Genomic DNA, 72,089 nt, shown 5'->3' on the forward strand with positions numbered 1-72,089 from the left:
CGCTTTTTGTTGGTAATATGCCCCTATTTGTGTTAATGATTTTCCCCTATTCCACCGACGACGTACTTTCCTACAATGCAGCACGCCACCCATTTTTACATTTCTATTAGTAATGGTCTGTTTTAACTAAAGCGACTATGCTTACTTACTTTGCCAGTGAGGTTTGCAGCCCATACCGTGCTTTCACTTTAATAGTGGCCACACCCCGTTTGCGAGACCACTTGCAAATGCGAGACCACTTTAATGGTGGCAGTATCCCTTTCTTTAGACGCTGCTTGTCGTATTCAGGTTACAGCGAGCTGTGGCTAAAGAAAAGGGCTCGACAACCGTAAAAGTGAATGCACGGCATGGGGTGCCCCATGGCAAGCTTTCACTTTAATGGTGGCCACGCCCGTTTCTGTCCATGTGGCTCAGTGTAACCTGAATACGGTGAACAGTGTCTAAAGAAAGGGGCACGGCAACCATTAAAGTGGTCTCGCATTTGAGAGCATTTCAGCAATTGGCATTAAAATGACAATGCCTTTTATTTATGTGTTGGTTTTCAAAACACGTAAATAAAGGGCATTGTCATTTACAATGCCAATAGCTTAAACTCGAGACCTATTGCATTGCAAATGCTTGTCTCCTCTTGAATGCAGAGCACGTAGAAAGCGGAAAAAGCCTCAGGGGATTGTTCTGTGTCGCCTTCCTTCACAAAAACAATCCTGCCTGTGACTCAGGCACGCGTGCACAATGACGCAAGGGTGTCTGTGTTGGCGCTAGGCAGCAGTTTCTGGGTCAGCGCAAGCAAAGAGCAGGAATGCGTCATTTCTTGATAGATATGGCGTCCTGCTGCTCTCTCCCTTTCACGCAGTGCAGCAAGGTGTCTTGCTGTCTTGGATTGAATAATGATAAATATTATGTTCAAGGAAGATGTGTAACACAGCACTGCAAGGTCCCGCTGGCTTAGTCATGCGTGCTAATGGACCCATTTCAGATGGGAGACTCCCAATTGTCGAAGGCAAAAATGGCTTCATTTTGGCTCTCTGCCGCCTCAAATTGCCCCGGGTACAATAGAAGTCAAATGGGGGAAGTACATTCTCCTTATTATTTTTTAATCTCCCACTTTCCTCTTCAAAAATGTTGGCATGTATGGTTTAGTTATGGCCCACAATATACCAGGGTGCAGTACCACAGGTCGTTACTAGGTGTCCCAGTCCAGTCTGTACAGGGACAACTAAAGACTCCTGAGAAATAAAAGCTGTGACGTCACCGCGCCTGCTTTGAATTTGTTCTTGAGTGACGCTGTTAGGAAAGCACTTCCATGCACTATGACGGACTTCCTGCACATAAACTATCATTAAAAAAAATACATTTTACAAGTTCTATATGTGCTAATGCAGCACACATAGAAGTTGAAATACGTCATTTCTGAATATTTATGTGCAGGAAGGCACACCTTCCTGCACATAAGCAATCATCCCCATGACGCAGGCATTTTTTCTAATTGTGTATCTGCGCAGGAGAGAGCAAAAGAATCCATCGTAGCCTTGTCAATATGATGCATCCCTGTGCTTTGAAAGTGCTGCAGCGTGACACAGCCAACGGGCTTGGGCTGCCGCACTGCGGCACTTTCGTGTAAATGAGGCCCTCGGCGTTTCAAATTTCTGTGAGTGTTGTGATCCAGTGCAACAAACTAATCAGGGATCAATAATTAACAACATCGCAATGCCAAGGCCCATACACATTCACCCCATTCCCTGATGCGCTGTGGGTCAAGTTTTAATGACGTTAAACCAGTTTCCTTCACAGATTCATGATTGACATTTCTTTTTTTTTTTTTAAACCTTTATTGACAAGTTTGAGTATACACTAACAAGCAGTAAGTCAGCTCGGGTCATTCCACCATTATCAACAAGCATATAAGATGAGCGCGGTACACAGCACTTCAGACGACAACCCGGGGGTCCGGCAGCAGTTAAGCAAACCTGTCATAGCAATGCACTTTTAAACTCAGGAGAAAGAAGTTCATTTTCTTTTATATTTTTAGAAAACCAAACAGATAAACGAAAAGAGAAAAAACATAAGTAACAGTCGAGGCATAACATAAGGCTTACGCAAATGATCCCACGGGAGGGGGGACCGACACCTGAAAGGATTCCACATGACAGCAATTGGAACTAACGGTGGGGAAAGGGGGAGGCAAGCCAGCTAGCAATGTATTGAGGAAAATCAGGACCAGTGGGAATACCCGACTAGGGGGATTGCAACACCTCCGGTGGATTCACAAAGGGGGGAGTACAGATCTCTCCGCGATACTGGTTCCACTGATTCCATATCCTCCCCCACTTCTTAGGCCTGCCCCGGGCAACATAGACCGTTTTTTCTCTAAACATGCACCAGTCCATGTTTCTCGACCAGGCCGATAGACTAGGTGCCCTGGAGGATCCCCACAGTTGTGCAATGGCGCGTTTGGCAACCATATTCCCCAGGGTGGCCCATTGTGTCTGAGCCACACTGTGGTCGTTGGGCTCCCACACATTCAGCAGACACCTTCGGGCCTCAGGCAGGATCGAAACACCCGTCACTTCCTCCATAATACCATGCACACGGTTCCAAAAAGGCACCACCGCTGGACATTCCCACAGAACATGGAGGAAGGTACCCAGCATTCCACACCCACGCTTACACAATCCATCCACAGAGTACCCCATGCGTAGCAATCGAGGGCCCGTCACATACACTCGGTGCAGGATTTTCAATTGCACCAGCCGCAAACGGGCCGGGATTGCCACCTCCTTCAGGGAGGACATCGCTGCTTGCCAATCCTCATCGTCCAGTTCCAATCCGTCACTGGTCCAGGCCTCACGGAGCTGTAAAAGAAGTTCTGCCCAGTCATTAATCAACTTCTTGTAGATAAGAGAGATCGTACTGTCCGGGACAGGGCCGTCGAGCACTCTGTCCTCCAAGGGTGAAGACTCCGGCACGAGAGTGCCGGTCGGGATGACCGAGCCGACGGCATGTCGGACCTGTAAGTATCGAAAGTATTCTCGGTCGCTAAGTTTATATTCAATTTGTAGCTCTTCGAAAGTCTTAACCCTATCTTTCCGCCAAAGATCCCCCACCTTACTGATGCCAATGAGGTCCCATTTCTCAAAGCCCTTGGTGGTCCACACATTGCCCAACCTCTCGGAGACATAGAGTGGTGTCGCACGAGTAATAGTGTCTGACCAACCCATAGCTGCATTAGCACTGTACCAGATCCGCACCGCTACTTTGGTGGGCCCTGTTAACGTCTTGTCTGAGTGTCTGGAGTAGAGCGCCCTATAGTAATTTCCACCCGGAAGCAACATGATTGACATTTCTAAATACATAACGAATCTATACATCAACTTTCTTTCCACTTGGTTGATGGACCAATTAGGTGAATAGTTGATGGTAATGATAATACTCTCTCACTAACTAATGAGTCAGCTAAAAAAACACAGACTCTCGGTATGATTAATAAATGTTATCTCCAATTTGTGAATGCTCATTTGCATACAAGTCACAAGCGCAAACAATGACAATCACAATAGGGAGAGAAAAACATCCGCAAATAGGAACAATATCAATCTCATCTCAAACACGAATGCATATGATGGATTGGATCGGTGAAGAGACAAACGTTTCAGAGACAAAATACATTTGCAAATAATTATGCAAAGTACGAGTCAGAAAATAAAACAAAACCCAAAGGATCTGTAGAATACCATCCCCTGGTCAAAGAGATGGTGGGGGTCCACTGAGATAGAGTCAGGGAACAAAGATTCAGGGACAGGAATGGGACAGGAATGGGACAGGACAGGGACAGCTAGGCCCCTCTGCAAACTGACGGACAGCGACGCATCTCCCTCTATCTCTCTCCACAGCCAGCCTGAAGGAAGGTGACAGCAGCTTCCACCACACCCCAAAAGGCACCCCAGTTATACCCTAAAACCTACACGCCTGTCCCACATTCACTGAAACATTTCACCAGATCTGACAGCTGATTATTGGACTTTAGGAGGTGGTGTGTCACACCATCAGGCTCCCATTCATGACTTCTATAAACCATTGTTTTATTTCCTCCCCCTTACCTCATTATTCAAATTATTCATACATGATACAATTCAACATTTCTTATCATGTTTTCAATAGTGTCAGCGGAAGGAGTCTTCGGTCTCACAGTTAGTTTCACTTGTTGGCAAGCATACAATGCATTCAGTGCTTAGTGGCCTTGAACTTCTTTGCGTCTTTTGCAGCACTCAGCGCTTCTGTCTGTGCTGACAGGTCATTTCTCTCATTTCTTCACCCCCCTCTATCCGGACAACTTAAGAACAAAATGGACGACCTTTCGGCTCACTATGGCAGACAGGACATAAGTATTCATTAATTACATTGAAATGTACTTTTCACTGTTTACCACCCACCTTTGCACTATTCCTCATTAGTCTTAATCCTAGCATAGCTTTAGGCAAAAAGTGGCAAAACGTGACTTTTAGGCAAAAGCGACATTATCCATTATTTTTATGGTTTAAATCTTTTATTGGCATTTCAGAGATAACAAAAGTGCACAGGACCTCCTGCTCCTTCAAGAAAATGCAATACAGACTTCTCCAGTCAGCCAGTATGATTTACCAAGTAATTTCTAGGAGCTGGTCAACCAAAAACAACCCACAGAAACATGTGGGGAATTAAACAATAAACCTTCCCCCCACCCCCCTGTCCACAAATTATAACGATGGTAGTATCTAGGAAGCTAGCATGGTTTAGAGAACTGAGGGCACCTGGGGCCGCGCTGTTCGTGGATTGGCGTGACTGCAAAGCGAAGGAACGGTAAATATCGGGGGCAGCTCAGTTCCCGGAATTCCCCTGTAAGAAGGGCCAGGAAGGGTCACCACAACTCCGGAAACTCTCTACCTCTACCCGCCTGTGTGAGAGATATTTTTTCCATACCCAGCACCATCCACAGCCTGTGCAGCCAACACGAGTGAGGAGGGGTGTGAGGGGATCACCAGTGTTCGAGTATGTTCTTAGTAGCTGCCCCGAGGGCGATGGCTATGAGACGGCCTCTCCTAGATTTCAAATGGTACATCAGTGCGTTGGGAAGCCCTAATACGATATACGCTGAGAAGCGTGGGAGCTGGGTGTCCAAGTGTGAGTCGATATCGTCAAGAATTGTGGCCCAGTATGAGTGCAGTCTATCACAGCTCCAAAGTAGGTCTTCTAGCGTGCCTAGTTCCCCACATCCCCAACAGCATCTGTCACTGATGTGAGGGTCAAACCTGTGGAGGCGCTCCGGTGTATGATACCAATAAGTAGGTTTTGGTAAGGCCAGCATGGTAAGCCGAGTGCAGGGCCCTGTAGTATATACTGCTCCATTCCTTATGGGAAAGAGTTCTTCCCAGTTCCCGTTCCCAGCTAACCCTGCCGGCGTTATAGGTGTGTGTGGATGTCACGAGGAGATGCTTATATAAGTCGGAAACCAGCTTCTTGTCGGAGGATCGGGTGATCGGCCATTTCTCGTATGGAGTTAAATAACGTTGTCTGTCGGGTCTGATCTGGGGCTGGAGTGCCCAGGGTGTAAGTTGTAAGTAAGGCAACCTGTCCGGCTCTGGAATGTCATAGTCCTCTCTAAGTTGCGAAAAGGAAAAGATACCCTCAAGATTAAAGAGGTGTCCTATTGACCGACACGGAGAGGGGCCCCAGTTCGCAAAGCTTTGGGGTTCAGTCCGGGAGTGAATTCAGGGTTATTAAACAGCAGGGTCATTGGGGAAGGAAATGACGTCAGCTCGTGTTTGAGTGCGGTGCGTCCCAGGCCTCCAGGATGGTACCGGTGATGTAGGATGCATATAAGGTGGGTGGCCTGAATTGTTTCGGGAGAAAGGGGATTCACTGTAGAGGCATGCCCGCCACCGCTTGGTCCTGGAATAGCCAGTGCTTTTCAGATTCCAAGCGGTGCCATTCTATCAAGTAGCGGAGCTGTGCCTCATAGAAGTAGAGCTGCAAGTCAGGTACCTCAACTCCACCCTGGCCCTGAGGGAGAACCGCAATGGCATGCTTGAAACGTGGTTTGTGGTCCTTCCAAATTAATTGGGCCAAGTCGGACTTTGACATGCTCCTTTAGTAGCTTGCGATCGCCGCGCGGGCGATTGGCAACACCCAGTCAGCACAAGGATACCGGCTGAGGACCTTTGTGAACTGAGCACGCGTCACCAAGGGAGAGGGCACGGGGGCCCCTGGGATATACTATTGATTGCAGGAAGCAGGTCCCAGGGCCGGACCTCGGGGACTGGGCGCAGGGGCGCAAATCTCACTGGCACGTAAGGCCCGCGAGCACAAGGAAGGTTCCACTCGCTGTTTGCGCGGGCCCCAGTCGAACTCAGCCCCGAGGTGGCCAAAATGATGATAGGGCTCACACTTCGGGCAAGCCGGGTCCCCACGCCAATGCTCATCTCCAACCTCACCGCTCTGCACGTCGCGGAGCCCAGACACAGCCAAGTCACATAAGTTCCAAGGGCAATGGGTGTCGGACAGGTGCGCCACCCCCCGTTTAGAGGTGAGGGCCCGTCAGACCAAAGCTCTCCTGGGGACACAACCTGCGTGTCAAGCCGTCACAAGCTGCCTGGGTACTGTCCAGCCTAAGGGGTAATGCTATGCCCAAGTCAGCCCTCCGTCGCTTGGGCCTCGCCACGGCCCAGTGCCGTCTCGCCACAGGTGTCTGGGGCCAGCCGCAAGCAGCACTCAACCCGCACTCGGGGGGGCCCTAGGTATAGGCCCTCGTCAGGCGGGTGGCACCGCTAGGCAGGCCCCGTCTGTAGCAGAAGCACTCTCTTTGATTTGCGTGGCAAAGGGTCCCCAAATCTGCCACCAGCTGCCCGGACTCGCCTGTTGCCCAACGACCCGATGCCCCAAGACGCAAGGGCACCCATTCACCCCCACCCCCCCCCCCGAGGCCGCAGATCTGCCCGCCACATCTCTACAGCACAAGCCCGGCGCAACACTCAACCCTGGCCCAGCAGGGGGTCCTGCACATCCCAGGCCGCAACTGCCACAAGCGTACTTCCCTTGCTGGCTAAGACCGTATGACTGGGCTATAACCCACACCAGCGATGGTCGGGAGCCCACCTCCACACCAGCAGCCCTCTGTGGGCCTCCCCAACAGTCTCTGCACCTCTGCAGTTGATGTCCAGACGTGCCGGGCGATCTCATGGGAATTGCTGGAGTCCGGTGAATGTGTCTCGCCCCAGGCGCCTCCCTTGTCTGAGCCGCGCGCCTCTCCTGGGGCCTTGGGGATTCCGCTGTCTGCTGCCACCTCTACTGCCTCCCAGGCCAGCCGGTGCACCCACGAGGCCGGTCACTAGCCCGGCGTAACATGCTGGCCAGGGTCGGGGCCTCCACCGCGCAGCCCCATCAAGCGAGGCCGGGAATGGAGGCTTGTGCTCACCGCTCAGGTCTCCGGGGGTCCCCGCTGGGCGTAGCTCCGCTGTCCAGGCCGCTGGTGCGGCTGAGGGGGAGGGGGAACGCAGGCCTCGGTGTCCGATGCACGGGCACCGCGTTGTCAGGGCCACGCCTCAATGGCGGCCGGAGCGCTCCCCATATTCCTCTCTCCCCGCACCGTCAGGAGTCCAGACGGGGGCACAGATGGGTCCTCGGGTACCGAGGGGCTCACCACTCCACTCTCCCACCAAACGGGCCCCCCAGGAGTCGCGCTGTCTATTCATTATTTTTAAAGCAACGTGCAACATGCAAAATACGAAATGCACATGCTGCCTAATCATGCACTTGCTCATTTAAAGCGCAAATGTGAATGCGGCTTAGTTCTTTCATGTAATAGTTAACATTATTTCACACATGCACAAAGCAGCTTCCCGCGTGTATTCTGATGTGATTTGCACGTTAGAAACAATGGTACACTGTTAATACGTATTATGGGGGTATTGCTTCCAAGCAGGTTTCTTTTGCGAAATCCTGCTCCATCAGGTGCAATATTTTGTCTGTCAGACTTGCTGGATCTCTTAAAAAAATGGTGGGCAAGGGCAGGCAAATAGCGGGGTCATGGAAGGGCAAGGACAAGAAGAGTAGGAAGAAGCGGGTCAGTCCGCAGGAAAACAGGATCCTGATAGTATGATGGTAGAACACCCTCAACTACTGTTCACCACCTTCATTGTGTCATTGGCAACAAAAAATTGAATATGGCAGTCCATCGTGGAATGTAGTCGGAGTGTTGAAGAGGACAATGGAAGAGGCGCTGTAATGATGTGAAGCGGTAAAACCAAGCAGAGACTTGCAAACAACCGGAAGGCAGCAATGCAGACTGGAGGTGGGAGTCCTGCGCCATTGGTGGAGCTGGAAATGGTGTCCACAGTCACCAGTGAGGAGACGGTGGCAGGAGTTGGGGGACCAGACACTACTCAACATGACCAGACACAACAGCATCAGGGTGAGTAACGAGCAGGGACTGGGGGGATGGGGGAGATAGGCAGAATGGCACACATGCACAATTAAGTAGAGCATATCTGCAGACAAACCATGCCCCAGACCCCCAACTCCCACCAAGAGACCAATGTACCCAAGTATGCAACATCTCAGCACTGCATAAGCACAGAAGTCAACGGCAAACCGCATGAAAGGGAGAGGGGGCGGCAACATCAGAGCTGCAGGGGTGACTCGCCCAAATGCTGCACACACACATAACAGGCAGAGCACATCAACATTGACAACGATGTGGTACAAACCACAACATGTCCACAACAGAACATAGGACACAACTGATGCCGCTTTTGTGTAGAAACTGGCCAATCACATCTGGCATTACAGGGAAATGAGAGTTGATAATGTACAAGTGCAAACACACATCCGAGATGTTGTCGAAATGTCCACTGTCCTGCATCAAATAAGCAGCTCCTCCCAAACAGCCACAATGTATACTGCCATGCAGTCTGTATGTAAACATGTACAATGCGACAACATACATGTGAACACAATGTTAAACTGCATCTCCCCTTCACATTGCAGAGGGAAAACAAGCACCTCCTGCAGAGCAGCCTGAACCTCTCTTCTCTGATGACGAAGAGGACCACCACACCTACGACAAGTATGACACCGACTCCCTCCAAGAGTTCATTGACAGCCTCCGCACCCCACCTCCAGGAGCAGGGCAGCCCAGCTGCATCGATGAGACCTCACCCCCTGCACAGACCACACAGCAGGAAGCACCCACACCCTGGCTGCCTCCCAGTACCCCCACGAAGAACACATGGCCTTCCAACACCGTGTGTTGGGGTGCCAGGAGAAGATGGCTGAACAGGTGTGGGTGGGGTTTGACCACATGGCAGACAAACTAGATGCCATACGTGGGTGTCTAAGTCCAATCAAGACCACTCACAGTCCCAAACGGATACCCACAGTCCACTCCATGCTCTCCGATGGACCATGGCTGACATCACTGGAGTCCTGACTTAGAGAGAAGAACAACTGTCCAGTCAGAGTGGCTCTAGCGATGTCACACAGGAGTTGGGACACATGAGGAGAATAAGGGAGACCGAACTGCCAAGCCATGTCTTCCCTGGACCGGGAACAAGCATTCTGTGACTGGTTTAGGGTTCATAAGCCTCATCAGCCAGGCTATCTTGAATCCAGTGGCAAAGTGAGCAAGGGACTCATCCTGGGACGACATGGCTTGGCAGTTCGGGCTGGACTGTTCCCATGAGGCACAGGGTCAGACTGATTTGCATATAGCCATGTCGGAACTGGGGTGGCGTAGTGAGCTAAAGAATGGTGATGGTTTAAACCCAGATCAGTTGACTGGGGGTGAGTGTTTGATTTGCTAAAACGCTCTGTACATCATCCCCTTTTGTATAGCTTTGTTCGCCCTAAGTTGGGAGGGTATGCTCAGACGTGAGTCCCTTGCTCACTTTGCCGCTGGATTCATGCTAGCCTGGCTGATGACGGCTCAAATGCCAGCAACCGGTCCCAGGATGCTTGTTTCCAGGGAAGACATGGGTTAGCAGTTCGGGCAGAACTGTTCCCATGAGGCACAGGGTCAGACTGATTTGCATATGGCCATGTCTGAACTGGGGTTGTTGCGTGTTAATCTAGGTTCCTGATCGATACTGTGACCTTATGCCCCTATTCGGCTATAAACCCATTTATTCCCTATATTGGCATAACCGTTCAAGTGCGATTTTCTGAAAAGTCATCTCTGGCCTCACACGAACAGAGCCACATTCCAGCATGACTCTCTGCTACTTCCTTTGCGACCAATTAGTGCAATGACAGAGCAGCAGTCACTATCTGATATTCCTAGATAACACTCCGAGTTCTTCAACAAGATAAAAACTTAGCAAACCTGGAAATCCCCGCTTGCTATGTTTTGATTAGTAATGGAACTCTAATGAGCAACTGATAACTATCACTTCCTAGTGACATCTTTAATTGACGTCTTATGTCCAGCAAACTTGCGTCAAACCCGGCACCTGTCAGGTATAAATATTACCAACGTTGCCTTAAGCAATGTTCGTTGCCTGTTGCTGATGCTGGCTGCCTGCATGACCCTGTGTTGGTAAATCTAGCACTCTGTCGCTGCAGCCTGCTATCCTGTGGTGGTGAAGCTGCTGATTACCATTATCGCCGCTACAGCGCGAACTATGGTGCAGTACGCTTAAGGAGCTGAACAGCCATCCCTCTGCGAAGACATCCAGCAGATTCCAGCTGCCCGCGGACGCTGTCCCCCCTCCTTTCTCGACGCGCTGAAGAGAAGCCGCTGCCTTTCTCGTGCAGAGAAATCCAGTCCCGGCGCTTCCGGTTTACCCTCGCGGGTGACTGGGATATCGAGAGAGACCCCTAAAGGAGATACCAATCCTCCATCATTCTATTCAGAGGTATGGTGTTGACTAAACCCTTAGACGAGAATTCTTGAAACAAACCTTGGCAAAACCAACTTAACTTAAGCTACTTACTTACTCCCCTTTTCACGTGTTAGGCTTAGGTCAGGCACACTGGGGTAGGCTTAGTTAGAAGCACCAGTTGAGTATGTTAGCCTAATGTATATATGACTGTATATATGTTTTATTACTTTTAAACCATTGTATGGCTAAGAAACCATATCAATGCTTTTACAGTTCTATTTCGCAATACTTATCTTACTGTACGTACTTTTTATAATAACAATTATTGCAATTGTGGCAATTCATTTCTCTTGTACGAGAAGAAAGACTGTTCAATAAATGTTAACCCTTTATTGACAAACGCCCGTCTCTCTATTCTCTACATCTCGTGAAAGTAAACTGCACTAGACTGACTGAGTAAAATACATGTCTATTGTTTCACACGACCCTAGAGATCGACTCTTGATCTGAGGAGCAAAGTTGTCATGTTGCACGGTTGTTGGAAAGCTGAATCCCTTCTTGTCTGTGGCAAGGAAGCTGATCACTTCCTATGCAGAGAAGAAAGTTTCCAGTGACCTCTGAGCTAGTTGGTAACACAACCCAATTAAGTTTAGCATAGTCAGTGGAGGCCTGGAATATAAGCAGTTCCACGTCGATACTACTGTTTATGTTCTTCCAATGCGCAGGGCCTAGTGGGAAACTAGGAACTACACTACATGGCGCCCAAACGTTTGGTAAGGCGATAAACTAACGCAAGACAGTAGAGTAACTCAGTCGTGCATATTTCACAGACCCCTTTCTCCCGTAAATACTCCAATAGACGTCTGGAGTGGGTGAAAGGTTAAAATCCGCCCGACCTTAGTAGGAAGAGATTCCTATGTAAAGCTCTGGATTATTCAACGTTGAAGGATACAGTGTTCCAAAATATTGTGCACCTAATCTTTGTCTCCTTGGAGACCTACTCTGCAAACCTGCATTTTTAAAATGTCAGTAGAAAACAACGGAACTTCTGGGGCCGCAGTAGACGCGACTCAGCAAGGTCCCGAACAAGCAGACCCGGATGCTATTATCATCCCGGTTCACTTAAGAAGATCTATAACGTTAAAACTTATAGAAAACGGACTGACACCTCAAGGTGGTACAGTAATTTTCGTGATAGAGGCTCACGAGTATCGGCAGACAGAGGTATTCTATTCCTGGATAAACTTTCCAGCGGCAAACGCTGCAACACAAGAGTTTCACTATTACAAAATAGAGGAACCTCCGGGAGAGTACGCTCCTTTCGAGGAGATTGAAATCCCACTTAAATTTCAAGAGCACCTGCTCTGGTTTAATGGCGCCCTAAAACACAATAATCACATAACTAGGCTCGGTCCACTAGGGAGACCAGGAGCAACGTGGCCGGTTCTAGCCAGCTACACACCACATCCTGACATTGCAAGAATGTCTAAGGAAGAGCTGTTAGTACAACTAAACACATTAATAAAAATACATAGGCAATTAGTCCAATATGTAATGCGGACTGCAACAGTCCAGCCAGCTGTTAATACACCACAGCTGACCCCTCATCAGGGGAACACAAATAAAATTACACCACAGAACATACAGTCATGTCTTGGTAAAACACCCGTAAAACGGGAACAAATTCCTTTCTGGTTAGCACAGAAAATCACTCAAATAGAGGCAGTATTTCCTGATACTACCCCTATTGCGAAACACAGAATCTTGACCATCTGCCTTCCTATGGGAATCGCACCACACGTGGAGGACTGTGACACTTGGGGTACAGTCTTTGCTTCCATTTACACAAAAACACACGGTGTGCCGTCTATGGCGGTAATACCAGAAGTGCTAAAACAGATTCAAAATGAATTCGGTCCAGAGCCCGCTTTAAATCTAGGTATGAAATTACTGAAAGACTTCAAGCAGGTCTCTGCTATATTATTAGCCAACATTAGAGGAGAAGCAGCATCTGTGGCGATTCGCCAGAAGTTGAGGGAAACAGATATAAAAGATCCTGTTGAGCTTGCAAAAATCATAGAAAAGTGCTATGAAGAATTAGGTAGAGACAGCTTGGGTGGGAAACCAGTAAAGCCCCAACTGCTCGAAAATCCTGAAAAATTATTTATTAAAAATAATTTAAACACTCCTAAAAAGGGCTGGGATGGAAATAAACAATCCACTCCCAAGGAAAAAGTTTTCCAGTCCAGAGGAAGGTCTCCTCGACGGAGGGAAAGAACTCCGACTCGAGAACGCCAGTCTCCCCAGAGGGAGCCCTCTGAGAAAAGATATAACCTTAGAAATAGGGATAATCTGAAAAAACCTGATAGATATCAAAGTATTGATATACGTCCCTCTCGATCTCTTCCACAGAATTCGGAAAGAAGAGGACGGTCAGACCCAGGAGAGCACACCAAGTCCAAAGACAAGGAACCTGCTCAGAGTAAAAAATCTCAATTTCCTAAAAAGAAGGTAGCCAGTATTAGAGTAATCAACCATGCCGAGAATACTGAGGACACAGTTGAAAAACGGGGAGTGGGCATTGACAATGTTGGACAGTGCAGCAGAAATCAGTATAGCACGCAAGAACTTGATGAGTCATCTGGAGACAGTGGACACGAATGAGTACATTCAGGTTGAAACTGCCGACACCAGACTTAGCGAGCCCCATAAAATATCCGAAATAACATTGCGTATGGAGGGTGATAAGACTAGGAAAATTAAGGGTCTATTTTGGGATAAGCTCTCAAAAGGCTATGATATTCTGTTAGCTGAAAAAGATTGGCCCCCGGAGTTTGTCAGGGAGTGCCCTCGTGGCGAAGAAGTAATTATGCCTGCCTTCTCGAATCACATACCGATTCACAAAAAATATACATATGCAAGGAAATGGGCAGTGGCCCAGGCACCTGCATTGTATAAAAATCATGTAGGATGGGATGAGGACTCTCCTCCTCACAAAATCCAACTAAAAAGTGAACCAACTGCCCAACGGCAGTATCCCATAAAGCAAGAAGCTAAAAAACAGGTCAGGGAGATCTTAGATCAACTTGAGTACCAGGGGGTGATTGAAACATGCACCTCTCAAATGAACAATCCTTTGTTTCCTGTCTCCAAGCCAGACAATTCATATCGTCTAGTTTTGGACTACAGACATCTTAATACATGTTGCAAAACTTTTGCAGTACAAAACTCGCATAGTGCAGCCCTAATGAATAACATAGTTAGGAAAAAATATAAAACGACATTAGACATATCTAATGGTTTCTTTTGTCAAAACATTGCACCAGAAAGCAGATATTTGACCGCTTTCTCCGCATTTGGGTCGCAGAAAAAATTCTGTCGACTCCCACAGGGGTTCAAGAACAGCCCAGGACTATTCTCAGCTAGGGTAACAGAGTTACTACAAATCTATGATGATGAAGCATTATCTTACGTAGATGATATTTATCTCACAGATGACGACTTGGATACTCACTTGAAGAGAGTGAACACCATTATACTTGGGTTCGCAGCAGAGGGTTACAAATTCAACTTTAAAAAGTCCCGAATTGCCCATCTGACAGTACTATTTTTAGGGTACGAATTATCAAGTGAAGGGAAAAGCCTAGTGGACAACTTCTTAGAGAAGTGCGCTGTACTCCAAGCTCCAAAAACGCTGAAGAACTTACAATCCATACTAGGTTTTCTGAATTTCGGAAGAACTTACATACTAAATTACGCAGAGAGGGTTAAACCTCTCTACGAACTAATAAAACCTGATTTTAAACAAATCAATTGGACTCAAAAACACACAGAAATTTTGAGATCACTGCAAACAGACATGTTAGCAAAAACAAAATTAGACACACGTGACAACACACGTGATCTTGTAATCCGAGTCATCCTAGGAAGATGCGGATTCACATACCTAACCTCTAATGAGGGAGAAAAGGTACCAATTTCAATTAAATCTCACTTGTACACACAAGCAGAAAAAACATTCAGTCACACAGAAAGAACTGTGAACGCAGTGCAGATCGCATTAGCAAATGAACGAGAACTAGCACACGGCAAACGGATTAATATCCTTACAGCGGAATCCGCCTTCGAAGCGCTATTCAGCCCAGTAAACCTGCCTACAGTGTCACTGGATCCGAAATGGATACAGTGCATAGATTCTCTAGGAGCGGAAGACGTGAAATACTATTTCGCCCCGCAATACGAAGAACTGAATGACTTAGAATATGAAGAAGAATATCCTCTACCAATCGAAATTCTGCCTCTCCCACTATACGCCTGTATAATCTATACAGATAGCTTTGTACAGCATTTCAACGTAGAGAGAAAATCCTACGATGCAGCATGTGCGATCATTAAGGGTCGTTGGCTGTGCGGTAAATTCAGACCGAAAGTAACAAAAACTGAATCTGTAAGAAACTGTTCGGTTCAGAGAACTGAAATCAGATCTTTAAAGATGGCGCTCGAAAATGCAGAACGCGAATTCCCCACACTTATAGTGTGCGATTCTCATTTTTGCGTCAATTCTTACAACAATAAACTGCAGAGTTGGATCGAAAACAACTACAAAGATGACACAGGTGCCACAATAAAGCATAAAATGCTTTGGGAACAAGTAGCTCTTTTAAGTAAAGAACTACAAAAGACTCACGTGATTCACGCACAGAGTCTTCAACGTGATGGCGTTCACGTTGCAGGGAATTCATTGGCTAATACAGCCACCGCGGAAGCAACTAAACCGGCTTCCGTAGCCACAAAAAAGCGTACAGATAAATACATAGACGGGGAAACCATGCTGGCAGTAAAAACGACCGTAAAAGGCGACTGTGCAGCACTACCCGTAAACTATCCACTCAATTATGCATACATAATCGATGCAAACTCCGTTCCTTTTGCTCGAATCCCTGGAGTGGGGGACAGAGTAATTCCAAACACGAACAGGAGAATATTTTTAATAGCAGACGCACATATGGGTTTGGGTCTGAGACACCAAACAATTAAGGTTTCTCTGACTGAATTACAATCAGTATTCTGGTGGCCGGGAATGAGTGTAGAACACCAAATATATGCAAACAACTGTGAAAACTGTAATAGGGATCGCAGTAGCGAACCTTGCTACCGGCTACCAGTCAGAAAGAGCGTAACGCTGCCTACACCCCATCCTGCGTCCTATTAACAGTTAAGACGAAAAGCACTTAAAAAATGAGGCCTCCAGCGCTCGGCTGACGCTAGAAAGGTTATAAAAGATTTGCGAGTCCATATCGGCACATACGCAATTACCACGTTCCATTCTGACCAGGGTCCTGCTTTCAGCTCTCGAGCTTATAAGGGGACCATGGCTAGCATGGGAATTGGGTTGCGGTATTCTTGTCCGTCATACCCCGGAAGGGAATAGTGTGATAGAAAGAAAAAACCGGGACATAAAGCAATCTATAACAGCGAAGGTATTAGGTTCAGGCGCTGGGTGGGTCAAACATTTAATAAGTGTCCAGACTAGTCTTAACAACAAGCCAAGAAATTCTCTAAAAGGTTTCAGCCCATACGAACTATTGTTCGGAATTAGAATGCGCGTTCAGGACCTCGATAGTCAGATGTCAGTGGTACAAGAAGAAACAACGCACTTTGATGTAAAGGATCGTTTGGCTGTTTTACAGGAACTGAATGAAACAAGAAAATCATTAAGCAACATAAAGTTAAAGCAACAGCCAAGTACCACTGACGAGGCACCACCCGCAACAGCCCCAGCAAGGCCTGTCTGGATTCCAAAGATTGGGGATCTAGTCAGAGAAAAGATCGCGGTTAAGAAGGAATTTGGGCCTTCTTACAGAAAAGCAGTACCTGTCTTGGCAGTCACCGGAACAAGATCAGTTGTGCTACCGCCCTTTGCTGGTAAAAAGGAGAACAGAGTCGTGTTTATCGATCTGGTAAAACCACAAGCATGTGGCCTATAATCAACAGTAGGCCCAGTGGACTCCCAAGAAACAACAGAATACCCAAACTTGCAACAATCCAAGAGGTTCAAACTGAAAGACTCATCACATTCGATCAGCCTGCAGTGCACAATGAAGGACTATGCAATAATGCCATGGAACTCGTGCCTCTTGAAACACAGATTGAAACAGTTCGTCAAGAAACAACACCAGTCTACAATGATGTGGCATCAGAAAGTGCTACCGAGAGACAGATTGAAAGAACAATCCCATCAATTGACAGAACTGCCTCTGGTTATTTCATCAACTTCGACAACTTCTCTGAAGATTTAAACAACCCCGAAGTGATGCCAGAAACAAAAAAGTATTCTAAAGAAAATACAACAGGACTCCTTCAACAAATCAAAGAATTATATCTGGATTCACCGTTGATTGAGCATTGGATTATCTCAGGGGTATTCATACTCCTACTTTGCCTAATTTTAGTTTTAATTTTAGGAAAGTTCATTACAATTGAATGGACACAGCAAGTCAGAACATCAACCTAGTCCTGAAACCACACAGATCATCCCACGTGAAGAAAAGAGAACTGTCAACAGTAAATGTCACAGCAATTCCAATACCTGGTGGGGTAGTATGGGAGAAAACAGACTATGAGATATATGGTCCGGTCGAAATCCTGAAGTATCCTCATCAACTAAAGGTTTCCTTAAGTGACTTTGTGACACCAAGTACATTCTCTGATGATTGGGACTTTAACAGTATTAATGACATGATGTCTGATTTAGTAATGTCAGCTAGATTCACAGATCATGATTATTTACAAGGTTCATCTAGTTATGAGCAGTTATTCTGTTACACCCACTATGGGGATCATTACTTGCATAAATCTGCACAGCCTAGAAATGTTTTTATGTACAATCAATGGGAACATTGTTCTACACCACCTAAAAGCAGTTCTAAAGCATTTTTTGAGAAATTCAAATACTTCTCAGGGTTTAACACCAGTGATGCAGAAACGTTTTATTACAAACTGTTAGATAAATCAGGAATGAAAACAATAATGACAAATTCTAAATTGATATATTCAGAAGCATTTTATGACAAAATGATGACATTTGGTTTTGATTATTGGGAAAATAATATTGAAACGAAAACAATTTGGGGTACAAAAGATTGGCAGGTGCAAGGCATTGAAGCACTATTTAGAACCTGCATGATACCAGAACAAATGTTGTTTTTAAATGACACAATACACCAAACATCTTGTCTTGGCCTAGCTAAGATCAAAGACCTTAAAACACCGTCTATACCAAAGCCAATACCTGAAAATGTAACCACAGATATTGAATTAGACGTGTCACAAATTTTACATTTCAACAGAACACATCCTGATTGGAAAAAGTAGTTAATCTGGCCTACAGACACAAATCGCTGTCAGGATAGATTCCTGAATAAAACACAGGGTTTAAAAATGACCAGATTAGACCCTAGTTACTCCAAGAGACAACATCCAGGGATTATAACAACATTCAGTGTAGGGAAACTCTGCCTAGAATGGCTAACAACATCCACACTGGCTGAAATTAAGCAACACTTGTCTTTATTAAAAGATGGTGCTGATTTGCGCGACTTCATTCTTGGACCACGCAAACAGCGTCAAAAGCGTTTCATAGCGACCAGTATCTATGCTGCTTACAACGAGGCTTGGAAAGTAAAGCAAATTGAAACTGCTGAAAAAATACGAGAAATTGATCGTATTAATTTGGAGAAATCACTTTCTGTGGTAGACAATGGGTTAACGACTCTGTCTTCCAGAATATATTCGTTGGACAATATTGTATCCTCTGCCTTTGATGTGATAGACAGAGATTTGCTAATGTTACAACATGGCCAGTCTCAATTACGCTCTATTATAGAACTAGGCTGGACGCTGCAAAACCTTCGTTCAGGCTATGTGCCTTGGCGTTTAATCAACACAACGTCATTATTTTCTAGTTTTAACCTTACTGATAAACAGATCAGTTTGGCACAGAAAGGAGCAGACTATACAATCCTGAGCATCGAAAGACTCGAGAGATTACCATTGACAATGTCAGAGAGTCCTGTCATTGAATGGATAATACACAGAATTATCACAATTCCGATAACAACTTTCCGATTTAAAAAGTGCCTTGAATACATACCTGCTGGCCAGTATGAACAATTGGGTAAAGGATATGTAAAATCTACATGGAAATTACCATACACTCATTCTTGCTATAGTGACAGTGACAAAAATTTATTTCTTAGTGGTGAGAACTGTAAACATTCACTAAGTGGTATACTTTTGTGTCAGGGTATTAATTTACACGGAGCATGTGATGGAAATTCAAACAACCTTTCATGCCACCAGCTAGTCACACCTGCAAATCAGATAGAGCCCTTCTTTATGCAACTTTCGAACGGGAGTTACATTCTTAGAACGGATCACAGATGTTGTGGCCTCGCGCCAGGGAAAAGTTATCTAATAGAAGTAACGTCCATGGTCAAATGTTGTATGCAAGCATTGTTCCCGAGCGGGCCTCCAGACATAGTGACTCCCCTCTGGCCTCGTCTGAATCTCTATTCTATACGAATTGATACTTTAAGCAAAATGAAATCTGTACTTTTACAGACAACAGTGCCTATAACGTCATCTAAAGAGACGTATGATCTTCTAGTCGCAAGGACGGCTACTGAAGTTCATGACCTTTTATCAACAAATTGCCCCGTGCATTTCGTAGAAATGTTCAGCCAACTCCTTAACATGTCTAGTGCAACAAGCATCCCAGGCATATTTAAGACAGTCTTTACGGGACTGCTAACACCCTTCCAGGCAATTTTGGGAATCTTTCCTAATTTTGTGCACTCCATTTTTGGCGGCATACCATTATTTTTGGGACTAATCGCAGGGATTCTATTTTTGACCCTCCTGCTTCGTTATGGCAAGCCTCGGCTCAGACATAGCTCCCATGGGAATGGAAGAGACAATCCTAGCAATACGCTACCGGGACAGGACAACTAACGTCCTCGGATTGGCCAGGCTGAGAGATCTAAACATGACCTGGTTCCTTTCATTCAGACCAATATGGCAAAATTGCATTTTACCTGTGCTACGGTGTATGCTTTGCGGCGATGAATGCGTGTTGGACATCTGTCTTTCACTTCCATCAGCAGTACCAATGGACGTCGATACTTTGCTCAGTCCAATAACAGCTCACGCATTGTGTTGTCCCCAGCGGCTACCAATCCTGATGACGGCATTTGTGGAGACTCCTGTACTACAGCCAAGTGGTAACAGTGGAGCGAGTGACAAAAGCAACATCATCCAGGTACAGCGAGCTGTGAGCATTGCTGCTCCCGAATATGATGACAGCAATCATTCTCACACCTGCCAAGTTACAGCGCTATCTAATTTGGTTGAACTATCACCTGAATTTGTAGACCAATTCTTTGAGAGCCTGTCTGATACGATGTTCTCACCCACAGAGAAACAATAACTTTTAGAAGCTTTTCCGACACACAGCGTTCCCATGAACTCTGAATTCGGCCTTCAGTTTTGATCAACAAAAACTGCAATAAGCTTTGGAACTCTATGTTTCCCCGCTCAAGCATTAAAAAATTTTTTCTTTGAATTGGACAATTTTTTCTAATATTGACCATTTTCTGGCACGAACAATTCTTTGCTTAACGTAAAAACTATTCTTAGAGAACAGAAGCTTCACACTTCTATTTCTAAACACATCTAGAGACATAACAACATTACACCAGCCTCTAGCACACATGTTATTACAATGCATTTTTATGTGATGATTTATCTCGCATTTCTTCTGTCAGAGATACTTCATGTGTAATTCCTTTTGCATAATCGTTCATTGATTTCATATGCAATAATTTTTTGAATGATTACTATGCTTTAAAAAACGTACAGTACCTAAATTCCATGTATTACAAGTACGCCTATTTCGAATGCATTTATGTATTTTGGGGTGGGCAATGTTACACATGCATATAATTGCTTAGTTTTAGTAATTTTGATGGACATTAACCCGTGGAGTGGGTGTTGCGTGTTAATCTAGGTTCCTGATCGATACTGTGACCTTATGCCCCTATTCGGCTATAAACCCATTTATTCCCTATATTGGCATAACCGTTCAAGTGCGATTTTCTGAAAAGTCATCTCTGGCCTCACACGAACAGAGCCACATTCCAGCATGACTCTCTGCTACTTCCTTTGCGACCAATTAGTGCAATGACAGAGCAGCAGTCACTATCTGATATTCCTAGATAACACTCCGAGTTCTTCAACAAGATAAAAACTTAGCAAACCTGGAAATCCCCGCTTGCTATGTTTTGATTAGTAATGGAACTCTAATGAGCAACTGATAACTATCACTTCCTAGTGACATCTTTAATTGACGTCTTATGTCCAGCAAACTTGAGTCAAACCCGGCACCTGTCAGGTATAAATATTACCAACGTTGCCTTAAGCAATGTTCGTTGCCTGTTGCTGATGCTGGCTGCCTGCATGACCCTGTGTTGGTAAATCTAGCACTCTGTCGCTGCAGCCTGCTATCCTGTGGTGGTGAAGCTGCTGATTACCATTATCGCCGCTATAGCGCGAACTATGGTGCAGTACGCTTAAGGAGCTGAACAGCCGTCCCTCTGCGAAGACATCCAGCAGATTCCAGCTGCCCGCGGACGCTGTCCCCCCTCCTTCCTCGACGCGCTGAAGAGAAGCCGCTGCCTTTCTCGTGCAGAGAAATCCAGTCCCGGCGCTTCCGGTTTACCCTCGCGGGTGACTGGGATATCGAGAGAGACCCCTGAAGGAGATACCAATCCTCCATCATTCTATTCAGAGGTATGGTGTTGACTAAACCCTTAGACGAGAATTCTTGAAACAAACCTTGGCAAAACCAACTTAACTTAAGCTACTTACTTACTCCCCTTTTCACGTGTTAGGCTTAGGTCAGGCACACTGGGGTAGGCTTAGTTAGAAGCACCAGTTGAGTATGTTAGCCTAATGTATATATGACTGTATATATGTTTTATTACTTTTAAACCATTGTATGGCTAAGAAACCATATCAATGCTTTTACAGTTCTATTTCGCAATACTTATCTTACTGTACGTACTTTTTATAATAACAATTATTGCAATTGTGGCAATTCATTTCTCTTGTACGAGAAGAAAGACTGTTCAATAAATGTTAACCCTTTATTGACAAACGCCCGTCTCTCTATTCTCTACATCTCGTGAAAGTAAACTGCACTAGACTGACTGAGTAAAATACATGTCTATTGTTTCACACGACCCTAGAGATCGACTCTTGATCTGAGGAGCAAAGTTGTCTTGTTGCACGGTTGTTGGAAAGCTGAATCCCTTCTTGTCTGTGGCAAGGAAGCTGATCACTTCCTATGCAGAAAAGAAAGTTTCCAGTGACCTCTGAGCTAGTTGGTAACACAACCCAATTAAGTTTAGCATAGTCAGTGGAGGCCTGGAATATAAGCAGTTCCACGTCGATACTACTGTTTATGTTATTCCAATGCGCAGGGCCTAGTGGGAAACTAGGAACTACACTACAGGGTGATGGATTAAACCCAGATCTGTTGACTGGGGGTGAGTGTTTGATTTGCTCAAGCGCTCCATCCATCATCCCCTTTTGTTTCGCTTTGCCCGCCCTAAGTTGGCAGGGTATGCTCAGACGTGAGTCCCTTGCTCATGTTGCCACTAGATTCAAGCTAACCTGGCTGATGACTTCTGAAATGCCAGAAACCGGTCCTAGGATGCTTGTTTCTGGTCCAGGGAAGACAGGCTTGGCAGTTCGGGCTGGACTGTTCCTATGAGGCACAGGGTCAGACCGATTTGCATATGGCCATGTCCTAACTGGGGTGGCGGAGTGAGCTAAAGAATGGTGATGGAGTAAACCCAGATCAGTTGACTGGGGGTGAGTGTTTGATTTGCTCAAGAGCTCCGTCCATCATCCACTTTTGTATTGCTGCTACCACTACATCCACATCTCCGCACCCTGAAGTGTCAGTGTCACATAGTGCAGCAGACATTCCACCTCCGGCCCCTGAGGTGTCACTGCCACACAGTGCTGAAGACAGAACACCACCATCCACACGTGAGGCACATGTAACAGCAGTGGAAGATGTGGATGAACCTGCCTTCATGGTAAGAATGATGCAATAGCATTCTTCTCCGCCATATGGCCAGTTTCTGATTGGTTCTGCCTTCTGCATCATCACCTTCCACTGTCTCCCAATACACTCTGTGACACTCACCTTGGACCTCGAAATGGACTGCCATATTCTGTTTGATCGCCATTGACACAGCATTCAGATTGCGGACTGAACTCTTCCTCTTCCTTTGAACTTGTTATTCCCTGAAGGACCCTGGCTGGCCCTCCATGGGCCAACAATGTAAAGCGGGCTTTGCAAGGCCCTGTACTGCTCCAGCTGCAACACTCCACTGAATGTGAATTATACATTCATATTTACACAGATGGGTCAGGTCTATCATCTTTCAATTGGGGAAGTATGGATAATAATAATAATAATAAAGGAGTTAGTTTATAAAGTGCCTGGTTACGCCATAACGGCGTGTCCCCGTGCTATAGTGAGAGAGGAGGCATCGCCTCAACCACGTCCAGACCAACCTACCTAATCAACATGAGAACAGATGGGTTTTAAGAGCCTTCCTAAACTTCAATTCAGAAGTTTCCATCCGGAGGCTCGGAGGGAGCTTATTCCAGCTCTGTGCCGCCAGGAACCGAAAGGACCTGCCTCCCATTCTGGCATTCTTAACCTTAGGTACTAGCAACAAGCCAGTCCCACTCGATCTAAGGGAGCTTGCGGGCCTACAGCAGGTAATAAGATCCCTCAAATAAGAAAGACCCGTGCCCTGGTGCGATGGCATATGCAAAGCGTCTTGAACCTCACTCTTTTCCTTATTGGGAGCCAATGCAGAGTGTACAAGGCTCTTTTGGAGGCACCGCTCCTACCTAGGTTGTATAAGCACCAGCCGTGCGGCTGCATTCTGCACAAACTGCAGTCTACTAAGGCATTTAGTTGTGGCGCCCAGATACAGTATATTGCCATAATCTAGGTGAGATATAATAAGGGCATGCACCAGCGCCTTCCTAGCCTCTATAGGAAGGAGATCCATTGTTTTCCGCTGGCTTTTAAGAACTCCAAAGCACGTCCCCACTGCACATCTAGTATGAATTTCATATGAGAGGTTGGAACCAACCATACACCAAGGTTTTTCACCTGGGGGCATGGTGTAGGAGTGAGGCCCAGACTCAGAGACAACCAAGCCGATGTCCAGCCTGATGAAGTACCCCCTACCATAAGCACCTCAGTCTTGTTACCGTTAAGTTTCAGTCCGTTTTTAGCCATCCAGGAGGCAAGCTCCTGCATGCATGCCCTGAAGTTAGAGGCTGCCAAGTCCAGTGCCTGTGATAGGGAGATCACCAGCTGGGTGTCGTCGGCATATTATACGACCCTAATTCCAAAACCTTCTGCTATCTCCGCCAGAGGGGTTACGTATAGGTTAAACAGGGTAGGACTCAAGGCCGAGCCCTGTGGCACACCCTGTTGCAGTTTGATATCCTAGGAGTAGTGTGCACCCTGTCAAACCTGAAAGCTTCGCTCTGTCAGAAAGGATTGCAGCCATTTTAGGGCCGGGCCTGAGACACCGCCCTTGTTCAGACACTGCAGCAAGGTGTGATGGGCCACAGTGTCAAAGGCAGCGCTCAGGTCCATCAGAATCAAGGCCATAGGTTGCCCAGCATCTGCCCCCTGTCTAATGACTTCCTTGGCAAGAAGTAGTGCGGACTCTTGATAGGTTTCGCATTTCCCGCCCCTCAATTCACTCAATATGATGACGTATAAGTTAGGGGAAACATCCTTTACAAGCAACTTTTACTCTGCACTACCATTACGACACAGCTATTACAACGCAAGTCGTTACAACGACTTGCACTGGAGGGCGCTGTAGGAAAGGGAATAGTTTAATTTTCTATCCAACACCTTCCCTACTATCCACGGGGACTGGAGTTGGAATAGAAAATGAAACTATTCCACTATCCAGCGCCCCCCAACGCAACGCAAGTCGTTGTAACGACTTGCGTTGTAAAAACTGCGTTGTAATGGCATGCGGAGTAAAAGCATGCGTTGTGATGACATACATCCATAAGTTAGTATTGTGTGTCTAACCAAATGATATGTTGCATATGTATTCAAGACTAATTAGTGATTATCGTGTTCCAGTTAGCAATTTCTTAGCTTAGCTTCTGTGCCGCCATTTTGGGAACATGTGTCCTCAACCAGACTGCAATACCCCCTCCCTTATGAGCAGAAAAATCCCTGGTCTCAATATTTCTCACCTTGAGTTAATATTTGCAGAAAAGCTAACAACGAAACTTGTTTCTTTGCTATCAGTAATGTTCCCTTGCCTGGGAGGAGCAGAGTCTCGGATCCGTGGCCTTGGGGGATAACAGAGCCATCCTCCTGCAGGTGCAGTGGCTTCATGTGTGCGCTCATTGTTCATTATTTCTACAGTCCTGTACTTTTCCTTTAGGGGCGTGACTAATGCTGCTCAAACGTGTTATAACGCATTGTTGTTCTGAGAATAGGCAGTCCTCTCGGTGCACTTCTTGGAGTGCAGTCCTGACGGGGCCTCTCTATATAGAGAAACTAATGGCCTAATAAATATTTTCTAATTCTTCTCCACTCCTGGCTGGCATATTTTATGGGAATGATATCTGAGTGAGGTAAGTTTGCTCAGGTGGTTTTGAGCCACGCTTATCACTCTGTAGAATGTAGAGCCCAGAAACTCGATTGGGAAGGGAGCAAAAGGCAAGATTCCTCGACATGAGTCATAAGCTGTTGGTTTACTACCTTCTCTGCTACCTTAGCCAGATAAGGCAGTAGCGAGATAGGCCGCAGAATTTCAAGTTTGTTCGGGCTGATGTTTTGCTTCTTCTGGAGTGGGAGAACAATAGCTTTTTTCCATCTCCCTGGCACCATGTGTGATCTAAATGAGACCTCCAAAATACGCCTTATATAGGGCTCAAGAATAGTCGTACTCTCACCCAACAGCTTGGGTGAGGTGGGGTCTCTGGGCGAGCCAGACTTAATGCTAAGACAGATTTTACTGAGTAGCTCAGGGGAAGGATGGTGAAATTATCCAGTCTCCGAACCGCCCCAGCTACTCCGAGCTGTTTCACAAATTCCATACCTAACCCTACGGTCCCAGGGAAGGAGGAATACATTTTCTCCACTTTCTCAGGGAAATAGTTAGCAATCTGGTTGCATGACTCAGCCAAACCCGCTATAGGTGCGGCAGTAGCTGCAAGGAAAGAGATCTCCTTATAGATTTTAAAAAGTTCTTTAGTAGAGTATCCCGCGGCCCTAATTCTAGCCTAGTAGTAAGTGCCCTTCGCCCGACTAATGAGTCTGTAAAATTATTTATGTTTCCCAATATATTCCAATCTATCCTGTCTAGAAAATCAATTTCTCAATTGCCTCTCCAGGCGTTTGCATTCAGTTTTTTGCCAGATGCAACGCCACATTGAACGAAGGTGCTGATTTATGTGCCCTGACCACAGTCTTATTAGTAAGCAGCGGGCCGCACTATTAAGTGCTTCATCTATACTTCTCTCCAAATTTTCGCAGGCATTTTCAATATCTGTGCCCCCCCGGGGGCCCACCCAAGGTCAGCGCTCTGTTAAAATTATCCCGCAAGAAATCTCTCAATATCCTGCGAGGGTGGTTACATGTGGGTATTTCCTGGACTCCGGTCACTTGAGCCCTCACCACAAAGGGGACCAGGAAGTGATATGACCAGGGGACAGGGAGGGGGGTGGATACTCCTACATCATCCCAGTTGGCAAACACAGGATCGAGTAAGTGACCTTGCTGATGTGTAGGAGCACAGGATTTCAGGCTCAGATGAAGTGGAGAAGTGTGGCTCAATGGTTAGAGCGGCAGACCCTGATGCAGAGGTCTAGCCCGGGACCAGGGTTCAATTCCCCGCCTCGGCGGGTCTTGGGCTCAAAATTCCACGGACCTGATAATTCTCGCATTGGTGCCTATTCCAATCATGGAGTCCCACTCTGCAACTCTGGGCAATAGCTTGCTTAATCTCCACAACGGCCCCCACAACGCTAGGGATGCCAGGCCTTCACCCTGGGGGTGCCCAGGAATGGACGCCTCACAGGGGAAGCCAGGACGGGTTCCACAGCGGTATTCGTACAAGCGCCTTGAGACCCTTGCGGGTGAGTAGTGCGCTATACAAGTATCAATTTACATTTACATTTACAATAGGTCTTGATGTAAGTCAGTGGCCCCCCTGTTCAGAGGATCTTCCAGATGGAGATTCAGATCGCCCAATAGTAGAAGTTTATCATATCTTATGGCCAGATGAGTAATGCCCTCCACCAGACTGGGCGAAAAGCGTGTTAGAGGGCCAGGTGGTCTGTAGACCAATAGCCCCTTCACCGTAAGATTGGGGCTAACTTTGATCGTGAAGGAGCCCACTTCACTATCAGCAATCGTAAACGGTTCAAGGAAACATTGGAGGGGGAGTTTGAAAATAACCGCTATCCCTCCTCCTCTACATGTCACCCTATCAATTCTAGCTAATGTGTAGCCAGGGGGTAGAGCCTCTATAATATCCGGCTCAGAATCAGGGTCTAGCCACAACTATGTAAGGAACAGAAGAGCAAGCTTCCCCTCTGAGAGCAAGTCAAAGACTACTATTTTATGCTTGCTTAAGGATCTACAATTCAATGGACCACAGTTCAGTGCAGAGCTCTCTGTCTGCCTCATACGATCAATATTACACTTAATAGGGCAATGGCTGCAATCTCCATCTTGATTGACCATCATGCTGTGTCTACAAACACTAGTAAATGTATGTAAATGTAAATGTATAGGCATTTATATAGCGCACTACTTACCCGTAGGGTCCCAAGGCGCTTCGACCGCTGCGAAACCCTTCCTGGCTTCCCTGAGAGATGGTCCCTTAATGGGTATCTCCAGGGTGAGACCAGGCATCCCCGGCGGTCTGGTGGGGCCGTTAGTGAAGATGAGGCAAGCTAATGCCCAGAGTTGCCGAGTGTGATCGCTGATCAGAGTGGGCACCGAGGCGAGAGAATTATCGAGGCCGCTGACCCTGGTCCAGAAACCTGCCGCGCCGGGAATCGAACCCTGGTCCCGGGCTGTCCTCTGCTCTCGGGTCTGCCGCCTCTAACCACTGAGCCACACTACTTCACTACTGAGCCACACTACTTCACTAGCTATGCGGGGGGTGCATTGCCTGCAACTCTGCTGGGTTATACTGTATTCTTACTGCTGTCCGACCAGGGATTCTGACCCCGGTCCCCGTACGGCCGCGGATGGGCCCAAACGGGCTTGCCTTTGGCGCGCCGGCGGCGGGCCCACTGAGCGTGTCTATTGCGCGGCCGCTTGAGCATGTGACTTTTATCCCTGGAATAATCATCAGGAAATCACCACTAGACCGCTAACGGCTCCCTACCCCACCGGAAGTGCCTGGCTCTACCCTTCCTCACCCTCCGCGCAATGGTGCTAATCACCGCGTCGGACCGGGGCGGGAAGGAGGAAGATCGAGCACAAGCCTCGGGTAGGTGTAAGCAGACCCCCACACTGTGGAATTATCGGGAGGGTCAGCGAAAGCAGGCCCCCAGTAAGGTATTATATTTAAAAGTGCAAATTACACACGAGTAGCCACGCTGCTACCACATAAAAAAACCAGCATCTGTCACATTAAAAAGATTGGGCGCAATACACAGCGGTTCGAGGGCTCTGCCACCGCCCACTCATCATAATGCGGCCACTATCCAGGTGTATTTTATCCCTGGAATAATCACCAGGGAATCACCCCTAGACCGCTAACTGGCCCCCAAGCCCATCGGAAGTGCCTGGCTCTACCCTTCCTCGACCTCTGCGCAACGGTGCTAATCACCACGTCGGACCGGGGCGGGAAGGAGAAAGGTCGAGCACAAGCCTCGGGTAGGTGTAAGCAGACCCCCACACTGTGGAATTACCGGGAGGGTCGGCGAAAGCAGGCCCCTAGTCAGGTATTATATTTAAAAGTGCAAATTACACACGAGTAGCTACGCTGCTACCACATTAAAAAACCAGCATCTGTCACATTAAAAAGATTGGGAGCAATACACAGTAGTTCAAGGGCTCTGCCACCGCCCACTCACCAGTGAATGTACGGTCAGTGAGTCCCCCTTACGTCCATGTCGTTGGACTTTGGTCACAGGGTGACACATTGCCAAATGCGGTCCGGGTGGCGCCTACACTACAACAGAGACACGCCCATCCGTTACTTCCTTATCCAGCCCAGGACAGAACCACGCCCAGAGCCCCGGGGTCATTGTTTGCACCCTTATGCTGGACTGGCATACTCCGGGCCAGCCCACTCAGCTTACGCTTACAGGGGGGACGACAACGCTACATGTCCCAGGTCTTCCCTTTAGTGATCTGCTGATCACAGGTCTACTTGTCAGCATGCCACAGCCACTCCCTCATGGCTGGTTTTCACCCACACCACACCCATCCAGCACACGCGTCACAGGACATGTAACCCTGCCAATGAAAAGGGCTGGGCGCACGTGCTCACCATCATTTCCACTCTCTGTCTGTGTGCATCCGTGTGATTATTATTCATGCATGAGGTCCTAGGACCCTACAACATCACATTTCCCAGGGCCGGAGGTGACATGATGGCCTCCGCACCACGATACTCAATCATAGAGGGTCCATGACTTGCGGGGCACAGACTTTGTGGCACCAGATACACTGCGTCTGGCACAGGCTCACCACCACGGGACAGTGACTTTCGGTGGTGCACTGAGGTTGGGGCACCTTAAGTGCTGAGCAGGTGTGCAGCCTGCAATGCTGCCCCGTCCTGGCGGTCCGGACTGGTGAGGATCATTGTGAGCCCTGCTGGACGGCAGTGTAGGCCAGAGCCAGCGGGCAGTGCTGGCCCACCACCACGTGGCATAGCCTCGCGGTTCACAGAGTTAGTAGCACCTAAAGGGCTGAGTGGGTGTGCAGCCTGCAATGATACCATGTGCACTGATACGATCTCTGCCATAGCGAAATCAAGACCCAGAATCAAGTGTGAGACCTGGCGGCCCATGGAGCGGGGCTGCATCTTGTGGAGGGTGCCATGTTTGCAGGCCCCGGGCTAGGGGCTTGCACCGTCACATGGTGAGTTTCTTGGAGACACGCCGGTGGCGGAAAGTGAGCAGTGAGGCCTGGTTTGCGCAGGGGCGGGCATGCACCGCTGGGTAGCGTGAGGGGCTGGGGTTCAGCTGCTTGTGTGCGCAAGGGCAGGCAAGCGAAGATGGCGTGTGCAATTTTATGTACTCTGCCATTCATAACTCTAGACTCTGTTTCAGATGAGGGATGTGCTGAACTACAGTGCATACCGGCACGTGGTTGGAGACACACCGGTGCCAGCAGATTAGCAGTGAGGCCTCGATGCGCAGCGTCGGTACCCTCTCTACCTATCCCTCTCTTCTTTTCACTGTGTCTCTCTTTCTTTCTCTCTCCCCTCTCTCTCACATTCCGTTTTTCTCTATCCCTTTCTCCCTCTCTTTCCATCTTTCTCCCTCTCTCACTCTCCCTCTATTGCCCTCTCTATCTGTCTTTCTTCCTCTCTCTCACCCTCTCTTTCTTTCTCTCCCTCTCTTTCTGTCTTTCTCCCTCTCTTTCCGTCTTTCTTTCTCTGTCTCTCTCTCTTTCCATCTTTCTCTCTCCCTCTCTTTCTCTCTCTCTGTATCTCTCTCTCTCTTTCGCTCTCTATCTGTCCTTTGATGAGTGCATGTCACACCTTCTTATCTGGATGTTTGTCTTGCAGGCTGTGACCTACAGATTGTCCTGAGGAGACGTGCATCGAGTCTTCAAAATTGTTGTTTTGGGTTTTTTGAATAAAATGTTTCATTTGGTAATTCGAAGGTGAATGTGTGATTCTCCTTTTTGTGACAACACATGCATGTTACTTGTTCTAACTGTGTGACATAAAGCAAATTGTTTTGTTTATGATTTTGTGAAGTTGATGTAACATATCTTTGCATTGGGTGGGAGGTGTTCGAGGGCGTTCCTGGGGGTGGTGGCGGAGTGTGTTGTGGCCCTCTTGGGTGTCTGAGCTGCCTGATCGTTGGCTCCATGGCATCTGTTGTTCTTCATGTGTGGCTCTGGCCTGGGCTCCCTTTTCTGGTGCAGGTTGTCGTCCAACTTTACACAGAGCGGGTGTTAAATTCCTGCTGCTAAAGCACCTTATTGCCTGTTTTGGGTTCTTATCGCTGATCTGGCTGCTCGATGTGAATTTTGTGGAGTGGTATTGGCGCTGCTTTTTGCACGGGAACGCCTACTCTGCATTTCATTAGCAATATTTGCTGGGGTCATCTGTGGCAATGTTTTTTGCGGATGTTATCGAGGGTAAACTGGTGATATGGGCTGTTAGCACCAGCTTGTGAATGGGGCGATAAATATATATCCACTTTGGCTGCAATAAAGTGCCGCTAACTCGGTGAAACATCCTTGAGAATATGCCCCTATGTGTTCTGCAGAATGGAGCAAACTTAGTAAGAGGAAAGGACGAAGAGAAATAAACATACTTATCCTAGTTACGCCTCACCTGTGGAGTTTTAGCGGTTTTGGTGCATTCACAGGTCTACCTCTTTTGTTAAATCCAAGAATGTGTCAACATCCAAGGGTGTGAGCATCGATGGGTGTTGCGAGGGGAACACCCGCGCAACACTCATGGAACGCCTTCCTGGGGCAGAGTAGCTCAGCGCCATGATTTACTCTAGATTTATCAAGCCACTCAAGGCCACGCAAGATAGCCTTGCATCGCTTGATAAATCACATTTTGGAGTTACGTTTTGCATGAATCACTGACATAATATCGAGGGACAAAATATCGACTAGCCAAAATATCGAGGAAAAAATATCTACAGACAAAATATCGAGTTTGTATCTACAAACAGGTAAGTACAAAAATATTGAGTACAAAATATCGTTTACAAAAATATAGTTTAAAACAATATAGACTTTATTAAAAACAGTGCTAAATTAAATTAAAATTAAAAATTAATTACAAAAATATACGTAAAACTACTTAAATTAACTTATAATAATTAAATAATTAATGAAAGTTATAAAAAAATAATTTTACAATCATATTTGTTGAAACATATATATATTAACATAATATAATTAAATAATATCCAATACTATTACCGTACGATAGCAGAAGTATAAAAAATACTATTCCCACTCCAGAGAGTGCAACAGTAGGGAAAGCGTTGGATAGCGTAGGGGTAAAAATTACTATTCCCACTCCAGTGGGTGCAACAATGAGGAAAGCGTTGGATAGCATAGGGGTAAAAATTACTATTCCCGCTCCAATGAGTGCAACAGTAGCGAAAGCGTTGGATAGCCTAGGGGTAAAAATTACTATTCCCACTCCAAATAGTGCAACAGTAGGGAAAGCGTTGGATGGCGTAGGGGTTAAAATTACTATTCCCACTCCAAAGAGTGCAACAGTAGGGAAAGCGTTGGATAGCGTAGGGGTAAAAATTACTATTCCCACTCCAGTGAGTGCAACAGTAGGGAAAGTGTTGGATAGCGTAAGGGTAAAAATTACTATTCCCACTCCAAATAGTACAACAGTAGGGAAAGCGTTGGATAGCGTAGGGGTTAAAATTTCTATTCCCACTCCAAAGAGTGCAACAGTAGGGAAAGCGTTGGATAGCGTAGGGGTAAAAATTACTATTCCCACTCCAGTGAGTGCAACAGTAGGGAAAGTGTTGGATAGCGTAGGGGTAAAAATTACTATTCCCACTCCAGTGGGTGCAACAGTAGGGAAAGCGTTGGATAGCGTAGGGGTAAAAATTACTATTCCCACTCCAAATAGTGCAACAGTAGGGAAAGCGTTGGATAGCGTAGGCGTTAAAATTACTATTCCCACTCCAAAGAGTGCAACAGTAGGGAAAGCGTTGGATGGCGTAGGGGTTAAAACTACTATTCCCACTCCAAAGAGTGCAACAGTAGGGAAAGCGTTGGATAGCATAGGGGTAAAAATTACCATTCCCCCTCCAGTGAGTGCAACAGTAGGGAAAGTGTTGGATAGCGTAGGGGTAAAAATTACTATTCCCACTCCAGTGGGTGCAACAGTAGGGAAAGCGTTGGATAGCATAGGAGTAAAAATTACTATTCCAACTCCAAAGAGTGCAATAGTAGGGAAAGCGTTAGATAGCGTAGGGGTAAAAATTACTATTCCCACTCCAGTGGGTGCAACAGTGAGGAAAGCGTTGGATAGCGTAGGGGTAAAAATTACTATTCCCACTCCAGTGAGTGCAATAGTAGGGAAAGCGTTGGATAGCGTAGAGGTAAAAATTACAATTCCCACTCCAGTGAGTGCAACAGTAGGGAAAGCGTTGGATAGCGTAGCGGTAAAAATTACTATTCCAACTCCAGTGAGTGCAACAGTAGGGAAATTAATACTTCATATTTTATTTCAATAAATATAAATTAATATCTATAAAAAATTAATTAAAAGTAATAACGAATTTAATATAATATAATAATTAATCAATTAAAATTACAAATTAAATTTAATTATTACAATTATTACAATCTTTTACCCATTAATGCAAATTAATAACAAATTAACAATTAATAATTGAACATTTAAAAATTAATTTACTATTAATTCAAATTAAATACAATTAAATAAATTGATTTCCCATGACTTCCCATCCTATTCCCCTATAAACTCACAACTCACTACAGAAAATAAACTATTAAATTAACATAATTAGCAATTAATCAATTAAATAAAATGAATTAGCAATTCTAATTTAATTAATTACCCATAAGAAATTAATTAACAATTAACTGTAAAACAATACCAATAAATATGTTAACATATTTAATTAATTATAAATAAATCACTTCCCACCCAATTCCCCTATAAACCCACAACCCGCTACGGAAAATAAATTAGTAAAATTAACATAATTAGCAATTAACCAATTAATTTAAATTATTGGCAATTAAAATTTAATTAATTACCAAATATAAATTAATTAACAAATAATTAAAAATGAATAACAATAAATAAATTTACATATTTAATTAATTATAATTAAATTACTTCCCACCCTATTCCCCTATAAACCCACAACCCGCTACAGAATTAAATTACGCAAAAATTAAAAAATAAAAATGTCATTAATTAAAATAATTTACAACATAAATACACACTTTTCACACATATAATAACAAAAAAACACTATAAAAAATTCGATATTATTAAAAATTCGATCATTTTAATAACCTATATTATATACTTCGATATTTCAACTGTCTATATTTTTAACATTCAATATTACATTACTTACGTTAAAAACAATATTTTTGATGTCTGTATTCTGTCCAGTCGCTATTTTGTCCAGTCTATATTTAAAACTCGATATTATGTCCAGTCGATGTTTTGTAGTCGATATTTTGCCTGTTTACCGTTTTGCAGGCACCACGTAACGTGGTCAAGAGCAGCGCAGCTCATTTATTAATATTCTCCTCATGGGTATACTTATTTAAAAAACAAGCAGCGCAGCAAGTCACCTTGCGGCACTGCACTGCTTGAGAGGGAAAGGGCAGGACTTACAATTGTGTGGGGCATTCTTGTCTTTTCCCTGCTCTGGCGCACAATGTGCTGCCTAGCTCCAACACAAGCATTATAATAAATGGGGTAACTCAACCGAAAGTACTTGGAACTGGGTGTTGCATGGTACAGAAAACAATGGTCCTAGACCTTTCTTTCCACACAATTTTGTTCTCAGAACAATTGTCATTTAATTATTCTTTTGAGCATGCATAAAGCCAGTTTGCGGGTACATAGATCCAGAAATAGTTAAAGTGTTAAGATGTGCAACAACCATTAGATTTCAAACCAGCATGTATTTATCCATCTATCTATACTACTATTATAAAGAGAGAACTTGCACCTTTTGGCCAGGTAAACTCGGGAACCACAGCACCAATCACAACACCCAATACAGCGTTGGAAAGGGCAGTTGCAGCAGGACATAGGCTATGCAGACGCCCACCATATACATTTAAAATGTAAAAGAACCGTGCCAGCAAAGTAGTCCCTTGTGGGCGTGTCTGCATTGTGCTGTGGGTGTGTGCTGGGGGCGTGACAATCGTTGGGGGCATACCTCAAAACCCAAACATACCCCTGAACTCTAAAAATACCCCTGTACCCCAAAACCCAAACCTACCCCTGAACCCTAAAATACCCCTGTACCCCAAAACCCAAACCTAGCCCATAACCCTTAAAATAGCCCTGTACCCCAAAACCCAAACCTACCCCATAACCCTAAAAATACCCCTTTACCCCAAAACCCAAACCTAGCCCAGAACCTTAAAATACTACTGTATCCCCAAACCCAAACCTAGCCCTGAACCCTAAAAATACCCCTGTACCCCAAAACCCAAACCTAGCCCTGAACCCTTAAAATACCCCTGTACCCCAAAACCCAAACCTATTCCTGAACCCTAAAAATATCCCTATACCCCAAAACCCAAACCTAGCCCTGAACCCTAATAATACCCCTGTACCCCATAACCCAAAACTATATCTGAACCATTAAAATACCCAAACACCCCAAAACATATACCTCAGTACCCCAAAACATATACCCCTATACACATACTTGCCTTATCCAAACATTTTTTAAAAACATGGGTATGTTTGGGTTTTGAGGTACAGGGGTATTTATAGGGTTCAGAGCTAGGTTTTGCGGTACAGGGGTATTTTTAGGGTTTAGGGATAGGTTTGGGTTTTGGGGTACAGGGTATATTTATAGGGTTAAGATGGGTTAGTGTTTAAGGGTGTTGGGGTATTTTATAGAGTAAGGGTGGGTTATGATTATGGGGTGCAGGGGTATTTAAATTAGGGATGGGCGGAACTGGCGCGAACTTGGCACAATGAATCCGCAATATTTTGTTCCGTCAGATTTCAATTCTTAAAACAGAAACCTCATATATTCATGGTAAAATAACAAGTATTTCTACATGCTAAAATGCATATAGTCATTTCACAAAAGTGAAATTAGCTTCCAGCAAGCAGTGAGAGTGGTGATGATTTTGAGATCAAGCCCCTGCAAACCATTATGGGACGAAATTAGCAGTGGGAAGTGAATATTATAGTATCCAAATAATTCTACAAAGAGCTGCAGTTCACCTCGTTCTCCCCAGTTGTCCCCAGGAGGCAAATGCAATGGCATTTAAAATATTATACATCAAGCTGCAGTTCACCTCATCGTCCCTAGATGTCCCTGATGAGGCAAATGCAACAGCATTTAAAATATTATACATCAAGCTGCAGTTCACCTCATGGTCCCTAGATGTCCCTGATGAGGCAAATGCAATAGCATTTAAAATATTACACATCAAGCTGCAGTTCACCTCATGTCCCTAGATGTCCCTGATGATGCAAATGCAATAGCATTTAAAATATTATATATCAAGCTGCAGTTCACCTCGCCGTCCCTAGATGTCCCTGATGAGGCAAATGCAATCGCATTTTAAATATTATACATCAAGCTGCAGTACACCTCGTCGTCCCAGGATGTCCCTGATGAGTAAAATTCAAAAACATTGAAACCCTTTCATGAATGCTAAAAATGATGCTAAGCTTATCCCATAATGCTTTCAGGGCCTTTTAGTTGTATTTTTGCCCATAACTGTGCTTGGAGTGGTTCTAAGAGAATGGGACCATCAATGAATTACTATTTAAAGGGAGCAGGAATGTATAGAACCTGGGGAAAAAAACAACAATCGTGACGGAATGCCCCCATCGATTGTCACGCCCCAGCACACACCCACAGCACAATGTAGACACGCCCACAAGGGACTACTTTGCTGGCACAGTTCTTTTACATTTTAAATGTATATGGTGGGCGTCTGCATAGCCTATGTCCTTCTGCTGCAACTGCCCTTTCCAACGCTGTATTGGGTGTTGTGATTGGTGCTGTGGTTCCCGAGTTTACCTGGCCAAAAGGTGCAAGTTCTCTCTTTATAATAGTAGTATAGATTTGGGACAATATATTTTAGTTGTAAAGTAGCATGGGTCACAGTATGATTGGGGGTTGGAGATAAATTTATTTAAAATTTTAAATTTATTTCTGCATTTTGGGTTATGTAGGGTAGGTCGGTATAGAGCAATATGAGACTTGGAGTCATTGGAGAGAGAGCGGGTTTACCAGAAGTTTAACACTTGGGAGCATCCATTTCGGGTTTTGAGTATTTAAGCACGTGGGGAAGATGGAATTGACGCTATGGGCGGACATTCAGGAAAGTGGATATTGTTGGAGAACAGCAAGAGAGGCTGCTAATGGCGGCATTTAAAAGGTAATGAGCGCATGAAGGGAAGAGACGGTATGGTTATGAGGGTGGTTTAAGGCGAATTACGTAAGATTTTCTGCTGTGGGGATGATGAGTGTGGTTTGGGGTCGTAATGAAGTGGGAGGTGACAGTTGGTGTAAGAGAGTTAGTACATGAGTTGTTTTCACTTGTGTGGTGTACTCTGTGGAGTCATGGGTCGACACTTTTCAGTTGACATTTTATGGTCTTTGTCACTTATTTGCCAATGTCACGTTATTTTACTTCTGTTTACTTTAATGTATCGGTCAGCTAAGATGATTTTTCCATCTTGTTACAGAAACCCCTGATGAAGAGCCGTTAAGGCTCGAAATGCATTGGGTTTGTTTACTCCATTATTGATGCATCTGTAAAAGACGAACCGGTGTACAAAGCCTGATAAAGCATACATTCGGTGAAGAAAAGTTGAATAAAAAACACAGATGTAATTTTACTGTCTCCGGTGTGATGAATTAAGTCGAAAAAGGAAAAGTTAAAAATGATGAACAAAATTTAGGTTCCAACGGATTACTTGAGGAGTACTTTGATCAATTGGAAACACTCGGGTGATGATTCCCATTTCTGGCAGTGAATAAAGCGAGGAGCGCGAGACACATGCCCAGACTTTGTTCTATGTTACGATACTGTGGTAGAGGCGAACCGCGGTTCACTGTTTGCAGGCATTTACAAGGAGATTTTCAAGAATGGTTTCAATTAAAAGGGAAGGAGTGCCATCCCACACTTACTGTTGGCTTTTGCAAAACTCCAGATACGACACATCACGATATCAGTAAGGATATTTTTGATTTTCACTTGGCTCCCTCTTTAGTTTGCTTTAATTTACGAGAGTCCATGATATGACTTACTGTTTTTTTAAAACTTTCTGTCTATGTCTTATTAGAGATGATGTGCGAGATTGGAGCCAATTAAACACGGTGACCTTCCCATGTACAGCATATTATATGTTTTTGATTTTAACTTGAAAGGTATGTGACGGTACACATGAAATATGAGGTGCTTTGAGTAAATTAAATCAGGACATTTTTAGATATTGATGCGAGTGATGGTATTCTTTGTCTATTGCTCTGATAGGTTGTTTTATTGAACACCATCGGGAGCAGCAACAGGGCAAATCACAATGCTGACTTGTTGTTGTTTTTTAATTTAAAGCTTGACCTATGACCCTTCTCGCAGGCAGGTCGCTCCCCACGCTGCTGCACGGCTCTGCATGCATTGTTTTTGCCTTTTCCCATGTGCCTAACCTGCTTTCTTGCCAAGACTTGTTTTTATTCCCCTGTGCCTGTACTTGCTTTCTTGCCCAGACTTGTTTTTATTCCCCTGTGCCTAACTTGCTTTCTTGCACAGCCTTGTTTTTATTCCTCTGTGCCTGTACTTGTTTTCTTGTTTTCTTGCCTAAACTTGTTTTTCCTTCCTGTGCCCAGTTCTCCTGCGGCCCCTGCCAGTTTTTTCTGCTGCTGTGTGCCTGCAGCCCCGCCCACCTGCAATCCCATTCGCGCCCGCTTCCGCCTCCCAGCTGATCCTCCCTCCCACATCCCCTCATATGGAAGCCGCTACGCGGCCGCGCCCCTGGCGTACCTAAGGCAAGCCCGTTTGTGCCTGTCCGTGCCTGGATTGGGCCCCCCGCGCCAGTTCCCCTGGACACCATGAACGCCACGACGCCCGACACCGCTACAATGCCAGAACCCTCCACGCACTCAACACCGGACGATCACATACCTCCTTCCTGGCCACCCGAAGCGCACCCACGGAGCTTTCACCTGCCGGAACTGCAGCTTCACAAGGATCCACCCCACCATGCTGCCGACCAGGAAAGAACCCAACCACCTCAGATGCATCCTTCTCAACACCTGCTCCGCCCGAAAACATGCCTTTGAACTCTGGGACCTACTCGACTCACCCTCCCCAGATGTCGCCTTCCTGATGGAGACCAGGCTGAACCCCACCTCGGCACCCGACATAACCATAGCCGTCCCAGAAGGCTACAAGATCACCCGCAAGGACCGCACCAACAGAGCGGGAGGAGGAATCGCCATCGTCCACAGGAACACTCTCAGAGTCTCGACCAACACCGACGACACCCTCAGCACCGCCGAACACCTGCACTTCCAGATCCACACTGACCGCACACTACCCTCAGAGGAACCCTCATCTACAGACCCCCCGGACCCTGACCACAGTTCAGCGACTCCATCGCCGACTTTGTCAGCACACACACCCTCGTCTCCATGGACTACATCCTCCTCGGGGACCTGAACTTCCACCTCGAGAACAACAACAACACCAACTCCACCACCCTGATCGCCAACCTAGCCAACCTCGGACTCAGACAACTCGTCACAACAACCACCCACTCCGCCGGTCACACGCTTGACCCCATCTTCTCTGCAAGCCCCCACGTCTCCTTCAACCACACCACCGAACTCCACTGGACTGACCACCGTTGCATCCACTTTACCTTCAAGAAACCCACCACGCACCACTGCACCCAACAGATGCCTCACTGCTGCTGGAGCAAAGTCACCGAAGACCAGCTAACTACCACCATCGCCCAGAGCCCACCCACTGGCCATACCAACCCAGACACCGCCGCCCGCAACCTCAGACAGTGGATCAACAACTGCGCCAACACCCTCGCCCGATCAAGAAACCCTCCAACAGTCACACTCACAAGAAAGCCAGCTGGTTCACTAAAGACCTCCGGGCCTCCAAGCAAACCTGCGGAAAGCTGGAGAAGATCTGGCTCCGTGAACGAACACCGGACAGCCAAGCCACCCACAAGTATGCCACTCGCAGACACCATCACCTCATCAGATCTGCCAAAAGGGCCTCCTTCAAAGACCGCCTAGCCAACAACGCGCACAACAGCAAAGAGCTCTTTAACATCGTGAAGGAACTCTCCAACCCCAGCTCCAACACCAATGACATCCCACCCTCGCAAGACCTGTGCGACTCGCTGGCCACCTTCTTCCACCGCAAGATCACAGACATCCACGACAGCTTCAACGCCACAACTGCCCCAACAACCACTGAGACCTCCGCCCCCACGACCACCATCCGCACCAACCGCCTGCTCTACTGGACCAACATCAACGACGATGACACCATCAAGATCATGAACACCATCCACTCCGGATCTCCGTCAGACCCATGCCCACACCACATCTTCAACAAAGACAGCACATCCATCGCACCCCATCTCCGGAAAGTCATCAACACCTCCTTTGAGACAGCAACCTTCCCAGAGAGCTGGAAGCACGCCGAGATCAATGCCTTACTCAAGAAACCCAAGGCTGACCCCAAGGACCTCAAGAACTTCCGGCCCATCTTCCTGCTCCCGTTCCCGGCAAATGTCATCAAGAAGACCATCAACGAACAACTGACCCGCTACCTCGAGGAGAACAACATCCTGGACCCTTCCCAGTCCGGGTTTCGCAGCAACCACAGCACCGAGACTGCCCTCATCGCCGCCACCGATGACATCAAGTCCCTGCTGGACAACGGAGAAACGGCGGCCCTCATCTTCCTGGACCTGTCAGCCGCCTTCGACACGGTCTGTCACCACACACTACGAGCATGCCTCCACCACGCTGGGATCCAAGAGAAGGCCTGGACTGGACCACCTCCTTCCTCTCCGGCAGAACACAGAGCATCCGCCTTCCCCCTTCTGCTCCGAAGCCACCTAGATCATTTGTGGCGTACCCCAGGGCTCATCCCTCAGCCCAAGTCTGTTTAACATCTACATGGAACCGCTCGCCCACGTCGCCCGTCGGCACGACCTCAACATCCTCTCCTACGCCGATGGCACCCAGCTGATACTCTCCCTCACCAAGGACCCCCACACCGCCAAAACCAACCTTCACGAAGGAATGAAGGCTGTTGCTGAATGGATGAGGAACAGCCGACTGAAGCTGAAATCAGACAAGACGTAGGTCCTCATCCTCGGATCCAACCCTTCGGCCTGGGATGACTCCTGGTGGCCAACCGCACTGGGAACCGCTCCAACACCCACCGACCACGCACACAACCTAGGGGTCATCCCGACTCCACCCTCTCCATGACTAAACAGGTCAACGCCGTCTCCTCCTCCTGCTTCAACACATGCTCCGTAGGATCTTCAAATGGATTCCCACTGAAACTAGAAGAACGGTCACCCAGGCCCTCGTCAGCAGCAGGTTGGACCATGGAAACGCCCTCTGAGACGGCTCCAACGCATCCAGAACGCCTCTGCACGACTAATCCTCGACATCCCTCACCTCAGCCACATCACACCCCACCTGAGAGGCCTGCACTGGCTCCTGGTCAACAAGAGGATAACCTTCAACCTCCTCACCCACACACACAAGGCACTCCACAACACCGGACCAACGTACCTCAACAGACGACTCAGCTTCTACACCCCCCACCTGCCAGCTCCGCTCCACCCACCTCACCCTCGCCACAGTCCCCTGCTTCTGAAGAGCAACCTCAGGCAGCAGATCGTTCTCCCACTTCGCCGCCAAGACCTGGAACACCCTCCCCATCCACCTACGACAGACCCAAGACCTGCTGATCTTCAGAAAACACCTCAAGACCTGGCTTTTTGAGTAGTAGCAGAATTCCCCACCCCAGCGCCTTGAGACCCTCACGGGTGAGTAGTGCGCTTTACAAATGAAATGATTGATTGACTACTAATCTCCATTTAAAGGCTAGAGGTATGTCAATTACTTCTTCTGATAATTTTAGGGTATTTGTTCCAGCATGAATTTTTGAAACTGCACTATAATCTATATAAATAAAAATGTAAATGTTAGTTTGTTCAAAATCTCAAATCTCAGAATGTTCTTCACCGATTGCTTTGAAATTTTGACACAACGATGCATTCACATGGGTGAGTGTTTTTATATGCATAGATGTCACACCTGTGACACGTAAAAGGTGCTGGAACAATTTTGCCATCTTCATATACTGGCAGTCCACGCCATATGCATGAGTACGCTCAAGATGGAATTGCGTATGTTCGTCACTTTGGGCGTCCAGACCTATTCATTACATTCAAATGCAATCCAGCTTGGGACTATACACAACAGCTCTTACTTCCTGGGCAATCGCCGGTGGATAGGCATGACATCACAGCACGTGTTTTCAGACAGAAGCTGAAATCGCTGATGGATTTCATGGTAAAATATGAAGTGTTTGGGTCTGTGCGCTGCTGGATGTACTCAGTGGAATGGCAAAAGAGAGGATTGCCACACGCACATATACTAATCTGGCTCTATACCAAAATCACTTCAAACGAAATCTACGATGTAATATGCATTGAAAAACCCGAGGCTGACATCGATAAGGATTTGCATGAAGTTGGGAAGAAAAATATGATACATAGACCTTGCGGAATACTGAATACAAATTCACCATGCATGATAGACGGAAAATGCTTTAAGCGATCTCCTCTAGCATTAGTATCCAACACAGTTACAGGGAACGATGGATATCCTTTATTCAGATGAAGATCAGCAGAAGATGGCGGCAAATTAGCAACCATACAAATGCGAAATGGTGACATCGAAGTAAATAATCGGTGGGTTGATCCATATTCACATTTGCTAACAAAAACATACAGAAGAAGTGATAGGAAGGCGGTCATACATATCAATGAAATCGCACAGTATTACAAAAAATATTTTATACCTACAAGCATTGGGAAATTAAACATATCAGAAACGTGCGCTTTCTCTTTTCTTTCTTTTCCAATTAACCCGACTGAGCCACAGCATCGCGTGGCCGGGTACAGCAAGTTTTATATAAATACAAGTCTTGGGAATAATGGTACGATTGTGGAAGGAGGTAACATTCAATGTATTGTGTAACTTGGACTGTAATTAACTCTCTGATTGAGAGATTAGTGCGGGGGATTTTCGAGAAGAGTCAAACTGTCTTTTATGTACAAATCAATCTATTGGTGCTGTATAAACAGTTTTTATGTATATGTACGTCAGTGTAAAGTGGAGCCTGTAAATAATTCAAAAAAATGTTTTCTTGTATAGAAAACTGTCCTGAAGAAGGTGTCACATCGAAAATTCACCGAAACGCTGCGTCGACTGTTTGTTTTCTGTATAGGAAATGTACATTGTTTTTAAATTGTGGAGGTTAATCCCTCTTTTTTATTAGAATAAAAAACTTGAAGTTTTTAAGTATTTTTGTGTTCTGTTGAATTGTTTAAATTTTCAATTGTGCTCTACTGACGTACTAGGTTTGTGTAATACTTTAGTGGCATTTCATGCTTTAGGTAACACCCGTATTAGTGTAGGTAGTGTTATTGCATGTTTAAGGGGACTGTAATGCTTTTTAATACTTCACCCTGTCCCGATTGGATTTAAGGGTGTCTCTGTTTTGATGAGTGATCCGACTGAGACATGGGGTGAAGTAATAGGTGCTTGGGCCGAATTATCACCAGAAGCATCCATAAATGATAACAAAAAATGACTAAGGGGCAGATTTATGTTGGACTTGCGCCACGTTTGCGTCACGCAACGGCGGCATAAACGTGGCGCATCCCTGCGACCCATTTACAATGTGACGCATCTAGGCAGATGCGTCACGTTGTAAAGCCCTGCGCCACATGTGGGCGTTCCGGCGCAGGGTGGGCGTTCCGGGGCAGGTGCGCCTCGAAAAAGTGGCTGAGTGAAATCTACAAGATTTCACTCAGTCACTTTTAGGCCAATGCTGCTTCAAAACCCTACGCCTGCTTGAAGCAGGCGTAAGGCTTGATGCAGCATTGGACAGATAGGGCACCCTCGAGCCTTGCTGGAGCTGCATCGGGCTTGCGACGCAACTCCAGCAATGCGCTACCTTTGCGGCACAGATGCGTCACGCATCTGTGACGATTTGCCCCATGGTGCGCTGCATTGTAAATGCGGCGCACCATGGGTGGCGGAGCTGTGGCGCACTGCCCCAAAGTGTGTGTAAAAGAGGGTAAAACAGTAATGCAGAGATCAAATGACAATGGTGGTAACCGAAAAATAATATTAATGAAGCATGGATTATTTCAAAACATATAGGCAAAGAAGAACAAAGGTGTGCGCATCACTTTAAATGCACAATGAATTGAATGCAAAGAAGGTGTTCATATCACCGACAGGACCAGTACATGCACAAAGAACAGTCTTAGCAGGTGTGCAAGTCACAGTAGGGGAAATAAGCTGTTGCAAGTAGCCGTGAGGAAAAACTTCTGATTGGAAAAAAATACACAGTTTGACCTGTTAGAGAGACAGCACTGCAGTTAAGATGGAAAAAATGAGTAAGTATTCCTTTTTCAGAGTAGTTATCTCTCGTAGCGTTGCTCTCTCGAAGGAAGGAGAGAGTTAACAGAAACTATGGTCCGTACGCTAAACTGCCGACTTTGGCGCTGGAAACGAAGGTTCGAGCCTCGGGGTCGCGTCCACATCCTGTGATTCTGGGCAAATCACTTAGGGGCAGATTTACAAGAAAGTGGCGCGGCACCGCAAGCCCTTAGGCTGCGCCACGCTGCGGCACTTTCAGAGCACAGGAATGCAACATATCTACAATCATATGTCACATTCCTGCGTTCTCCCCTGTGCTGGCGCTGAAACAGCTGCCATGTGCCGGCGCAGGCACCCTTGCACCATGGTGCAAGGATGCCTGCGCCATGTGGAGATTTCTTTTGTGAAGGAAGGGGCCCCTTCCTGGACAAAATCAATCACTGCAGGCATTTTTCTCTTTCAATGCGTGCTGTAGAATGCAGCATGCATTAAAAGTGGAAAAAACGAGGAGAAATGAAAACATTTCTCTTTGTTCGCTTGGTTACGCCACCCCAATGGTGGCGCAGCAAACTGACGCATTTCAAGGTTTACGATTTCTCGTTAATCTGGAAATGCATCAGTTGACATGGGTGTTGCGTTGGAGCACCCACAGCAACACCCATGTCACGCCCCTAACACGCAAAGTGTTGTGTGAACAGGGGGGATATTTACAAGCACAGGTTAAGTCACGCTGGGTGACTTTACCTGTGCTTGTAAATAACCCTTTTTTTTTATTTCGCTGCACGCGGTCATTTAGAATTAGAACACCAGTTGATTCATATTGTCAGCGCATATCGCGTACACCATTGGCGTCTCCTGTTTAACAAACGGAGGTCGGACAAGGTTTACAGTTACGAGTATTTATCAAGATTGGCTACACGCTATGACTACATTTGGAACTCCTGTTTCTATCGCGACAGCGTTTTGAGCCTTGCACGGGCAACAAATCAAGTTGGGCTCCTGAAGGAGGACCTCAAGAAGTCAAGCAGTTAAGAGACTTCTTCCGTGGATTAATAAAAACCATGAAGACAAATGTGATATAATAGAAAATACCCTTTGTGCATCACCTGACCTCGGGTCAACGAGTCTAGATGGGAGAAAATAACAAGAAAACAGCTAACTAACAGCAGTTTCAGATTGGGGATCAAGGTATATGAATAACTTCTTTTTGGTTCTTGCTGCAAGTTTCACCGAGGCACCTCACCTCCCTGACCAGCGGCCGGGCTTGGCTCCGCCATATCTTTCCTTGTTTCGACCGGCCGGGCTTGGCTCCGCCGGTCGGACTTCAATCCCCAGCATCCCACGGGGGGAATTGACGACGCCAGCAACCAGCGCGCCAGGGGGCGCATAAAGCACCCGCAGGGGCCGAGTTCCCCGTTCTTCTTTTTGGTTCTTGCTGCAAGTTTCACCGAGGCACCTCACCTCCCTGACCAGCGGCCGGGCTTGGCTCCGCCATATCTTTCCTTGTTTCGACCGGCCGGGCTTGGCTCCGCCGGTCGGACTTCAATCCCCAGCATCCCACGGGGGGAATTGACGATGCCTGCAACCAGCGCGCCAGGAGGCGCATAAAGCACCGGCAGGTCCCTCGTCCCGCGAGGACGCGCGCGGTACGTGCCGGACGAAGCCCGGCTAAGGGCGGACAGTCTAAGACAGTCCGAGACTGGCAGAGACCGGACTGGGCCAGTTACTCTGTCCGTAACTTCAAGGTGAGACTTTGTCATTGATCGAGGCCCAACTTGGATACTATTTGCTATAGACTTTGTATGAACTGTGGCTAAACCACTTGAGGGTTTGTGATACAAGCATTTACACAGTGTATTTGGGAGGATATTGTACACTGGTGAGCTATGTCTAGTAAAAAGCTATACCAGGCAAAAAATACCATGGACAACTACCTAGTCCAGGTAGTTGCTAAAATCAATAGTGAGAGGAGATCCTCACTTGGGTTGGGTGTATCTCCTAAATCACCTACATCCACTTTGCCGGCACCAGACCTGGCCCAATTCCCTGATTCAGCCAACAGTAGTAGTACTGCTGCAATATTTGACCATGCTGACAATGTTATTTCGGCTCAGACTAACTGTGTAGCGGAAGATAGTGATAATGAGGAGGAGGTCGAACTACATCCAACTGAGGAAAAAGCCCCTACCCCAGTGCCTGCGCCGCGTACTACCAGAGGAGTTAGAAAGGGCCAGCCCAAGCGCGGAGGGCTTCGATCAAGCCGGAAAAAGCCTGTTTCTCCACCTAGTAATATTGTGGTGGAGGAAGATGGGTCAATTGATGAAGTTTGCATGTCTTTAACTAATGAGCAATTTAAGAAGCTGTTGGGTATGATAGACACTAAGATTAAGGGAATTGTAAAGCCGTTGGTAGGCAGGATAGAGAAGCTCACTAGTGAGGTTAACCGATTAGGGGATCTATTGAATAAAACTTTAGTTGAAGTAGAAAAATTGCCTGACGAAGTCGCTGATAGGGCTGAGCTAAAGAAGGGAACCTCTAGATCTGAGGGAGTTTTTCCTTTGTTCAATCAACCGGCGGCTCCTCAGGTAGCCATAGTGGATGGTGAGCAAGGGGAAGTTGTCCCTCCAGCTGTATCTACTGCTCCGGAACCTGTGAAAGGCAGGGATACGCCAGTAATTGTAAATCTGCCCCGAAGTGCTTGGATCTGTGCGCTGCTGGATGTACTCAGTGGAATGGCAAAAGAGAGGATTGCCACACGCACATATACTAATCTGGCTCTATACCAAAATCACTTCAAACGAAATCTACAATGTAATATGCATTGAAAAACCCGAGGCTGACATCGATAAGGATTTGCATGAAGTTGGGAAGAAAAATATGATACATAGACCTTGCGGAATACTGAATGCAAATTCACCATGCATGATAGACGGAAAATGCTTTAAGCGATCTCCTCGAGCATTAGTATCCAACACAGTTACAGGGAACGATGGATATCCTTTATACAGAAGAAGATCAGCAGAAGATGGCGGCACATTAGCAACCATACAAATGCGAAACGGTGACATCGAAGTAAATAATCGGTGGGTTGATCCATATTCACATTTGCTAACAAAAACATACAGAAGAAGTGATAGGAAGGCGGTCATACATATCAATGAAATCGCACAGTATTACAAAAAATATTTTATACCTACAAGCATTGGGAAATTAAACATATCAGAAACGTGCGCTTTCTCTTTTCTTTCTTTTCCAATTAACCCGACTGAGCCACAGCATCGCGTGGCCGGGTACAGCTAGTTTTATATAAATACAAGTCTTGGGAATAATGGTACGATTGTGGAAGGAGGTAACATTCAATGTATTGTGTAACTTGGACTGTAATTAACTCTCTGATTGAGAGATTAGTGCGGGGGATTTTCGAGAAGAGTCAAACTGTCTTTTATGTACAAATCAATCTATTGGTGCTGTATAAGCAGTTTTTATGTATATGTACGTCAGTGTAATGTGGAGCCTGTAAATAATTCAAAAAAATGTTTTCTTGTATAGAAAACTGTCCTGAAGAAGGTGTCACATCGAAAATTCACCGAAACGCTGCGTCGACTGTTTGTTTTCTGTATAGGAAATGTACATTGTTTTTAAATTGTGGAGGTTAATCCCTCTTTTTTATTAGAATAAAAAACTTGAAGTTTTTAAGTATTTTTGTGTTCTGTTGAATTGTTTAAATTTTCAATTGTGCTCTACTGACGTACTAGGTTTGTGTAATACTTTAGTGGCATTTCATGCTTTAGGTAACACCCGTATTAGTGTAGGTAGTGTTATTGCATGTTTAAGGGGACTGTAATGCTTTTTAATACTTCACCCTGTCCCGATTGGATTTAAGGGTGTCTCTGTTTTTATGAGTGATCCGACTGAGACATGGGGTGAAGTAATAGGTGCTTGGGCCGAATTATCACCAGAAGCATCCATAAATGATAACAAAAAATGACTAAGGGGCAGATTTATGTTGGACTTGCGCCACGTTTGCGTCACACAACGGCGGCATAAACGTGGTGAATCCCTGCGACCCATTTACAATGTGACGCATCTAGGCAGATGCGTCACGTTGTAAAGCCCTGCGCCACATGTGGGCGTTCCGGCGCAGGGTGGGCGTTCCGGGGCAGGTGCGCCTCGCAAAAGTGGCTGAGTGAAATCTACAAGATTTCACTCAGTCACTTTTAGGCCAATGCTGCTTCAAAACCCTGCGCCTGCTTGAAGCAGGCGTAAGGCTTGATGCAGCATTGGACAGATAGGGCACCCTCGAGCCTTGCTGGAGCTGCGTCGGGCTTGTGACGCAACTCCAGCAATGCGCTACCTTTGCGGCACAGATGCGTCACGCATCTGTGACGATTTTGCCCCATGGTGCACTGCATTGTAAATGCGGCGCACCATGGGTGGCGGAGCTGTGGCGCACTGCCCCAAAGTGTGTGTAAAAGAGGGTAAAACAGTAATGCAGAGGTCAAATGACAATGGTGGTAACCGAAAAATAATATTAATGAAGCATGGATTATTTCAAAACATATAGGCAAAGAAGAAGAACAAAGGTGTGCGCATCACTGTAAATGCACAATGAATTGAATGCAAAGAAGGTGTTCATATCACCGACAGGACCAGTACATGCACAAAGAACAGTCTTAGCAGGTGTGCAAGTCACAGTAGGGGAAATAAGCTGTTGCAAGTAGCTGTGAAGAAAAACCTCTGATTGGAAAAAAATACACAGTTTGACCTGTTAGAGAGACAGCACTGCAGTTAAGATGGAAAAAATGAGTAAGTATTCCTTTTTCAGAGTAGTTATCTCTCGTAGCGTTGCTCTCTCGAAGGAAGGAGAGAGTTAACAGAAACTATGGTCCGTACGCTAAACTGCCGACTTTGGCGCTGGAAGCGAAGGTTCGAGCCTCGGGGTCGCGTCCACATCCTGTGATTCTGGGCAAATCACTTAGGGGCAGATTTACAAGAAAGTGGCGCGGCACCGAAAGCCCTTGGGCTGCGCCACGCTGCGGCACTTTCAGAGCACAGGAATGCAACATATCTACAATCATATGTCGCATTCCTGTGTTCTCCCCTGTGCTGGCGCTGAAACAGCTGCCATGTGCCGGCGCAGGCACCCTTGCACCATGGTGCAAGGATGCCTGCGCCATGTGGAGATTGCTTTTGTGAAGGAAGGGGCCCCTTCCTGGACAAAATCAATCACTGCAGGCATTTTTCTCTTTCAATGTGTGCTGTAGAATGCAGCATGCATTAAAAGTGGAAAAAACTCCGGATCAGTCCGGTTTTATCAAAGGCCGCCAGACGCACGACAATACCCGTAGGGTGGTCCATCTTATTGAGAAGGCAGACAGGTTCCGCATTCCAGCTGTGCTGGTGGGCTTAGATGCGGAGAAGGCCTTCGACCGTGTGGACTGGGGCTTTCTATTTCACACATTGCAAGCATTCGGTTTCTCCGATAGGTTCATCACCATGGTGAAGGCAAACTTCTGTAGCCCGCGCTCGAGAGTGGCGGTGAACGGCCACCTGTCGGCCTTTTTTCAACACTCGCGAGGCACCAGACAAGGGTGCCCCCTCTCCCCCTTGCTGTTCGCGCTCAGCATTGAGCCCTTGGCAATGGCAGTGAGGGAACATGAAGGGGTGAAGGGTATACCGTTCACGGGGGAGCAACACAAAATCTCTCTCTTTGCGGACGACGTCCTGCTTTCGGTGGCTGATCCCGCTAGCTCTCTTCCCTGCGTTCGGGATATTCTGCTAGAATTTGAGGGGGTGGCTGGCTTCAAGGTTAATTATGGCAAATCTTATGTTCTGAACTTAACCTTATCACAGGCCGAAGTTGCTCAGGCGAGGGCATCGACACCACTAGCTTGGGCTTCGGGCTCGATTCTTTACCTAGGAGTCCACCTGACCCCCACGGTGGGTGGGTTATTCGCGGCCAACTTTCCGCCCCTGCTGGCTAAGACGCGGGCTGAATTGGAGAAGTGGAAGCCCAAATTCCTGTCCTGGCTCGGTAGGGTGCATGCCATTAAGATGGTCCTTCTCCCCAAATACTTGTATCTTTTCCAGGCCCTACCAATTCCACTGGGTACTTCCTTCTTTAGACAGCTCAAAACGTTGATCCTGAACTTTGTCTGGCAGGGTGGTCGGGCACGTCTTTCGTTTGCACTCCTGCGACGGCTACGGTCGGACGGGGGGGTCGGCCTCCCGGATCTACACCTCTATTATAAGGCTGCCCAACTCAGAGTCATGGTGGAATGGTCGCAACAACTCTCCGAGAAACACTGGCTGCACATGGACCGAAGCGTGGCGGGTCGGTCCATCTGGGATCTGGCCTGGAAGCCGAAGCGAGATCGCCCGGTGAATGCGTACATCAGTACGCCCACGGGGACTACACTGAAAGTGTGGGACACCTTGGTAGGGGATGAGCGGTGGACGACCTTCCCATCTCCGTTCACCCCATTGCATTTCAACCCGGCGTTCCCGCCGGCTCTCACCGAGGGCCCCTTTGATGCTTGGAGAGAGGGAGGATGCCGTGCGCTGCTCCATCTGTTTCACGGCCCTGACCCCCTGACCTTCGAGAATTGCATGCGGGACTATCAGGTGCCGCAAACTGATAAATACAGGCATTTACAACTGCTTCATTGGGCCACGTCGCCGGGAGTGCGGGAGGCAGCCACGAGGCCTCCCTCCAAATTCGAGGCCTTCCTGCTGAAAACATCCACCATGAAGGGAGCCATCTCCTTCCTATACCAACTGCTGCTTCAATCCGCCCTTTCCCCTAGACCGCGTTACATGGAGCAGTGGGAGGAGATGGTGGGGAGGGACATCACCGATGGTGAATGGTCGGCACTATGGAGGGATCTGACTCAATTTAATCACTCGATCCTCCTGAGGGAGGCGCACTTAAAAACTCTCACACAGTGGTATATGGTCCCGGCCCGGCTTCATCGTATCTACCCGGCTGTCTCGGATAAGTGTTGGAGGGGCTGTGGCCTTCTGGGGGACTTCCGCCACATTTGGTGGGACTGCCCAATCATCAAACCCTTCTAGGATGAGATTCTCTCACATATTAAAGATATTTTGCGGTATCCTATTGACAACTCTTTGGCATTCGTACTCCTGGGCCTGAAGGACCCCGGCCTTGAGCACCAGACACGCGCGGACAAGAAGATTCTATGGCTTTGCTTAGGCGCTGCCAAGCTCACGCTGGCTGCAGCCTGGAAGCGGAAGGAGGCACCGGCGATTTCACTCTGGCACGCGAGACTGTGGAGGCTCCTGAGTCTTGAGAGAATGGCGGACATCTTCCTCGGCAATTACAAAAACTTTAAACACATATGGGGTCCCTTGGTGTCCTTTCTTTCTACTGGTTTGCCCTCGGCAGTATGCCCAGCATCCTTAAGGACCTTACATCTCTTTCAGCTTTAAGTATGCGTGATGGATGAATGGGGAATGAGTGTGGCGCCGTCACGGGGGGGAGAGGGTGGGACGAGGGAAGTTATGTTTGTGTTCCCTTCGGACTGCAGTCGGGGTACCTATGCTTAATGGACGAGGCCCCTTTTTTTCGTTTTTGTGCCTCTTGGCCTATTCCCAGCTTGATTAGCAGAGACTCCCAGCTATGGAGCTACGTATAAGACTGCCCCTACCCTGCGACTGTTTGAGCCTAGAGTCTGCTCCTTTTTCTCGCATTGTATCACTGCCTCGTCCTGATCTACTGTTTTTCCCACTGTGTGGGATAATCTGTGCGCCCGATGTGGTACATTTTGTTTATTGTTCCTTTTGTGCTCTGCAAAATAAAAATTTTACAAAAAAAAAAAAAGTGGAAAAAACGAGGAGAAATGAAAACATTTCTCTTTGTTCGCTTGGTTACGCCACCCCAATGGTGGCGCAGCAAACTGACGCATTTCAAGGTTTACGATTTCTCGTTAATCTGGAAATGCATCAGTTGACATGGGTGTTGCGTTGGAGCACCCACAGCAACACCCATGTCACGCCCCTAACACGCAAAGTGTTGTGTGAACAGGGGGGATATTTACAAGCACAGGTTAAGTCACGCTGGGTGACTTTACCTGTGCTTGTAAATAACCTTTTTTTTTATTTCGCTGCACGCGGTCGTTTAGAATTAGAACGCCAGTTGATTCATATTGTCAGCGCATATCGCGTACACCATTGGCGTCTCCTGTTTAACAAACGGAGGTCGGACAAGGTTTACAGTTACGAGTATTTATCAAGATTGGGTACACGCTATGACTACATTTGGAACTCCTGTTTCTATCGCGACAGCGTTTTGATCCTTGCACGGGCAACAAATCAAGTTGTGCTCCTGAAGGAGGACCTCAAGAAGTCAAGCAGTTAAGAGACTTCTTCCGTGGATTAATAAAAACCATGAAGACAAATGTGATATAATAGAAAATACCCTTTGTGCATCACCTGACCTCGGGTCAACGAGTCTAGATGGGAGAAAATAACAAGAAAACAGCTAACTAACAGCAGTTTCAGATTGGGGATCAAGGTATATGAATAACTTCTTTTTGGTTCCTGCTGCAAGTTTCACTGAGGCACCTCACCTCCCTGACCAGCGGCCGGGCTTGGCTCCGCCATATCTTTCCTTGTTTCGACCGGCCGGGCTTGGCTCCGCCGGTCGGACTTCAATCCCCAGCATCCCACGGGGGGAATTGACGACGCCAGCAACCAGCGCGCCAGGGGGCGCATAAAGCACCCGCAGGGGCCGAGTTCCCCGTTCTTCTTTTTGGTTCTTGTTGCAAGTTTCACCGAGGCACCTCACCTCCCTGACCAGCGGCCGGGCTTGGCTCCGCCATATCTTTCCTTGTTTCGACCGGCCGGGCTTGGCTCCGCCGGTCGGACTTCAATCCCCAGCATCCCACGGGGGGAATTGACGATGCCTGCAACCAGCGCGCCAGGAGGCGCATAAAGCACCGGCAGGTCCCTCGTCCCGCGAGGACGCGCGCGGTACGTGCCGGACGAAGCCCGGCTAAGGGCGGACAGTCTAAGACAGTCCGAGACTGGCAGAGACCGGACTGGGCCAGTTACTCTGTCCGTAACTTCAAGGTGAGACTTTGTCATTGATCGAGGCCCAACTTGGATACTATTTGCTATAGACTTTGTATGAACTGTGGCTAAACCACTTGAGGGTTTGTGATACAAGCATTTACACAGTGTATTTGGGAGGATATTGTACACTGGTGAGCTATGTCTAGTAAAAAGCTATCCCAGGCAAAAAATACCATGGACAACTACCTAGTCCAGGTAGTTGCTAAAATCAATAGTGAGAGGAGATCCTCACTTGGGTTGGGTGTATCTCCTAAATCACCTACATCCACTTTGCCGGCACCAGACCTGGCCCAATTCCCTGATTCAGCCAACAGTAGTAGTACTGCTGCAATATTTGACCATGCTGACAATGTTATTTCGGCTCAGACTAACTGTGTAGCGGAAGATAGTGATAATGAGGAGGAGGTCGAACTACATCCAACTGAGGAAAAAGCCCCTACCCCAGTGCCTGCGCCGCGTACTACCAGAGGAGTTAGAAAGGACCAGCCCAAGCGCGGAGGGCTTCGATCAAGCCGGAAAAAGCCTGTTTCTCCACCTAGTAATATTGTGGTGGAGGAAGATGGGTCAATTGATGAAGTTTGCATGTCTTTAAATAATGAGCAATTTAAGAAGCTGTTGGGTAGGATAGACACTAAGATTAAGGGAATTGTAAAGCCGTTGGTAGGCAGGATAGAGAAGCTCACTAGTGAGGTTAACCGATTAGGGGATCTATTGAATAAAACTTTAGTTGAAGTAGAAAAATTGCCTGACGAAGTCGCTGATAGGGCTGAGCTAAAGAAGGGAACCTCTAGATCTAAGGGAGTTTTTCCTTTGTTCAGTCAACCGGCGGCTCCTCAGGTAACCATAGTGGATGGTGAGCAAGGGGAAGTTGTCCCTCCAGCTGTATCTACGGCTCCGGAACATGTGAAAGGCTCGGTTGAGCTTATAGTCGAGGCTTCCCCTCTAGTCCTTGTTCCAGCTAACGTCCCCACATTGGCTCCAGGACAGGATGAAACTACCTCATCCCTGCTGTCCAAGGCCCTACATTGGCTGACTAACAATATGGTGATAACTCCCTGGGGTAAGCAACAGTTGGCAGAAGAATTAGTTATGGCCAGGAGGGTGGAGTGGATTGGAAGTAGTCCAAAAAGATTTGGGGCGATTGTGTTGTTTTGAATTTTTCAGACCCTGATGTATTAACCAACATACTGCCCAACCTCCTACCGCCACAGCGAAGATCCACTGACATTATCCCACTCACCTTAGACTTTTTTTACTATCGGAGGGGGAGGGGTCCTAATCGGTGTACTTTAAGGACAAAATGGAATGTGGACTCAACCAAGGGGAGGAGGGTTGCCCAATCCACTGAGTGGGGACTAAATCTGGAGAATAGGTTCTCAGCTCTCTCTAATCTGAACGATTGTGATTGACTTCCTGGGGGCAAAAGTTTAGCACTATCAGCTACAACTGATCAGAGTTTATGCAGCTTGCCTGCCCAGAATGGCAATTGTTACAGAAATAGGATGGCGACTAAGCCTGGGGCCGTGTTCGGCAAGAAGGATCCTCAAACGGTTACGGCCTTATCCTCTGTACGCTGCAACTTTGTAGTTGGCTTGCAGGGGGCAGGTAATAGTGATGCTATAAGCAATGTAGCCCAGACAAGTCCAGTAGTGTTAGTAGCAGGTGAGCCTAGTATCCCGAACCTTACTCCTGAAGCGCTAGCTGGTTGTTCGACTGGGGTGGGGAACCTAATCTTTTGGAATCTGGCTGGGCTGTGTTCTAAATTAGATTGTGGGGACTGGCTTGGCTTTGTCAGTTTATTCGATGCATGCATATTCCAGGAGACTTGGGCATGTGAACCTGTTTTTGTGCTAGGATATTTACATTTTTCTGTGCCAGCAATAAAGGGTCCAAAAGGGAGACCAATGGGGGGTCTCACAATTTGGGTCCGACAGTCCCTTAAACTTACAATCAAAAGTATAGTGACTAGCCATAATGATATCCAGTTGATCAGGATAACCAATGATGTATCAGGGTCACTCGATATCTATAATATATATGCTAGAAGTGCTAAGGGTGGTCGATCTGAAGTTTTAATTGCCTTGGGTAACTTTCTTGATACATATTCCCACAACAACAATATTGTTATAGCAGGTGACCTTAATCGGACTTTTGAGCCTTTGGTCACGGGTGAGGCCTTCCTTGGAGCAGAAGAGGACTCACATTGGGGCATCCCTGAGTTAGATCTGAAGCCAGTCACACGTTGGACCGAGGACATAATAGATCTGAACGCCATGTGTCTCGAAAAAGGTCTGAGAGCTTTGAACTGAAGAACAGCACTGGATAAAAACGGCTCTATGACTTTTGATAACGGGAGACATAAAAGCAAAATAGACTATGTAATCTGTAGCATGATGCTATGAATCTGTCTCGGACATGGAGGTTGTCATGAGACCCGAGAGCGACCACAACCCCCTATGTGTGGAGCATAAATGGTGGCCCGCTGGGACTAATTCAACCTGCCCGAATGCTCTTGTTCCACCTTTGATCATCCCAGAAAATAACATGCGCAGGCTCAGATGGCCTAGCGTAGTGAACACGCAACAGGCCATCGACAATATCAGCCATGAAGCAGACAAAGCTATATTAGCTATGGAATCAATTAGCGTTTCTCCCTCTGGCTTGGGGGATGTGGTCAACATCCATGATACCCTCTTTGGCAAGATCAAAAAACACTTTCTGAAACCTGCTAAGAGCAATGGGGAAAGAGTTTGTAAAGGTGCAAAATGGTATAATGCCAAATGTAGGGCGGCACGACTTGCTCTGGGTCATGCCATTAAGAAGAGGGAGCCCGAGACCATCCGCCTAGCCAGAAAGGGTTACAAAGCCTCCATAGTGAAAGCCAAAAGAGCCTGGGATGAGCAATATTGGTGTAAACTGAAAAAAGCCAGCGACAGAAAGGATTCCAGAGTGTTCTGGAATATCGTCAAATGGGGTAGTGAGAGAGTAGAGGAACCCCCTAACAACAATGTACCACAGGAGGACTGGGTAGAAGTTTTTAGCTCACAGTATGCTCTTAATACTCAGATTGCAGGAGAGGACAGTCTTACTATGTCTTTTTCCCAAGGTAATCTTTTTACTTCCAAAGAGATTATGTCTGCCATAAATGCAGTGAATAGAGGGCGAGCTCCTGGTTCGGATGGTGTCCCTGCAGATATTTTCTTAAATGATAAAAATAGCGATGGTGTAAATATATCTACTTACTTATCAATTCCATTGCTAAGGGTGCTGAGGTCCCGGCTTCTTGGAGAGGAGCTGTGATCATCCCAGTGTTTAAAAAGGGAGACCGTGCACAGCCGGGTAATTATAGGCCAATAAGCCTTATCGACACTGTGCAAAAAATAGTTGGCCGTGTGGTTGTAAACAGGCTCCTTGACTGGGCAGAGGACAATAACATCTTATCACCCTATCAAGCGGGATTTCGAAGGGCAACAAGCACGGTGGACCAAGTATTCCGCTTTCAATTGCTACAATGGAAGACTGTGGTGCTGGGAGGAGGCAGCCTATATGCGGCTTTTGTAGAAGGGCTGCCTTCGACCTGGTGCCAGGGGCCAAATTGTGGCAAGTCTTACAGAGTCTGGGGGTCCCTGAGGAACTACTGACCTTGATAATGCGCCTCCACAAACTTACTTTTGCTAAAATTCAGTGGGGCGGCCATGGGATGGTCACAGCTGACTTTCCTGTTGAGCGAGGGGTCCGACAAGGGTGTTCAATGGCTCCAACCTTGTTCACTTTGTTCATAAACGGTGTTGTCCCCCGTATGGTACCAGCGCCAGTAGATGCTCCCTCTCTTTCAGGTCTAAAAATCCCTATATTAATGTTTGCGGACGACACGCTTATTCTATCTAAAACCCCTAGTGGCTTGCAGCGTGCTCTGTCCATTGTTGAAAGTTTCTGTGGGGAACATGGATTAGAGGTGAATGCAACTAAAACTAAACTCATGATTTTTAAGCCGCCCCGCAGTTTCAAGTCTAAAATTGTTATGAGTGGTCGGCCTCTTGAGGTGGTAAACTCATTTACATATTTGGGTATCCATATTGCGGATAATAACATGTGGAGTCAGCACATAAACATTGCTACCCTGCGACACAAGCAATTAGCGGGTGCCATCAATTCGGAACACAGGAAGTGTTTGACCAAACCCGTTAAGCCAGCTTTGCTGGTTTACGAAGCAAAGGCAATTGGGTCCGCACTCTATGACGCGGAGATGTGGGGCTTTGAAAATTTGAATTCCTTACAAGCCTCAGAGAACAAATTCTTATGGTTACTCACTGGTACCCCGAAAAGCACTCCATTGTTGCCTCTAAGATATGATCTTGGTAGGAAACAAATCAAGGATCTAGCCAGACTACGACCAATCTTGTACTGGCGAAGGCTCTGGACTACTCCCGAGCTTTCGCACTATGCTGAAGGTTTTATTGATGTCATAAAGGCGGACTGCTTTCATAAAATTAGTTGGCTCAATTCACTGAAAGCAATATTGTTTGAGCTTGGATTAAGTTCAATATGGCTAGATCCAGCAGGTGCATTATTTCCCACCAAGACTGTCCTAAAAAATATATTTTCGGAAAATGTTGCTTGTAGGAGTCTGAGCAGATCTAGCAATGGGTCCATGTCTGCGGGTTTTCTTGAGGTCAAACTGTATCCCGCTTTGGAGTAGTACTGGGATATTATTTCAAAGCCGGGTGACAGAAAGCTCCTATTCCAACTGAGAGCTGGAGCTCTCCCCATAAGATCTCTGACAACTAAATGGGGTACAGGGGGGAGTGACACCTGCCCAGCCTGTGGAATGGGGAAGGAAACACTTGGTCACTTTTTGTTTTCTTGTAAAGCTTACTGTGCTCCAAGGCATGTCTGGCTAGCACCTATGTGTAGGAACCTTGGGACCACCTGTAGTTCTGTTGCCCTGTATGTTCGAGCCCACTTACATGGATATTAATAGCCACAGCAAAATATATTGGTTGGGCATGGGTGATCAGACAGAGACTGCTAAGTAATTAACTATTCTCTGTCTGTAAAATCTGTCTCCACAAATTTGTTACCATTGCTTTTTAGACCATTAATGTTTTTGTAACCAGACAGAGACTGCTAGTAAATTAACTATTCTCTGCCTGTAATATCTGTCTCCATGAATTTGTTACTGTTGCTTTTTAGATTAGTAATTGTGAGAAGTTGGCCTGGTATATAATGCTCACTAATTCTTAGTGATCACTTTGTACCATGCCAAGCAACCCTTATGATGATGGTTGTAATTCAACCTTGTAGACCAGTTATCCTAGTGGTAACGTGGACAAAGCAGTCTTAGGCTAAACTCTGAAAGGCATGTGAAGCCAGCTGTAATACCATACACAACCCCCTTGAATACCAAATGAAAGGGACACCACACAGATATATATTGAAAATATATATTGATTTATTAACTATAAAATCCCCTGGACTCTTTATGAGCACAGAAGCACACGCATTAACTCACAAGACAGTTTAAAATACACAAAAGTTGCACAATATGGATGAGCCCTAGGGGCCACCTAAACCATATACTAAGAAAGTGGTATAAGAGATACCAATAGGAAAGGGAACAGGCCTAGGGCCTTGGGAATCGCTGGAGCTATTCGAGACTAGCAGTGACTAAGTCGGGAAAGGCCCGCGGGACTCGGGTGTGTAAAAGATGAAAAATTAGTTGGCCCTTTTGTTGAAAGAAAATATTAAAATTGAACCGTAGTTTATATTAATTTCTGTCTGTTAACCTGCTTGCAAATAAAATGAGCCCACCAGTCATAATGAAATGTTGCTCCATGGTGCACAGCTGGTGCACAGAGGGTTAAATTAAGTTGTCTGAAATTCAGCTGAAACCAGAAAAGAATGACAAGTGAACATGAACGTGCCCATTCTGCTGTAGCTCCAAGTTGTTTAATGATTCACTAGCCGTTCACCTCTTTACAGAGTCAGTTCAGCGAGCCCTTTCTAGGAATCGTTCGCTGACCTAGGACGTGACAAGTTTGGCCTGCCCTTGCCCCGTTAAGTGAAGAGGCGAATTGTTTGTTCAGCACAGATAGCATAGATAGCAAGTGCGTCATTTGTGTTGGAAAGCAGAAAACACGGGCCTCTGCTGATAGTAGATCAACATTGCATATTGACATTTCAAGATAACCGGCCAAGGCAAGGCTGAAAGTCAGGAGGTGGTGGTTTAAAGATTAACCTGTAGCTGCATGGTCATATGCGTCGCAAATAATGTAAAATGTGAACGTAGACATATTTCTGAAATGCACCTTGATACTGTAATGTACACGTGGACCTAATTCTAGCATGGTCACACCATGATGTAATAGTTAATTAATAACAAGCAAAGAGTCTGTGAAGGTATATAAAGACTGATTTCTTTCTGTAACACCAGATCACTTTGCACTCCTGCAAATTGTCTCAGCTGCAGCTTTATTGGCAATAAAGCCACTTTCTTTTGAAACCTTGTATGTGCCCTTCTTCTTGTCCCTATTAATAAAAAATTTTTTGCTTTAACAGATGGTGCCGCGCTCACAAAAAAGTTACCGACAAGGTAGGCCAGGGAAATGCATTTGCTGACATAACAGCAAAACAGACAGCAAGAAATAATTCAGCACTAGTACTAACTGTCCAAGAATTACCAGATGAAGTGAAGTCACTAGATCTAACAAGTGAAGGTATAAGACTAATGCAACAAGGAGCAACCGCAGAAGAACAGATGGGTTGGTCAAAGAACGGGTCATTTGTTCAAGGATGTTGGATGAATGGTGCCAAGGATAAATATATGTTACCAGACAGGATGGTCTACTCTATGTGTTTGGCCATGCATGGCCCAGCACATATATGCAGGGATGCAATTGTAAATTGCATGGACAAATTCTGGGTGAACAAGAACATAAGAAAAATAGCACAGGAGATATGTCAAACATGTATGGTATGTGCACAGTACAATGTGGGTAAGACTGCTCCAGTACCCAAAGGCCACTTTCAGAAACCAACAATGCCATTTGAAGCCCTGCAAATAGACTATGTGGAGATGCCCCCTACAAATAAGTATAGGTATATCCCGGTGGTGGTGTGCATGTATTCAAAGTGGATAGAGGCATATCCGGTAAAACACAATGATGCCATCTCAACAGCCAAGTGCTTGATAAAGGAACTGATCCCACGTTTTGGGGTCCCAAAAACAATATTTTCAGACAATGGCAGTCACTTCTGTAATGAACTAATAAAGGTTACATGCAAAGCCTTGGGAATACAGCAGAAGCTACACTGCGCCTACCATCCAGAGGCCGCTGGCGCAGTGGAAAGAAAAAATGGCGTGCTCAAAGCCAAAATAGCAAAAATATGTGCTGACACAAAATTGACCTGGATGGATGCCTTACCTATTGCCCTAATGAGCATGAGGAGCACACCAGATGCCAAGACCAAACTCAGTGCACATGAAATTGTCACTGGGTTGCCAATGGTAGCTTGGGGAGTTCCAGACAAAAATGCTCTGCCTGTGATGACGAATGAACTGTTGAATGATTACTGCATGTCACTTACACGTACTCTTGCTTCTATCAACCAGCACGTGAAGGGAGCCCTTCCAGAGCCACTGCAGGTCGAGGGGCACAAGTTCAAGCCCGGTGACTGGGTGCTCATCAAAGCATTCCAGAGGTCCAACTGTCTCCAAGCTCGCTGGAAGGGACCACAACAGGTACTACTCGCCACAAAAACAGCAGTGAAGTGCACCAACAACAAATCTTGGATTCATGCCAGCCACGTCAAGAGGGCACCTCCTGAGACTGCATCCAGCCAAGACCCAGGTGAACAGCACATGCCAACACCAGAACTGATCAAAGAAGAAAAAAGGTACAATTTGAGATCTACAAAGAAGAAGGAGATGAAATGTCAGTAATTCTGGTACCTGATCTTCTGCAGGAAATAGATAAAGTACTACTATTAGATATTATCCTAACAGATATCTTGACAACAATTTTTGACTTTGAGAATAGCAGTGAAGAAGACAACGAAGACGCACTCAGTTACCTTGAGGAAGTATTTAGTCAGCTAGAATACCAACTAATGCAAGATTTAAATAGTCTAGCATTACAAGAAGCCTTGAATAGAGTACTTACTGACTGAGAAAAACAAACTAGGGTATATTGCACACTACCACCAGGAATAACAGCCTGTCTGCATAACAGAAAGAGACTACAACAATTCATCAGGGAAGTCCTTAGTAAAAAGTGGGCCAGTACAACGTTGAGTAGATGAACTGATCCAGGAGGTATTTGCGAGTCCTCCTGTAACTGCATAGTGCCCGTGCCACTGCAGCAATTAGTAGATGAACTGATCCAGAAGGTATTTGCGGGTCCTTCTGTCACTGCGAGCACCCGTGCTGCTGCAGCAACCAGCAAAGGACTTGAACGGATCCAGAAGGAATTTGCGGGTCCTTCTGTCACTGCGAGCACCCGTGCTGCTGCAGCAACCAGCAAAGGACTTTTTCTAGATCATCAGGACAGCCAGCTACAGAAAGATACATTTGGGGTGAGGTATAGTGGACACTCCTGTAAATGTAAATGTGGCTGCACTAACAATTGATATTCATGATCAAAGGGTTGTGTCTTATAGGAATTACATGCATATCTTTGGGAGGAGAGAAGTAACAAAAAATACTCAGAGACCATCTGAAATATTAACGAATAGCTGTTCGCAATATATTTTATACTACAGCCTCACCTTATATGTGTTTATGCTTTTTGTGTGTTTAGCTTATATTATAGTAAAGATTCATAGTGATAATTCACAACATAGTGTCATCAATAGCACTACATCCAATTAAAGAAAGTATAAGAATAGATAGATATGGATAGGGAAAATACAGTTCTAAAAATGAAGAGAAAATGGTACAAGTCTAAAATGTGCATATCTGGGGTGATATTCTGTCTGTTATTATTAGCATGAATTACTATATATCTATTAGATGTGTTCTATCCCATGGAAAAGTTGATCCCAACACCAACAACACCTGCTACAATACCTGCATACACTTTGTCACCTGAAGAAATAGCCCACAGAGAAGATATGCACCACAATTCCTTTGTGACTTTGATGCATCATACCAATAAGATATTAACAAGGGGAGATTGCTGGATATGTTTGCAATTCCCAGCTTCTGTAGACCAAAGTTTGCCCCTGGTTCAAGTCCCACTACCGTTTGCAGCATCCTGTTATGCCATTTACATAACAATAGTAAAAATAGAACTGATAGCTGTTTTGCAGAACTTAAAGAAAAGTACTGCTGGTGCAGGGACAACTATGGCCCCACCTGCAGGAACATTATATAACAAATATATGGCAGATGTTCTGACACTGGGGAACTGCACGGAAGTGATAGAACAAAATGCAACATTTCCCCTGTCTGACATCTTTACTCCGCTCTTTCCAAATAAGAATACAAGCATTAGGCTAGCAGGCCCATCAAAAGAAGCAAATAAGAATATACCATTTTTAAAGTTAAAATTAAGAAAACACAACGCAATAGGGAGTATATGTATTAAGAGTAATGGGACCTATCAGGTGGGAAATAGCACAAATTGTAACATGACATTTGAAATGACGGCCGGAAATATTAGCATTCCACTTTACGTAGGTGACTCAATTTATTTCATTTGTGGAGAGAAGGCTTATACATGGCTTCCAACAAATTGGGGTGGTTGTTGTCACCTAGGTTTTGTATTACCTGCTATAGCAATAAAAGACACAAAAGAGGTTCGAAGGGACATGCAAAGACATGCACCACGGCGGGGCAGGAGAAGTGTGGATGTGGATCAAAGAGATACAGCATCACAGATAGCGGGTGACATATTTAAAGTAGTGATACCATGGATTGGTCCAGCTATCAACTCCAGGGATATACGTAGATTATCCAGGCTACTAGAAGCCACAATAAATGAAACAACAAGTATACTTGAAAATATTACAGTAGAGCTTCAAGCTGTGAGATTAGTTTCGTTACAAAATAGAATGATTCTCGACATGATGCTAGCAGAAAGGTGAGGAGTCTGTGCAATTATAGGGGCGTCCTGTTGCACCTATGTCCCGGACTCCTCTGTTACTGTCAGGGAAGCAATAAAAAGATTGCATCATATAGGTGTAGAAGCACATCAGGATTCTGGTACATGGGATATAGGAGGTTCACTTTGGAGTTGGTTGAGCGCATGGGGTTGGAAGATAGGAATGGTGTTCATAACAATTTTCCTACTAATAATAGGCTGTTGTCTATTAGTTAATTGCCTGCCAATGTGCTGTCAACTATTGGGACAGCTGACAAAATGCCAAGTGAGGAAATTAAAGGAAGAAGAAAGAATGCTGATGCAAACAGTCACTACTGAGTTAATGAACATAGACATTTCTGACAATGATAAGAATGAACATTATAATTATTAAATTGTGATATGCTGCGTGATGAAATTATTTTAAACTGAGGTTCAAAGGGTCGATTTGTAAAAGATGAAAAATTAGTTGGCCCTTTTGTTGAAAGAAAATATTAAAATTGAACCGTAGTTTATATTAATTTCTGTCTGTTAACCTGCTTGCAAATAAAATGAGCCCACCAGTCATAATGAAATGTTGCTCCATGGTGCACAGCTGGTGCACAGAGGGTTAAATTAAGTTGTCTGAAATTCAGCTGAAACCAGAAAAGAATGACAAGTGAACATGAACGTGCCCATTCTGCTGTAGCTCCAAGTTGTTTAATGATTCACTAGCCGTTCACCTCTTTACAGAGTCAGTTCAGCGAGCCCTTTCTAGGAATCGTTCGCTGACCTAGGACGTGACAAGTTTGGCCTGCCCTTGCCCCGTTAAGTGAAGAGGCGAATTGTTTGTTCAGCACAGATAGCATAGATAGCAAGTGCGTCATTTGTGTTGGAAAGCAGAAAACACGGGCCTCTGCTGATAGTAGATCAACATTGCATATTGACATTTCAAGATAACCGGCCAAGGCAAGGCTGAAAGTCAGGAGGTGGTGGTTTAAAGATTAACCTGTAGCTGCATGGTCAGATGCGTCGCAAATAATGTAAAATGTGAACGTAGACATATTTCTGAAATGCACCTTGATACTGTAATGTACACGTGGACCTAATTCTAGCATGGTCACACCATGATGTAATAGTTAATTAATAACAAGCCAAGAGTCTGTGAAGGTATATAAAGACTGATTTCTTTCTGTAACACCAGATCACTTTGCACTCCTGCAAATTGTCTCAGCTGCAGCTTTATTGGCAATAAAGCCACTTTCTTTTGAAACCTTGTATGTGCCCTTCTTCTTGTCCCCATTAATAAATGTTTTTTGCTTTAACAGGTGCAGTGTTCAAAGTGCATGCACTTTCCAATGTAAAGTCTATGGTGCGTAAAAAGTACAAAGTTAAAGAGTTAGGAACCTTCCGAGTGACCTAGAACGCTGAAACTTAAGACACAGGCCCTTGAGATGTGTACCAGTGTAGGAACACCGGCGGAGCTGAGTTACCTCACCCACAGGAAGCGGGTGCACAGGGTCGAAGTAGTGTCGGGTTTCGTCACGCTGGTCGATGGTGCTTGGAGCAGAAGATGCTGCAGGCGGCTCGATGTGAAGAGTTCCGGTGGATCCAAGGGTGGATCTGAAGATGTGAAGACCTGAAAGCAGAGGGGACAATGTTGAAAGTCACTAGCCAGTGACTACCGTGGAACCAGATTGGAACCAGGCGATGTCGGGTGCAAACAGGCGTTGTTGGGTAGCTTCTCTCTGCAGCCACGTGGACACCGGGGGTCGAGGACGTCCAGGAGTCGGTCACGAGCTGTCCCACGCAGGCTTCTCGCTGTTGGCGGTGTCGGTAACTTGATCAGAGCAAACAGGCTTTGGCTAATGCAAGCCACGCAGGAATCGAAAGATGCTTAACACTCGGACCAGCAAGGTCAGAGCGAGTGCTCCTTTTCACAGGAGCTTGGGTAGGTCTGGAGCAACCAGACCTGCTGTGTAAATCATCGGTTTCGTCGCCAAGATGGCCGCTGACCACGTGGCTAGTGGCCGGGATGGCGCATCGAGTGGCACAATGCAAAAGGGCCCCACGCAGATCGTGGAGATGCTGGAGGGCTGATCTTCGGTGCAAGGGCTGCTCGGTAGTGGGGGTTCTCAGTCCCCAAAGCACAACGTCGAGGATACCTCAGAAGCTGCGCAGTCAGCTTTTTGAGTGTCTTCCAAGAGGTCCGGTCCCACGTCACTCGGTGCCTCCACGGGTCCCTTCTTTGCAGGGACTGTGGATCGGGCTCTGAGAAGTCTGGGAGTCTGGTTCTTGTTGGGCTCTGGGTTCGGGCTCCGGCGGGAGGCGGCGGCAAAGCAGACATCGAGTTGCTGGTTGGTACCTGTGTTCACAGGGTGGCCACTCCTAGGCCACAAGGGAGATTCTCTTCAGTCTTCTGAGCAGCAGAATGTCGAAGTCCAGTCGTCTTCTTAGTTTCAAGTTGATTCAGGATGACCTGCTGTGCAATGGCACTGCTCCCACTCTTATTCCCAATCTGAGGGGTGGATCACCTACTAGGTCCCTCCTCTGGGAGGAACCAGGAAGGGGGGTGGTTACACCCCCTCTCCTTTGTCCAGCTCCTCGCCAGGACTGGGGCTGGAAAGCCCCAGAACCGGTTTGGGCTGGCTTATGCACAGGGACACCTTGTGTGCCCCAGGCATGTCTCAATCTATTCAGCCCTGTCCTACCCAATACACAAAACCCTGTCTGGGGTGGTGCTCGCACCTCCCAAGGTAGGAAACCCTTTGTCCAGGCCCTCCTCGCTGGAAGGACTCCCAGCAGCAGGAGGTCAGACTCGTGTCTCTGGTGGCAGCATCCATTTTGTGATGCTGAGACTCTGGTTAACTTTAACCGGGGTTAAGGCTACACACATGTCGTGCCCCTCTAGAAGGGTGGAATGCTATCCCCGTCGACAGAACTGTCGAGGGGATAGTATTCCAATTCGTATGACACCTTACTCGACATGTTTTGATAAAGCCAAACCAAAGATAGCATATAACCGCGAGGATTATAATGCACTTAAGAGTATATGGTATGGCAATATCCCAGAACAGCTTAGGGAGTGGTTCCCGACAGCTGCAGACAGGCTCAGCTCATGCTAGAGCACCATATCACATGTAACCACGCACTCTGCCCCCAGGATTGCAGGGGCCTTCCATAGGAATGGCTTACAGGTTAACATGTTTCCAGTTTAAGGTTAGATATAGGGATACTATATCTAAGTAAGAGGTGATTACACCAACTTACCCCAGCTGAGTGATCAGCCAGTTGTGTCAAATCTGGAGGCCAGGCCAGGGGTGGCACAATACGTGCTGCAGCCCCTGGTAGGCCTTGGATGCACCTATGCCCTGGGTACCTAGGGTACACTGTTACAGGGGCCTATAAGGTGAACCAGTTCCAATTATGTTATGCACCTAGGGTACATGGAGTCCATTTTAAGGAGAGAGCAATCAGCCTGGGGCCCTGAATAGCAGGATCCCAGGCCAACTATGTCAAAAACCAGCTAAACACCAGGCACAAAAGTTTGGGGGTAGCCATAGTCAGATATCCACCTTCCTACATAACCCCCCCCCCCCCCCGAACGAAAGGAGATAAGGCTATCCTTGACCAGGTAAGCCTATATTGCCTAAGTGGCCATATAAGGAAGTACCAGCTCTGGCTTGGTAACCCCCTGTCTCATGGTCCACTAAGCAATCCCTCACCCTAAGGGTATCTGAGGGTCTCCACCATAGGGAATCTCTACCTGTGGTGTGTCTTTGCAAAGTCAAAGGCTGGTGTTGAGATGGAGTACTGAAGTGAGTTTCCTCTGTAGGGCTCAGCTTCCTCCAATCCCTCTCCACCATGTGTGCCTTTCTTTCTTTGACTGAGTTGCACTGTGCTCTCAGGGTCAACCTCTGGCTACCTAAAGCTGGAGGCTGGGTCCCTCTGTTTGGCTTACTGGAGGGACAGTTCAGGTTTGGGCCCTTAGGGTCCCAGGTTTGGCTGTGCCCAACAATATCCATCTGGGGGAGGTCCCTAACTACTTTTAAGGGGGATCCCTCAGGAGTTTTTAAAATTTTCACCTCACTAGGGCTACTAGTTTCGGTACCTCTAATCTGTTGTTGGGGGTGCTTTATTTGACAGGGGGCCCTTTGGGTCTCACTGTCCTTCTTGTCCTCTGCAGCCCTGGGCTGAGTAAGGCAAGGTAGAGAGGGGCAGGTTACCTGCTCCAGACTGGGTCCCACCTGAGAAGGGTCCACTGCCATCAGAGGCTCTGTCAGGCCAGGCCTAACAACCTCTGGGACAGTTCCTTCATCAGGGGTAAGATCAGTTCCCTGAGGAGGCTGATCCTGTCCTAATGTCTGGTGGGAGGGAGATTTCTCTTCCTCCTCCATGCTCTCTGTTTGGGTTGAGTGATCCATCATTTCAGGCTTCACTACCCATGTATCAGTTTGAGTTTGGGCTGTGGCCATCACAGCCCCACCAACCTTTTCAGGAGGAGACTCAGTTTGGGTATGGGCTGTTACCAGTACAGCCCTGCTACTCTTTTCAGGAGGGAAGTTATCTAAAGATGGGGCTGAGGTTTGCTCAGCCCTCCCAACCCTTTCAGGAAGGACATCTTGGATTGGGGCTGCAGCCATCACAGCCCCACTAACCTTTCCATGGAGATTTACCATTCTAGAATGGGTTTGTTGTTCAACCTCAGCCCAGGCTGAGATTTCCAAATCATTACCCAGTAGGCAATCTACAGGCAAGTTTGCTGACACTGCCACTCTCTTTGGGCCAGTGACACCTCCCCAGCTAAGATTGACTACTGCCATGGGATGACTGGTTTCTATGCCATCAATGTTTGTCACCTGATATTTGGCATCAGGTAAAAGTTGCCTTGAGGGGACTAGACATTCAGCCACCATGGTGATGCTAGCCCCTGTGTCTCTGAAGGCCTCAACTTTCAAGCCATTGATGAGGGGCTCCTGTCTATACTTGCTCAAAGTGTTTGGGCAAGCAGTGAAATTGGCAAACCCCATGCCAGTCTCATAGACAAGAGTATCTGGGTTAGGGGACCTGGATAGGCCAGAGTCCACCTGTCCTCCAAAAGTAAACCCACCCAAATTCTTGGGGGTGCTCCCACCACCTGGGGGGCCACTGCTAACAGTGACAGGAGGTGTTGGAGCCTTACCTGGAGGTATATTCTCTTTATTGCCATTCTTGGGACAACAGCTATCTGTTTTGTAATGCCCCACCTGTTTAAAGGTATGACAATAAGGCTTTTTCTGGGTTGTAGAAGTGTCTTGGGACCCACCCCCATTCTTGGAGTTTTGGGGCCCTGGGGAAGTATTTTCCTTACTTTTATCCCCACCCTTCTCTTGAGGCTTGGTAGTCTCTTTCTTTAGGTCACCACCCTGGTTCTTAGGCCTGATCCTGGTTCTGACCCATTTGTCTGCCCTCCTACCCAATTCTTGTGGGGAGGTCAGATCAGAGTCAACCAGGTGCTGATGTAGAAGCTGATTTTGACAATTACTTAAGATTTGCTCTCTCATAATTAAATTATACAATCCTGTATAGTCAGTAACCTTACTTCCCAGCAACCAGCCCTCCAGAGCCTTAGTGGCACATTCAACAAATTCAGACCAGTCCTGAGTCTGTGTCTTCTGGGTATCTCTGAACATTAACCTGTACTGTTCAGTGGTTAAGCCCAACCCATCAATCAGAGCACTCTTCAGGACCATGTAGTTTCTAGAATCCCCATCACTAACTGTGAGGAGTCTGTCTCTGCCTCTACCTTCAAAGGAGAGCCACAAGATTGCTGCCCACTGCTCCTAAGGGATCTGCTGTACCATGCAGGCTCTCTCAAGTGCAATCATCCATTTGTGGATATCATCCCCAGCTTTGTAGGGGGGCACAATCTTACTCAGGTTTCTTGTATCAAAGGACCTGTCTTTATCCTTCTGGATAGTGCTGCAACCAGTGGGTTCTATTACCCCACTCTCTCTAGGCTGTCTTGCTCTAGCAAGTCTCTCTTGGACCAGGGCAACCTCTAATTCTCGCTTCTGGATCCTAAGCTCAGCCTCTCTCATTTTGGCCTCATGTTCCCTTCTCTGAGGGCTAGTCATCTCCCTTCTGGAGTGACCATGAGAGCCTCTAGAAGCATGGGAGTTGTCAGAGTCACCTGAGTGAGTCCTTCTCCTCCTAGGCTTCTGGTTAAGTCCACCTGGGGGTCTGAATGGGTTGTTACCTGATTCATTCCCAAGTAGGCTTAAGTTAGCCTGGTTCAGTCTACTGACCAGCACCTGACTATTTCTGTCATCATCTGACTCACTGCTTCCCTCCTCCTCCTCTTCTTCCTCATCCTCTCCCTCCTCATCTACCTGAGGAGCTCCAGTGATGGGGGCTTCCTCATCTACTAGGATGATAGGACCAGGGGTGTCTACAGTGTCATCCTCTGAAGGATGGTCTCCTTCAGCATCCCCTATGGGGTTTGCCTTAGAGGTCTTTAGAGTCTCAGACTGGTCGCAGAGCTCTCTTAGGTGGTCTGTAGTAGGGGAAGGCCCTGTCTTCAGACCCCTTAAGGCACAAAGCTGCCTTAGTTCCTTAAAGGAGAAAATAGCAAATCTGGATGGTGCCCTTGGAGGGTCACTCTCAACAGGGGTGTTCCCAGTGGAACCCTCTGCTCCAGACATTGCTCTAGTGTGGGTGGATGTGTTGCAATCTACCTACACTGGTGTTTACCTACTAAACCTATCTAGTAGTTGTAGCTAGGGTGTGCTACTCCCTTTGCTCTACAACAACTAAGTTCAGTAGAACTTAAGTATACTAGTCTTGTTTTATATGCACCTAAAAGGTACCTGTGTGACCTTTCAATTGATAATCTCAAAGATTGTAATGGTAAAACAACAGCAAGCTCAGATCCCAATCTGCTGCTCACCAATGTGAGAAGTTGGCCTGGTATATAATGCTCACTAATTCTTAGTGATCACTTTGTACCATGCCAAGCAACCCTTATGATGATGGTTGTAATTCAACCTTGTAGACCAGTTATCCTAGTGGTAACGTGGACAAAGCAGTCTTAGGCTAAACTCTGAAAGGCATGTGAAGCCAGCTGTAATACCATACACAACCCCCTTGAATACCAAATGAAAGGGACACCACACAGATATATATTGAAAATATATATTGATTTATTAACTATAAAATCCCCTGGACTCTTTATGAGCACAGAAGCACAAGCGTTAAATCACAAGACAGTTTAAAATACACAAAAGTTGCACAATATGGATGAGCCCTAGGGGCCACCTGAACGATATACTAAGAAAGTGGTATAAGAGATACCAATAGGAAAAGGAACAGGCCTAGGGCCTTGGGAATCGCTGGAGCTATTCGAGACTAGCAGTGACTAAGTCGGGAAAGGCCCGCGGGACTCGGGTGCAGTGTTCAAAGTGCACGCACTTTCCAATGTAAAGTCTAAGGTGCGTAAAAAGTACAAAGTTAAAGAGTTAGGAACCTTCCGAGTGACCTAGAACGCTGAAACTTAAGACACAGGCCCTTGAGATGTGTACCAGTGTAGGAACACCGGCGGAGCTGAGTTACCTCACCCACAGGAAGCGGGTGCACAGGGTCGAAGTAGTGTCGGGTTTCGTCACGCTGGTCGATGGTGCTTGGAGCTGAAGATGCTGCAGGCGGCTCGATGTGAAGAGTTCCGGTGGATCAAAGGGTGGATCTGAAGATGTGAAGACCTGAAAGAAGAGGGGACAATGTTCAAAGTCACTAGCCAGTGACTACCGTGGAACCAGATTGGAACCAGGCGATGTCGGGTGCAAACAGGCATTGTCGGGTAGCTTCTCTCTGCAGCCACGTGGACACCGGGGGTCGAGGACGTCCAGGAGTCGGTCACGAGCTGTCCCACACTGGCTTCACGCTGTTGGCGGTGTTGGCAACTTGATTGGAGCAAACAGGCCTTGGCTAATGCAAGCCACGCAGGAATCGAAAGATGCTTAACACTCGAACCAGCAAGGTCAGAGCGAGTGCTCCTTTTCACAGGAGCTTGGGTAGGTCTGGAGCAACCAGACCTGCTGTGTAAATTGTCGGTTTCGTCGCCAAGATGGCCACTGACCACGTGGCTAGTGGCCGGGATGGCGCGTCGAGTGGCACAATGCAAAAGGGCCCCACGCAGATCGTGGAGATGCTGGAGGGTTGATCTCCGGTGCAAGGGCTGCTCGGTGGTGGGGGTTCTCAGTCCCCAAAGCACAATGTCGAGGATACCTCAGAAGCTGCGCAGTCAGCTTTTCAAGTGTCTTCCAAGAGGTCCGGTCCCACGTCACTCGGTGCCTCCACGTGT

This window comes from Lissotriton vulgaris, chromosome 8 (genome assembly GCF_964263255.1).
Source record: "Lissotriton vulgaris chromosome 8, aLisVul1.2, whole genome shotgun sequence".
In the NCBI taxonomy this organism is placed as follows: domain Eukaryota; kingdom Metazoa; phylum Chordata; class Amphibia; order Caudata; family Salamandridae; genus Lissotriton; species Lissotriton vulgaris.